This window comes from Poromitra crassiceps (assembly GCF_964638095.1).
Source record: "Poromitra crassiceps genome assembly, chromosome: 4".
In the NCBI taxonomy this organism is placed as follows: domain Eukaryota; kingdom Metazoa; phylum Chordata; class Actinopteri; order Beryciformes; family Melamphaidae; genus Poromitra; species Poromitra crassiceps.
Window position 1 is genome coordinate 50,221,300 of NC_139626.1, and position 65,000 is coordinate 50,286,299.

Sequence of the window (65,000 nt, forward strand, 5' to 3'; positions counted from 1 at the left end):
GCTCCCCCAGGGGATGGGTCAAATGCGGAGAACAAATTTCGCACACTCAGGTGTGTGACAATCAGTGGGACTTTACTTTATCCTCCCCTTCCTCCTCCCCATGCTCCACAACTCACCAGGGAGAACTGGAGAGCCCTACACCTGGATCAGGGACACCACCTACTTCAACGTCCTCCTCCTCTGGGACTCCTCGCCCTCGCCACCTCCTCCTGGGCTCTGTACTTCCCGGCCCAGTCGATGGATGGGTTTTCGCCCAGATGGTGGAGGTTGGAGTCGCTGCAGGTGAGGACGATGCTGTCCCTGTACAGGTTGTGTCTCCACTGAACCGCTGCCTCCTTCTCAGTCATCATGATGGAGGACGGAGCAGCACCACCTCCTCGAAAATGTTCTCCACCGCAGGAGGAAATGGGAGAAGGTGTACACCGCATCATCCATTTGCTCTCTCATTAGGATCTTGGCCCTCTGGATGAACACAGAGGGGCTGGAGACTTCGAACCTCTGCATGGTAGATCTGGGAGAAGCCCTGGCTGATCGGCTCCATCATGGCATCCAGGGTGGAGCTGATGCTCACTTTCAGCAGCTTCTCTGCCTTGGGGTGGACCACCGCTCACATCTTGTTGGTGACATGTTCCTTGGTGGTGATGATCTGGTCCATGTCTGTTCATATGGAGGAGGCCTGCAGCCCGGGATGTCCCACCTCACAGCGCGGCATCACAGCCTTGTACTGGGCTTGGCCCTGGTGCTGCAACAGGCTGTACACTGTGTCACTGATCAGCATCCAGTTCCTCTGCCTCTCGTGCATCTTGCCTTTGAGTCAAGGGAGATGAGATCCCTCAATTTGAGGAGGAGGCCCTGCACAGATATATCACCAGCACAGATTTCGGATGAAAAGAGCGTCAAGCTTTCTAACCCCGCCGTCGAGAAGCTATGAACCCTTCTTCTCAAATCTGTGGCTTTGAGATGTGTCTTGGGACAAGCTTGGGAGCGAGAGTCGCAGGCAAGTCTATGTGAGGATATGGGACTCTTGTAGGGTAGACAATGACATCATACCCGGATTCATAGCGGGGCTAGACAAACACTCTATGCAAAATATATGAGAATTTTGTTTTCATCATTATAACCCCACAGCATAAATAGGATATTAATGTGATGTAGTTCTTCATAGATCTAGCCTCTTCATTTTGCTCTCAAAGTGCACCAGATTGATGCATTTTAATTTAAAATTTATAAAATCATCTAGCAAACACTGCAACTGCCTGTTTTCTGGTTATGTAGCTGGCTATAAATTTAAAGTCAGCTTTACACTTCCCAATCACATCTTTAATAAACAATGCATTTTTAACTGGACTATTAGGGGCTCGTTAATCTATACGCATTATTAATTAAAGATGAAGATCGTTATTGTACATTATAGATGTGCTACTTACCTTGAGTAACATCGTGCCAAACACATTTACCGTAAATGATTTACGTTGTATGAGTATAAACAAACATTTTATCGAGAGCAACTTAAGTGCCATGGTAAAATAAGTTTAAATTGCTACTTCAACATTACTAACAACCGCCCTTGTATCTCGCGAATAGACCCTGTATGATAGCTTAACCTAAATATACCTGCTGTCGGGCGGAAATCTTGTATCTCCAAATTTGGCCATTTTCTTTTTATTTCATAAATCTAATGTCATTTTTTATGTAATTTTTTATTCAGTCATTATAAATAACAAAATCACAGTATAATATATAAATATATAATATATAAATGGATTTAGTGGTACCCAAAAAAATAACCTGTGAAAGTTTCAGGTAGTTTGGACCAGCAAAATATGTGCTATTACTGGTTATTAATGTTGTTATTACTATTATGTTAAAATGTGAATGTTTTTTCTTCCTTATGAAAATTTGCTTTTTTGGAGATACAAGGTTTCCGCCCGACAGTGATCATATTTTTAATACAGCTAAACCCATAGCTTAATTAACATTTAAAAAATGATTCATCCTCTCCTCCAGATATGCAGTCTTACTGCAAGGAAATACGTTATTCCACACCTACTATGCCATACTGACTTTTATTTTAATGCCAGCAATAACGACTCCATCACTTTATTCAGATGGTGGACATCTCATTTGGAAACTCTCCATATATTCACAGTGGAAGCTATTAACAGAAAGCAGTGTTGTGTGGTGAAGGCAGGGCACATTCAATGTTTCAGTGTGTGGCTTTACGGCTGCTGACACGGCATTGTGAATGAAAAGCACACACGCTCTGACACTCACCATGTTATAAAACGGACTTTGTGCACTTTCAACACAGTGTCTTTACATGCGTAGCCTACTAACAAACTGATCATTCACGGATTTCTCATCCGATTATTCACGTGGTCGTCTAAAAAGGATAAACCGATGCTTTATCAGGCCGTTATCGGATTATGAGAAATAAGCTAAACACAAAAACAATTTTTTTTCTTTAGTTTTCTTTTTTGTTAAGTTAGTTAAGTTACGTTAGGTTAAGTTATCCTTTATTTATCCCCATGGGGAAATTCATCCTCTGCATTTGACCCATCCTCTACTAGGAACCTTCCTAGAACTAGGAGCAGTGGGCAGCCGCAGTGCAGCGCCCGGGGACCAACTCCAGTTCTTTTGCGAGTGCCTTGGTCAGGGGCACTGACAGGAGTATTAACCTGACATTAACATACATGTCTTTGTGTGTCTGTATAAGGATGTATTGTGCTGTATTGTTACTAGTCATCTCGCGCGCTCTATTCCTAGGCTTGCCCGCTCTGCGGGCTTGCCCTGCAGCTCGCCCACTGTGCAGGCTCATTTATGACATCACTGATGACCACTGTGCGTTGCGGCCTCGTCTGCTCTATGGCATCACTGATGTGACATCACGGATGACATCACTGATGACAATTAGGGCAATCACCTAATTAAAACCTGCACAGCCTAGGGGCGGAAGCCATCGTCTCCATCTGATTCCTCCCCGATTCTAATATACTCCCATCACTTATATAGCCTCAGACTGATGACATCACTGATGACATCATCACTGAATTATAGCCTCAGCCTTAGGGAAATCAGCCTTAGGGCAATTAAGAAATCCGGCTCCGTCAGGTCACCTGAAACTTCCTGAAAGTCCCGATCGCACATAAAACGGCATAGCTGTGGCCGGCCGAATTCTTCAAACAAACAGGCAGAGATTGCCCACATGCTCCCTTTTATAATAAGGAAGGATAGTGTCAGGTGTGTGTGTGTGTGTGTGTGTGTGTGTGTGTGTGTGTGTGTGTGTGTGTGTGTGTGTGTGTGTGTGTGTGTGTGTGTGTGTGTGTGTGTGTGTGTGTGTGTGTCCATGTGTGTATTTCTTGGTGTGGGTATTATTCTTACTTTCCCACCTCAAACTAAATGTTGTCAAATGGAAGAATAATCTGTGTGTGTGTAAAAATCAGATAAACACACCTAGCTTTTTGGCTGAATTATCAGTTTTATTTACTTTATTTGATTTATTTTATTCCCAATGTCAATGTTCACTCACAGACTTTGAGGCGAGTTCCTGCTACTCACTAAAGTACATGTAAACACCTAAATCAGATGATTGCCATGACCTGATTATTCTCATTTATCAGTTTATTGTGTGTAAACGCACTCAGAGGTAGACACGCAATAGAGTTTCAGTGGAACACTGAAGCTTGTGTTTGTGTGTGTGTGTGTGTGTGTGTGTGTGTGTGTGTGTGCGTGTGCGTGCCCACACGCGCGTGTGTGTGTGTGTGTGTGCATGTGTGTATTTCTTGGTGTGGGTATTATTCTTACTTTCCCAGCTCAAACTAAATGTTGTCAAATGGAAGAATAATCAACAGGTAAAAGGACAACACACAATTGTATTTCAATCAGAGAGACACATTTCTAGAATGGAATGACAATGATTTATTAAGTGATTAGCTATATGAGCCTGTAGGCACATTAAATTATATTTGGCGATTAGACTCCGTCATGACGTCAGCTTGATAATGACATCATGATCAGCAGGGGTAGTGCAGGCAGGTAGTGCCGTGGAGTCTAGACCTGGTGGTGGTGAAGGTGGTCTTGGTCTTGCTGGAGAAGGCTTCTGAATCTGAAGACCTCGGAGAGGACTGGAGGAGATTGGGGTGGAGGAGGGACACAGGAACGCAATGAAAACCCAGCAGACCACACAAAGAGAAAAGGCGGCTTTTAACTTTTGACAGCTAGATGATGATAGGCTGAATGGAAAGATGTGTCTTACTCGGATTGGTTTAATCTAAATGTTACCGCCCACGAACAGTGACGCTAGATGATAGATAGATAGATAGATAGATAGATAGAGTACTTTATTAATCCCCTGGGGGGAATTTTTGTGTTACAGCAGAAGCCAATGTCAGTACATCTCAGATAGATAGAAGCGGGAAAAGGGTTGATTGATGACATAGTGGTATGAATGAGTGGGCATGACAACTAAAATGTTTCTCCTTAGGAGAGTGAATAAATGGAGAGTGAATGAATGACAACTGACAGGTCTCATCTTTAAGAATTTGCGGGAAAGGAGTGATTGATGACAAGGGGCTAAGCTTCATGTGTCCACAGTCAAGCTCTCAACACTTTTACAGCCTCTCATAAGATTGCCCATAATTGCGCATAAAGTGATCAAACTTGATCTCACAGCATGCAAAATAGTTTTTTTTGGCCCCTTGCAACAATCTGGGTTTCTCATGTGGCCCCCCAGGGAAAAATAATTGCCCACCCCTGTACTAACAGATACAAGGGGGGACAAATATAGGGGCCTATCATAAACCCTAGGGCCTATTATAAACTTTCTCCTTAACACATTCTGTATAGCCTATTATAAACTGGCCCCTTAACACATTCTGTATAGCCTATTATAAACTGGCCCCTTAACACATTCTGTATAGCCTATTATAAACTGGCCCCTTAACACATTCTGTATAGCCTATTATAAACTGGCCCCTTAACACATTCTGTATAGCCTATTATAAACTGGCTCCTTAACACATTCTGTATAGCCTATTATAAACTGGCTCCTTAACACATTCTGTATAGCCTATTATAAACTGGCTCCTTAACACATTCTGTATAGCCTATTATAAACTGGCTCCTTAACACATTCTGTATAGCCTATTATAAACTGGCCCCTTAACACATTCTGTATAGCCTATTATAAACTGGCCCCTTAACACATTCTGTATAGCCTATTATAAACTGGCTTCTTAACACATTCTGTATAGCCTATTATAAACTGGCCCCTTAACACATTCTGTATAGCCTATTATAAACTGGCTCCTTAACACATTCTGTATAGCCTATTATAAACTGGCCCCTTAACACATTCTGTATAGCCTATTATAAACTGGCTTCTTAACACATTCTGTATAGCCTATTATAAACTGGCCCCTTAACACATTCTGTATAGCCTATTATAAACTGGCTCCTTAACACATTCTGTATAGCCTATTATAAACTGGCCCCTTCACACATTCTGTATAGCCTATTATAAACTGGCTCCTTAACACATTCTGTATAGCCTATTATAAACTGGCTTCTTAACACATTCTGTATAGGCTATTAATTTATAAACTGGCTCCTTAACACATTCTGTATAGCCTATTATAAACTGGCCCCTTAACACATTCTGTATAGCCTATTATAAACTGGCTCCTAAACACATTCTGTATAGCCTATTATAAACTGGCTGACTCCTTAACACATTCTGTATAGCCTATTATAAACTGGCCCCTTAACACATTCTGTATAGCCTATTATAAACTGACTCCTTAACACATTCTGTATAGCCTATTATAAACTGACTCCTTAACACATTCTGTATAGCCTATTATAAACTGGCTCCTTAACACATTCTGTATAGCCTATTATAAACTGGCTCCTTAACACATTCTGTATAGCCTATTATAAACTGGCCCCTTAACACATTCTGTATAGCCTATTATAAACTGGCCCCTTAACACATTCTCTATAGCCTATTATAAACTGGCTCCTAAACACATTCTCTATAGCCTATTATAAACTGACTCCTTAACACATTCTGTATAGCCTATTATAAACTGACTCCTTAACACATTCTGTATAGCCTATTATAAACTGGTCCCTTAACACATTCTGTATAGCCTATTATAAACTGGCTCCTTAACACATTCTGTATAGCCTATTATAAACTGACTCCTTAACACATTCTGTATAGCCTATTATAAACTGGCTCCTTAACACATTCTGTATAGCCTATTATAAACTGGCCCCTTAACACATTCTGTATAGCCTATTATAAACTGGCTCCTAATCACATTCTGTATAGCCTATTATAAACTGGCTCCTAATCACACATTCTGTAGAGCCTATTATAAACTGGCCCCTTAACACATTCTGTATAGCCTATAATAATAATAATGATTGGATTTATATAGCGCCTTTCCAAGTGCTCAAAGCGCTTCACAGAATCATTATTCGTTCACACCATTCGTACCAGTGGTTCGAAAGCGTGGCAGCCACACATCGGCGCTCAACGGCCCCTCCGACCACCATCATTCATGTCTACATTCATACCAATCATACGAGGCAAGGAGGGTTAAGTGTCTTGCCCAAGGACACAACGACAGCAGCTGGGAGGGAGCGGGGATCGAACCGCCAACCCTTGCGTCATTGGCCGACCCGCTCTACCTCCTGAGCTAAAGCCGCCCCTATTATAAACTGGCTCCTAATCACATTCTGTATAGCCTATTATAAACTGGCTCCTTAACACATTCTGTATAGCCTATTATAAACTGGCTCCTTAACACATTCTGTATAGCCTATTATCAACTGGCTCCTTAACACATTCTGTATAGCCTATTATAAACTGGCTCCTAATCACATTCTGTATAGCCTATTATAAACTGGCTCCTAATCACATTCTGTATAGCCTATTATAAACTGGCTCCTTAACACATTCTGTATAGCCTATTATCAACTGGCTCCTTAACACATTCTGTATAGCCTATTATAAACTGGCTCCTTAACACATTCTGTATAGCCTATTATAAACTGGCTCCTAATCACATTCTGTATAGCCTATTATAAACTGACTTCTTAACACATTCTGTATAGCCTATTATAAACTGGCTCCTTAACACATTCTGTATAGCCTATTATAAACTGGCTCCTAATCACATTCTGTATAGCCTATTATAAACTGGCTTCTTAACACATTCTGTATAGCCTATTATAAACTGGCTTCTTAACACATTCTGTATAGCCTATTAATTTATAAACTGGCTCCTTAACACATTCTGTTCAACCCATAAATAAAATGAATGGCTCGTGTTTTGCTGCTGATTATATAGTGTGTTAGACTGATAAGACGTGGGGACAGAGACAGAGCACCTGCCTGCAAACCAGCGAGCACACGGTTTCCTTGAGGAATTGGCTCCGGGTCAAAGGTCAAAGCGCTGAATTTATGATGCATTGGAAAAACACTTCCTCCTGCTGGTGCAAATAACTTGCCGGTTCCCTATCGAGCACATGGGCACCTAACTGCAAATAAATGACAGGGTTATTTTACAGAAACTGTCACTGAAAGACATATTCTACTTGGCACCCTGGGGTGAAAACCCAGTCTTGGGAACTATATTTTATCTGGGGTAGCAGCACGGTGATGGCAGAGTAAGGATACGGCGATGGGAGTTGTCTGGCCTGTTAGGGGTGTTGTTGGGTCTCTGATGGCAGCTATTAGAGAACCAATTTCTGTAGGGCCAAATCGAAAACCCAGACACAGCGAAAAAGTCATTGCAGACAGTAACATAGTCATTCCATTGATTGCAAACATGATGACTATTACTATCTCTAGATAAGAATGAATACTTTTTAGACTTATTATATAAGGAGAGATACTGGAGGGCGAGCGGTGTGCAGGCTGAAACGCAAAAAAAAAAAAGCAAGTGGCAATCACTACTATCCTGCAAATTCACTTGTGATTGGGACCGACCCTCGGGCCAACTTTCCCATAGCTGGCCGGGACCTGCCTGTTTTTTTTGTTTGTTTGTTTGTTTTTTATAGCTTGGGGCTTATAGCTTTTTATACCAATCAAATAAACTACTAATTTAAGACTACTCATTCAATTTAAAGGGCCGGGCTCGGGCCTGGAATTCTGATAAGTCGTCGGGCTATAGGGCCTCCAGTAGATTCGAGGCCCGTGCAGGCCTCTAAGGCACTTTTGGATTTTGCCCTCAAGCTTTGAATTGCTGCGGGCGGGGGAGGTATGCACCTGATGCCAGAATGCCAGTATAGCGAATCGAAGTGGATTTAATTAGCGAGCAGTCATGCTCTTCCCTATTGCAACTCCACTTTGTGATTTAAGCACTTCTGTTCTAATCTTGCTTAGAACAGCTTTAATCTGCTGTTTATCTGACCTGATCAGGAAAGCAATCATGGCCATGTGCCTGCGAGGTTATAAAAAGCAATAACAAAATAAAATGTTTTGAAAATTGCATAATGTGACATTTCCAAATACTGTGAAGCACTCTCCCTCTCCCTCCCCCCCCTCTCTTTCTCTCCCCCCCCTCTCTTTCTCTCTCTCTCCCCCCCTCTCTTTCTCTCTCTCTGTTGCTGCCTGCCATTTTATGAGCAGCTGATATGAAATGTCAGTGGAATTCCTATTCCAGTGTCCAATCCTTACCCCCATCGCCCTGAGCAGCCATTGTTTCTGTGTCCCGGAGACCAGGCTTCAGCTGAGAGAGGCGGGTCAACGCTCGGCATTTAAAACTATGGCGAGAGGGAAGGAGGGTGGACAAGACAGGCAGCGAGAGAGAGGAGAGGGAGGGAGGGAGTCGGAGGTGAAAGACAGAACATACAACTCGGCACAAGTTTGGAAACTTGTGTTTGGATAATCATATCTCTGCTGTTGCTGTATCCTCAGTATTGTATGTATCTTATCTTATATGAAATGAGTGTTCATTTGCCTTTGCAACGCATTTGTAAGGACCCTGCATTTGTGGGATGAGCAGCACAGCTGATTATAATAATGTGCTACTGGCATAGTAGCAGTGTATCCTCCTATTGGTATTACATTGACTCCATTGTTTTGAGTTGTTTCGGGGATTGGATGATTGAACTCTCTATCAGTTACAATGACCTGCGACAAATCCTGGTTGGGGAATGGAATGCCATCCCACAGCAACGTGTGAGCAGGCTACTGACCAGCATGAGGAGGAGGTGCTGTGCTGTTTAGGCGTATGGTCAGCTGACCAGCATGAGGAGGAGGTGCTGTGCTGTTGAGGCGTATGGTCAGCTGACCAGCATGAGGAAGAGGTGCCATGCTGTTGAGGCGTATAGTCAGCTGACTAGCATGAGGAGGAGGTGCCATGCTGTTGTGGCGTATAGTCAGCTGACTAGCATGAGGAGGAGGTGCTGTGCTGTTGAGGCGTATGGTCAGCTAACCAGCATGAGGAGGAGGTGCCATGCTGTTGAGGCGTATGGTCACATGAGGAGGAGGTGCTGTGCTGTTGAGGCGTATAGTCAGCTGACCAACATGAGGAAGAGGTGCCATGCTGTTGAGGCGTATAGTCAGCTGACCAGCATGAGGAGGAGGTGCCATGCTGTTGTGGCATATAGTCAGCTGACTAGCATGAGGAGGAGGTGCTGTGCTGTTGAGGCGTATGGTCAGCTGACCAGCATGAGGAGGAGGTGCTGTGCTGTTGAGGTGTATGGTCACATGAGGAGGAGGTGCCATGCTGTTGAGGTGTATGGTCACATGAGGAGGAGGTGCCGTGCTGTTGAGGCGTATGGTCACATGAGGAGGAGGTGCTGTGCTGTTGAGGTGTATGGTCACATGAGGAGGAGTTGCAGTGCTGTTGAGGCGTATGGTCACATGAGGAGGAGGTGCTGTGCTGTTGAGGTGTATGGTCACATGAGGAGGAGGTGCTGTGCTGTTGAGGTGTATGGTCACATGAGGAGGAGGTGCTGTGCTGTTGAGGTGTATGGTCACATGAGGAGGAGGTGCTGTGCTGTTGAGGCGTATGGTCACATGAGGAGGAGGTGCTGTGCTGTTGAGGCGTATGGTCACATGAGGAGGAGGTGCTGTGCTGTTGAGGTGTATGGTCAGTGCTGGACTGGGACAAGAAAGTGGCTCTGTGACCCACCTGTACACCATCCTTGCGCTCCCCTTAAATATGCATACCTTACAGTACTGTTCCCCCAAACGACTACAAAGCTGACCAGTGCCGTGGACAAAGTCTAAGTGTAAATACAAGCCTGCTTTGCTCTCATGTTTACAATATACAATACTCCCTCTGGCCGTGATGCCCTGAGAACCCTAAGGCCACCTTGGCAGTGCCCTGCTACCAGCCTCCTACTGTCCACTGCCTTCAAAGTGTCAGTGGTCTCAGTTTAATATAGCCTTGCCCCTATATGCAAATGTGTAATTGGCTTATTTTAACACACATTTGAGAAAAAACGCTCTTCACAATGTCAATAGTGTAACTGTCCCAGAGACAGGTTTCATCGAGGTGGTTATATTTCATAATGTATATTTCATTCATTCTGTCATAAATTCATTGTTGAGTTCATACAGTCAATACTACCTTAAAATAGCCTAATTTTGGTTAAAATTAAGTGCACTTAATTTAATATTTCTAAGAATGTAATAGGTCACATGACCAGAGTTTAGTTAAGGGTGTAGTTAGTTCCCCCCTCCCTCCCTCCCTCCCTCCCTCTCTCTCTCCCTCCCTCCCTCTCTCTCTCTCTCTCATCCTTCTGGTCAGTGTCAGTTATGGGCTGCCGGCCCGGGGAAGATCTCCCCCCCGACGACCGGCCTCAAGGTGTGTTGACCCACTGGGCATTTTGCCCGGTGGATTATAGTGCCGGTCCAGGGCTGCGTATGGCTGTGTTCAATACAGTATGAAGTGTAATAAAGTGTCAAATTGCCAATATGTCTTGTTTGTTGTTGAACAGGCTTTCATATAAGATAAGATACAATACTAAGGATACAGCAGAGATATCATCATCCAAACACAAGTTTCCAAACTTTTTGTGCTGAGATTTTTAAGACAGATTTGGCTAAGTAAGGGAGATAGGAGAGGGAGAAAAGCATTAAAGAAAATGCTGGTGCCCCAAATCAGCTGTCCAGTCTGCGCAGGGGGAGAGCAGGATGGAAGGGGAGATGAAGGCAGGGAGGAGAACAGGTAGAAGGGGACGTAAAGGTCAGAGGAGAACCACTTCCCATCAAGGAGGTGTTCAGAGTCAAGCACCTGCTTCCACCGGCTCATCTCGGCTTAATGCTAGAGGCCACCGGAGTGGCCTCCACCGCAGACAGCCAGCCTCTCTCCAGCGCAGGCAGCCATCCTCTCTCCACCAAAACAAACCCCTCCAGACACCTCCGGCTTAGTCTCTTAAAACAGACTGTCTCATCTACATCCGGCGAATGCAGCTATATCCCTACAGTCTGTACGTTACACCCCCAGAACATTCACAAGGAAGTTGGGAAAAAAACCTTCAGACAGGAAAGAAGTTTGACAGAATCCGACCAATCACGACACGTGGGTCCACGAAAAATGCGGCATATTGGATTCTGATTGGACTAATGAGCGGAAGACCCGCCTTTCTACTTCCCATTCCGGTTGGTGCATGATTCTCCCCTACGAAGTACAGACGGTATGGCGGAAGCATTTGAAAATTGCGGAAGCCAACTCGTCTGTTCTAAGAGACTACCTCCGGCTGCTCAGAGTGGCGTTCCCATTCCCCGGAGCGTACGCGCACCATATTCAGCTGCACGTACGTTGCGACACCGGACAAAATGTGTAACTGGGGCACGTCGGCAATAGAGCTGTGGCTTTTCATTTAGGAAGCCTAAGTGACAAAGGCATTTTTGACAGCGGCCATTTTGTGTCCAAAAGGCAGGGTAAACACAGGTGCAGGCAAAACATTAATGACGCTTGACGATTGGAAGTCGGAAACCGTCATTGTTATAATTGCTGTTTACCTTGCCTTTTCTACACATAATGGCTGCTGTGAAAAAGGCCCATTGAATGAGGTGAGGCTCTGTTCTGATTTCCACTGTTGTGATCGACACATTATGGACTGTACTGTATCATGAGAAATATGAATGAACATATCGTGATTTAACATGTTGTCCTCTCTAGCTAAGAAACCTCTATTCAGAGGAGACAAATGGCTTTTGTGGTTGCCCCAGGACGTTTCACACCTCTCAGAGCCTCAAAGGATTCCGGCCATTGTTTTATCTCCAAGGGTAATCAAGCCATAAAACCCCCTTTTCCCTTGCCTCACCTTACAGAATGGGCACAGTCCAGCTCACAGAGCGCTATCATTGGCCAGAACCATCACAAAAGACACATGAGAGGCCAATGAGAACCCTTCGTGATTTTCCCCAGACAGTACCAAAACTGTTGGAAAACAGTTTTAACGTGAGTCTCAACTAAGCTTGAACCAGGGGTTGGAGGGGCCAGAGAAGCCGGCTCCCCTCCCCCGCTCGCTGCACCCCCTGAACAAAGGCCTAACCAGGCCTGACCACAGCCACCAGAGGCCAGGGTGAACCGCGCAGCAGGCCCAGGGATCGCCTACCAAGGCCGTAAGTCCCACCAGACATAGCATGCTTACACTGAGATAGTTATACTTAATCTCAGTTAATTTAAGTCGTTTTAGTGTTATAAGTCGCCGGGGAAAGCCCCCTCGCGCTTCCAGACGTGCCACAGCCTGGCATAACGCCAGCTGTTGACCAAGCTTCCAGGCAAGAACGCCTGACTGACGACCCTCCCCGCGCACCGCACGTGCAGGAGAAGAAGAAGAAAGCCACACCGCAGCAGGGCAAACCAACGGCTGCAGAAAGACACACCGTGGCGGGCATCCACACAGCCGCAGCACTCCTTCGACTCAACCAGCAGAGAGACTGCACGTCCACCCCCGGCATCGTCGACCCCCATCAGACGTCCGCTGCATGCTTGCCCAGGCCAGATCGCACGTCGGCCCCGACGTCAACTCAGCCAAACCTCGAACATCCTCCTCAACTCAACCAAACCTACAGCGCACAGGACAGCCGTGCCAACAACGGAACGATTCACTTAGCAGAGTGAATCCGCGTGAGAGTTTATGGTTTAATGTTTCTGGGCAGTTAGGGTTAAAATGCATTACCATGTATGTGTTGATTACAGTATCCTGTATGTTGATGTACAATGTTTGCACACTGTTGAATGATATAGACGCCTGAAGGTGAGCGCTAAGTTCAGAAGAACTTAGCGGCCATCAGCGGGCCACTCTCCTCTCTCCCTCTCCCTCTCACCCTCCCCCACTCTCTCGGCCTCCCAGCTGAGCCCGTTCAACCGGGAGGGCTAAGCTTGGAAAGGTCTAGAGATGTTCAGAATGTCCACCCGCAAAATTACAGTTAAGCTGAATTAGAGAGTTTGATTAGTCACTCACACAGAGTGATCCAGGCTAGGCAGGCAGAGTGATCCCTTCCTAAATTCGGCAGAACCGCCATTTTGGAAAGGAGGCGGTTCCAGACCGCCCCCCAGCCACCTCTGTCTGACCAGGGCAATCCTTCCTCAACTTTGGCAAAACCGCCATTTTGAAAAGGAGGCGGTCTACACACGATCAGCCCGCCTCTCAGCCAATCCTGTGATTACATCACAGAGACAGCCAGAACGAGCCACTCCTCCCTCTCTCCCTCCTTCTCTCTCACACACACACACACACACACACACACACACACACACAAGTACTAATTAACACACGCACACACACATTCAAGCCTGCTTCGGACCGGCAGACGGAAATCATCGCACACACACACCCACACACACACAATTGATAATGTTTGTTCACATTAGGTATTAGCTATAGATGTGATAGATTATTAGTGGTAAAGTAAATGTGATGAACTGATATTTTAATCATTATGTTAATGTCAATTGATATTGTGATTTATTAAATCTTTTTATTACATAATGCTATGAATCTTGGTGGTTATTCATGAGGTATTTTATCTGTGGAAATCTGTGACAGAAGCTTACGAACTTTGACCCTTCAATTGACTGTACAATGTACATTATATCATTATGAGACTGATATGACAATTTGGTTTGGTGTCTAAACTAGTCATAACTGACTTTTAGACAGGTCTGTAGCCTTAACTACAGTGGTGCCCCGAATCTTACAGAGAATACAATATTTTCTGTCAAATCTAATACATTTATGAATATTAATAATTAATAATTATTAATAATCATATTTCATAACCAAACCAGCTCCTGCGAGCACAACACCACCTATACTGGCACCTTTATCAACCCAGTCTCTTGAGATTTCTTGAAATTCGCATAATTTCCTAAAGCAAATGCAATATGTTTCCCCATCACAAAATGACCACATGCAGGAGACCAGATTAGCACAGACAGTACTTTGAGATTGAAATACTGTGGCGGTTGGGGTGATGGATGTGTATAGTACTGCAGGAATGAGTCCAGAAGACCTTCCGGTTCCTGCGTCTGAAAGTCAATGGGATCTTTGTATGGGGATTTTGGTGAAATGCTTGAGATCAGGTCGGTGGTTAACAAAAGTTTAAGAAACAGCTAACTTTGTGTTCAGCAAGATCATCTCCACACATGTGACCTGCTCTGACAAAATCAGTCACATGTAGCACAGGCCCGTTTGTGTTCAAACATGATTTTGTGAGATAATATTGATTTTTGCTCGTTTGGGGTTTCATCAGATTTTAGTCAAATAAAGCATTGGCTTTCATTCTGTGTAAAGATTATTGTGAAATTTGAATGCTAAATATAGTTTTGAAGCTCATAAATTTAGGGTGACATGCAGAACTAGCTTCCTTTGTCAAAATTTGAGCCTGCTTTTCTCAAAAACATAGTTTGGAAACAGTCAAGACATAAAGGGGTGCATCTCACTCAATCTTTGGATTGAATATCTCCTGTTTACAGCTGGAGAATGTAAGATTACTGCTTTCATTCTCCTCTTTAGTGTATGAAACTCAAAATGTGTTTCGGGGTCAATGCGACTGATTTTGTCAAAGCAAAAATAATTACAAGCACTTTTATGATTTTCTAAGCCTAAATTCGTGTTTTTCTTTAATCACAATTTTGGGAAAACGCTTCAAAAGTCGTAAAAGTGGGAATGTTGTGAAAATCTTCATTTGAGGAATTTGTGCTCATTTCCAGAATTGTTGTTGAGATTCACAACAAATTATTTATGGCCATAGATGTGGTCTGTAAAGCATACTCACAGTGTGTGTGTGTGTGTGGTCTGTAAAGCATGCTCACAGTGTGTGTGTGGTCTGTAAAGCATGCTCATAGCTAGCTGTGTGTGTGTGTGTGTGGTCTGTAAAGTGTGTGTGTGTGTGTGTGTGTGTGTGTGTGTGCGCAGGCCCTGGCTCCAGACCCAAATTACAGACTGGGCATTTAATTAGCACTCCAAGGGGGGTGGACCTTGGAGTGACCCCCCCCCCCCAATATTTTATTTTTCAATTTTTCATTCATAAGAACAAAAACAAGCTCAGACACAGGAAGAAGAAGAAAAAAACATTCATATGTTATCAACATTCCAACACCAAAATGTGGTGCTGCTGTACCAGCCACATAAGGTGTTTATGTTATGTGCTTATACGAGGTGTTGCACATGGTATACCACGCAAGTGGTCCATGAGAGAACAGCTGGGCAAGTCGCTTTTAACCTTGTCAAAGTAAGCCAGGAACGGGTTCCATGATAGTTGAACATTTCTTCAGTGAGTTGGTCCTCAGGGGAACCTAGCTGAGTCTCTCTCCATACATCTACTGTAACTGAGACCATGTCCATCAGCCAGAGCTGAAAGGAAGGTGGAGATGGGAATATCTCATTTTAAATTACTAGCTCACTCACTCAGCATTGCAATCTGGGTTTGCTAAACCCGTGACGTCATCTGCTATTAATTCATGTGTTTACTTTTGCTACTAGGACATCCAAGCAAGTTCTGACAGGGAGCAATGCCATTGGAGCGTTGGACAAACACATTTGCATATTTCTCCCAGCATGCTTTGTTCCTTACAAACTTTTGACAGGAAAGTAACCAAATTAAATAAGTGGTGGGTGGAAATAATCATTAGCTTATTCTTAGTTAAACATGCCGTTTTGGAACATTCAATAAAGACAAATAAAAAGTAAGACTATGACTCGACACCCTAAGTGATACACACGTTATGAGAGTGGTACTGTATATATACCCATCACATCGATATCCGTTTCAGTGTAGAATGGTTAGTTCCTTGCTCTGCTCTCCCCTAGAGCGGCGTTACGTTATGCAGTCAATCTGGTTTTCTTATTTGGCCGGGCAAAGACGGGGAAGGGGCTGGCCCGGTCTGGCCCGTTCCCAACGCCGGGCCTGTGTGTGTGTGGTCTGTAAAGCATGCTCACACCAAACAGACTGGATCACCAAGGTCTTGAATGAACCTCAGCTGATATTTCTATTCCAAATATACATTATTGATCTTTGTAAACAAACTCATATGTAGTTGTCTTCCTTCTTGTGCTGCAGGTCTTGTGGTGAGGCTCAGCATTTTAATTAACCATCACTTTCAAATAGTGTTTAACAGGCACATGCATTATTTGGAGAGAGAGAGAGAGACACACACACACACACACACACAGAGAGACAGAGAGATGCAGTAGAAAATTAAAGGACATTGGCAGATCCTATTAAAATTAGGTATTTATTAGAACATACAAAATAGATATTTTTGGAGGATCGGATCATCTGCGTTTTTGAAAAATTGACAAATGAACATGAGGAAGCAATGTGCCCCGCCCCACCCCATGCAGCCCCTCCCTCCTCGTGAGCGCTGACTTCATTCCATCACTTACACAGAGAAACGGGAAAGCATAGTTATGCTAACGTCACATTGCCTCCAGCTGCTCGTGCTTCTCACTCGCTGCCTATATAGTTCTCACTCTGATCTCACCTGCTGTTGCACTTTAGGGATGTTTAACATGAACATTAAATACAAAATGTAAGTGTTTTGCAGGCATTCATTTAGTTTGACAGTTATTGAAAGTTGATTTGAGTTAAGTTGTGGACCAGTGATGTCATTCATACACAAAATGACTGAAGTCAACTCTCAATAACTGTCGGACTAACACCACATTTACCTGTTTTTTTTATTAAATGATACCTGTATCCTAATAAGTTATTTGGATAAGGAAAAATGCATGCTAATGCAAGGTGTAATAATGATCTGGATGTGATCACTGATCAGAACTTGCTGACCACATCTGGAGGTAGTCTGGCTCACATTGTGTTCAGATCTTTTTACACCCCATTTACACCTGGTTTTTAAATGCGGCCATAACTTATCCGGATACAGGTCACATTAAAAAAAAAAAACAGGTGTAAATGAATGTCTGCAAAACTGTGAGATCATGTGTAAAATATATCAGTGTTGTCTTTTGGTGAAGTTCTCCTTTAAAGATGTTTGACTAATTTCCGTACCACCCATGCAGGATGCAGGAGGAATGGCTCCTCCCCTACGGTGGCCACTTTGAAAGGGGCAGTCCGGGTGTAACGTCCTCAGAGTTCTGCTGCGATGACGTTTGAAGCTTTGATTCAGAAATGTAAACCTGTGGCTCTCCTGCACGGAGGAACATGTTGGAAGGGGGATTTGTTGGGGTCTAGTTTGAATGCTTGGCGCAACAGGCTTTTCTACCTCAGAGAATAAATAAGAGCATGGATTATCAAAGAGATCACATTTGTTGATGGAAACATCAGATACCACAGTAGCATGACGAAGAAGAGTGCATGATAGCACGGTAATGGGGAGTGGGGAGTAAAAAAAAAAAAAACCTAAGGAAACCTGTAGAAAAGGACACAAATTGTCCCCCCCCCCCATTTCCATAATTAGACAGTTATTTAGGTGACATACATCCACTCAGTACACAACAATAAATATCTGTGCGATAAAAATACAGGAAATCATGCAAATATAACACTTTATTTTGTTTGTCATGAAGGACATTTTTTTCCACCTCTATACTCTGGATTCTCTTAATAATTACAAGTCAGCATTGCACAGTCCCCGACCGTTTACAGAAAAGATCTCATCCCTCTCCCTTCCCAACATATAGATCCCTCTGCCCCCCCCCCCCCCCACCCATACCCCCCCCCCCCCCACCACCACCAAATAAACATAGAGATAACAGGCTCAGTAGAAAAACAGTCATTTTCTTCCTACAGTTTGTACAAAATTCACAGATAATTCATCTCATTTTTGTTTGTTTGTTTGTCTTCTTCCTTTAGTTTACACGCCGGCGCCTCCTGCCCCCCGGCAACCAAACCACCTGTTTAAAATCACACCCAGAAATAGATCACAAAGTGCAGAGAATAAAGCAACCGGTGGTGAACAGAAAAGAGCAATGGCTCGATGAATAGCTACTTTCTCAGTCTGTTGATGCACTGCCGCATGCAATGAAAACGGATGAGATTCAAGTGTCATCGTAGGTGTTTGAAACTCATCCGTCTCCGTGCGTGTCACGGCGCCCCTCTGATCTGTCACTTCTCGTCAAAACGCAATTTTAATAATAGGCGGGTGGATAAAAGAGTTGGGGGAGGGCTGAGGTTTCCTGCCATCTTCTTACATCGAAATATGGTCCCCTTTAGAGAACATTTAAAAGCTATATCATCAATATCATCTTCATCAAAATAACAATAAAGTACAGTAAATAGAATATATATATATATATATTTTCAGTGTCGCTTCAGCCTGTATTTGTCTGTGATCTTATGTCTAAATCAAAGTCAGTGCCCTGATTTATTTAAGTTCTTCAGGCATAATTTGTGTGTGTGATGTTCTATTTTGTTATTTAATTACGGTAGTTCATTTGTTTGGTTATTAGTTCATCACGTTCCCCCTGTAACTGTTTTTACGGCTGTGAAGCACTTTGTTAGCTGTACTGAAAATTGCTATACAAAGACAACATTTGGGATATCTACTGTGGGCGTGGCCAGCCATGAACAGCAACGTCAGGCACCAAGAAAAGAAGAGCGCAGTGAAGCTATACCGATGTGTCAGACAAGACCCGTTAAAAACATCTCCCTTAGGCTTTACGCGGTTTCACGATGAGTGACAAGTTGGGGCGGGAACTTGACCAACTGGGGCAGGAGGGCGGGACTATACCGATCCACTTCCTGTCTAAAGGTTGCTAGGTTAGCAAAGACTTTTATGCAGGGTGCTTTTAGCACTGCGATGGTTTTGTTTTGAAGATCCAGTTCTGGACGCTAAGCCACAGGAGTAAGGTCGAGTCTGAGTCCAAATGCGGGCTGGGGAAGAAGCCTTGAGACTGGAAACCTGTCAGATCAAATTCCCTATAGGCCTACTGGTTGGTGTGAATGTGTGGAAAGCATTGCTGGGGGCGGGCATGCATGCTTGTTGTCGCCTTCCCTGGCCAAACAAACGTGAACAAACGTTGGCACGTTACAGCCTGCAGAGCGCTTGTCCTCACAAGAACTGAACTTTTGCCCCGCTGCATGGATTCACCAGGGACTCGCGGGGCTCTGAGGGAGTCTCTGACTTTCTGCTTTGACATTATTATTCGGCTTTTTGACGAGAGAGGTTTTACCAAAAACATCCACATCAAAGTCAGTTAACAGATCTACTGACACGGTGGCTGATGTAAGGAGATGAAATGTTATATTTAAGTGTTTCACTCTGAAATGAGATATAGCATTTGGAAAGTGACGCCTCTTCCAGAAATGACTGCTGGCATGAAAGTAAAGCACATTTTTCAGTTATGATTAAAGTTCTGAATCATTTTTAAGACGTCTGCTGGCAAACGATTTTTTTTTTAGTATAGAATCATCTTATTGAAATACGAGGCTCAGTTTGCAAAATTGTGCCGACGCAGAAACATAAGATTTTTGAACAAAACTCAGGATTAAAGGAGATTGTTGCTCTTGGTTTAGCTGTTCTCATATTCAAGAGCTCAACTTTAGCCTGAGTGCATCAGAGAGTTTGGCCCATGGAGACTTCCTTCCTCCAGTTTACAATTAGGCAGCAAGCTTAATCTGCCTCCAGAGGAGAGGCTGTATCTGCCTCCAGAGGAGAGGCTGTATCTGCCTCCAGAGGAGAGGCTGTATCTGCCTCCAGAGGAGAGGCTGTATCTGCCTCCAGAGGAGAGGCTGTATCTGCCTCCAGAGGAGAGGCTGTATCTACCTCCAGAGGAGAGGCTGTATCTACCACCTCCAGAGGAGGCTGTATCTGCCTCCAGAGGAGAGGCTGTATCTGCCTCCAGAGGAGAGGCTGTATCTGCCTCCAGAGGAGAGGCTGTATCTGCCTCCAGAGGAGAGGCTGTATCTGCCTCCAGAGGAGAGGCTGTATCTACCTCCAGAGAGGCTGTATCTGCCTCCAGAGGAGAGGTTGTATCTACCTCCAGAGGAGAGGCTGTATCTGCCTCCAGAGGAGAGGTTGTATCTACCTCCAGAGGAGAGGCTGTATCTGCCTCCAGAGGAGAGGTTGTATCTACCTCCAGAGGAGAGGCTGTATCTACCTCCAGAGGAGAGGCTGTATCTGCCTCCAGAGGAGAGGCTGTATCTGCCTCCAGAGGAGAGGCTGTATCTGCCTCCAGAGGAGAGGCTGTATCTACCTCCAGAGGAGAGGTTGTATCTACCGTTGTATCTGCCTCCAGAGGAGAGGCTGTATCTGCCTCCAGAGGAGAGGCTGTATCTACCTCCAGAGGAGAGGCTGTATCTGCCTCCAGAGGAGAGGCTGTATCTACCTCCAGAGGAGAGGCTGTATCTGCCTCCAGAGTTGAGGCTGTATCTGCCTCCAGAGGAGAGGCTGTATCTGCCTCCAGAGGAGAGGCTGTATCTGCCTCCAGAGGAGAGGCTGTATCTGCCTCCAGAGGAGAGGCTGTATCTGCCTCCAGAGGAGAGGCTGTATCTACCGTTGTATCTGCCTCCAGAGGAGAGGCTGTATCTGCCTCCAGAGGAGAGGCTGTATCTACCGTTGTATCTGCCTCCAGAGGAGAGGCTGTATCTGCCTCCAGAGGAGAGGCTGTATCTGCCGTTGTATCTACCTCCAGAGGAGAGGTTGTATCTGCCTCCAGAGGAGAGGCTGTATCTGCCTCCAGAGGAGAGGCTGTATCTACCTCCAGAGGAGAGGCTGTATCTACCTCCAGAGGAGAGGCTGTATCTACCTCCAGAGGAGAGGCTGTATCTACCGTTGTATCTACCTCCAGAGGAGAGGTTGTATCTGCCTCCAGAGGAGAGGCTGTATCTGCCTCCAGAGGAGAGGCTGTATCTGCCTCCAGAGGAGAGGCTGTATCTACCTCCAGAGGAGAGGCTGTATCTACCTCCAGAGGAGAGGCTGTATCTACCTCCAGAGGAGAGGCTGTATCTGCCTCCAGAGGAGAGGCTGTATCTGCCTCCAGAGGAGAGGCTGTATCTGCCTCCAGAGGAGAGGCTGTATCTACCTCCAGATGAGAGGCTGTATCTGCCTCCAGAGGAGAAGCTGTATCTGCCTCCAGAGGAGAGGCTGTATCTACCTCCAGAGGAGAGGTTGTATCTGCCTCCAGAGGAGAGGCTGTATCTGCCTCCAGAGGAGAGGTTGTATCTGCCTCCAGAGGAGAGGTTGTATCTGCCTCCAGAGGAGAGGCTGTATCTGCCTCCAGAGGAGAGGCTGTATCTGCCTCCAGAGGAGAGGTTGTATCTGCCTCTAGAGGAGAGGTTGTATCTGCCTCCAGAGGAGAGGCTGTATCTGCCTCCAGAGGAGAGGCTGTATCTGCCTCCAGAGGAGAGGTTGTATCTGCCTCCAGAGGAGAGGCTGTATCTGCCTCCAGAGGAGAAGCTGTATCTGCCTCCAGAGGAGAAGCTGTATCTGCCTCCAGAGGAGAGGCTGTATCTACCTCCAGAGGAGAGGTTGTATCTGCCTCCAGAGGAGAGGCTGTATCTGCCTCCAGAGGAGAGGCTGTATCTACCTCCAGAGGAGAGGCTGTATCTACCTCCAGAGGAGAAGCTGTATCTGCCTCCAGAGGAGAGGCTGTATCTGCCTCCAGAGGAGAAGCTGTATCTGCCTCCAGAGGAGAGGCTGTATCTACCTCCAGAGGAGAGGTTGTATCTGCCTCCAGAGGAGAGGCTGTATCTACCTCCAGAGGAGAGGCTGTATCTACCTCCAGAGGAGAGGCTGTATCTACCTCCAGAGGAGAAGCTGTATCTCTGTAATCTCATCTCTGACCGTTGAACTGTTTGAACATGAAACATCTCAACGCTCCCTGACCGAGCCATGCTTCAACCATCTGACTGGATGAACAAACTGCTGACAGGGTCTGTCGTGTGTTAGCCTGTTAACACTGCTGCTAACTCTGTTTATGTAGACTTTGATCTTAATGAAGGCAAACACATAGACGACAAGGTACTGTGTGGGTGGGCTATGGATGTGTGTGTGTGTGTGTGTGTTTGATTAATTTTGCCTACGTCATTTCCATGCTTGTGATTATGCTGTCTGTCTGTGTGTGTGTGTGTGTGTGTGTGTATGTGTGTCATAGGAGTCTGTCGCTGAGTTGATAAGGTCACACAAAAGCAAAGTCACAGGACCGACAGTAAGCAGGCACTGCACGCGTGTGCGCGCGCACACACACACCCACACCCACACACCCACACACACACCCACACACACACACACACACACACACACACACACACGGCTCGGGTAAAGCTGCTCGTTGCAGCAGTTTGAGGCACCAGGCTGGAGCTGTTTGATGGAGCTTCTTCCTGGAGGGAGATGGTTGCTTTTCGCTGCTTGCTGGTTTTGGTGGACAATAACCGTTGCTTCTCTGCAACTCTGGATTTCAGAAGGTGGCCAAGAGATGCCTCTATCACATGATGGTGAAAACACGGATTGATATCAGTGATTGTGATATTAGGGTTAAAGACCCCCTAAAGTCTTGTTTTAAAATTTATATAAAATACTCTACTTTGAATAATAAATTGTGTCTGATGGTTCCCCCCCAAAAAGTTAAATTGTCTGTTTTAAAATCCTGAAAATGACTTCCCCTTCTTCTGCCTCATGAAAAATTCCAAAGCAACCAATCAGGGTTATCTCTAGAACATAACTAGCCAATCGCAGCATACAAACCAGGGCATTAACTGCTGCATACTGGATAGGGATTGGCTCCTCATAGAGCATAAAAACATTTGGTTTGAGCAAAAATAAAAAATAACAACAGAAGGGGGGGGGGATATATAGTTTTCCCCCATTTATTTTTAATTTCTTGCTCAAACCAAATGTTTTACATCACTCACGTTTCAGTAGGTCACGGCTTGGCTTGGTTCCAGCCTTAAAACTTGTTATATAACGATTTTTTCGAAATGTCTATGGAGAAAATGAATGGGGAACTTACTTCCGGGGCGGCAAACACGTCACGAAAAGTCACGTGCCTGTTCAGCTCTATATAACCAGTGAGCACAGAGAAACCACAGCCTCCTATAGTGTCAAACTCTGCACAGACATCATGCTGCACAGTGACGCTCAAACATCCAACTGTAGGAACAAGAAGAACAGCCTTTGACATTAGCGCGTCTTTATATTCAAAACCAGCACTAACAGGAGATGTAGAGATAGACGCGGAGCGAAAAGACAATGAGCAGGAGACCGGAGGGTGGATGTGTGGGGTGTGTGTGTGTGTGCGTGTGTGTGCACGTGCACGTTCGTGACGCTGAGCTGAATGGCGCGAGGGAGAGCCATCTTGGTGAAGTCAAAAGGCAGAATGAGCTCTGAATATAGCTGGCGGTGTGCAGCGATTCTCCCCCGAGACGCAGGCTGGATCGGTGCCTTCGACAAATGATCATATTGTCGGCGGCTAATTGAGATGCTGACGATATGTGACAGATATGGAGTCTATAGCGGCATGCCACCCGGGGCTATCGCCATGACAACGAGCGTACACGTATAGGCTGATGATCCTGCTACCTGGCTGGGAGAGAGACTGATAGAGACACAACAAGGTGTGTGTGGTTAGTGGGAAATAAGGCAGGGAGCGGGTGTTAGAAAGCCCTGATAAGACGACTCGGTCGAAGCCGTGCGGTTATCTGAAATTAATCTGCAACCCTTCAACCAATCGGAATATTCCAAGTTGTCGCGGGGCGAACTCTTAGCGGTTTCCCACAGAGCCGCAGCTCCGCCTCCTATTGTTCCGTGATCGGCAAGCTGCGCGATCACTGGACAGGCGACCTGTCAATCACACGCGAAACATAGTCTTTTCTATCGTCACCAAGACAAACTCCTGAGAATCCTTTTTTTTTTTGTGGCAAGTGATTGTGATTCAAATCATATCTGCCATCATCACTCCTGATTTTCACTGGTTTTTAACCCTTTCTCCTGCCGTGCTCCCGATTGGTCATTCCCAGATTCTCGATCAAATGGCTGTATGATCAAGCCAGAGTGAAGGTTCTGGTATCACATGAAACTAGACGACCTCAGGTATCCATTGGTACCAACATTGTCAAAGCTATAGCTTGTCAAGAAGGGGGCTAAATAGCGGGCTAACGTTAGGCTACATTTTGGCAAAGGAAAAAAACGTTATTCAAAGTGGTCCCTTCACCTCTCCCATATCTGAATTGAAATGGGTTCTATGGAGATCAGATCCCTTTACAGATAGGGGAGTACACGACATGGCAGCATAAAAGGAGCTGATGGAGATTCGACGGACCTGATAGATCTGATTGGGGGGGGTGGGGGGGGGGGGGGGGAATCTCCCTCTTCTCTACAACCTATCATGCTGGCAGCTGTGTTCACGGTGATGCATATGCTTTCGCTGGGTTCTATGGCTTTGCCTATATCTCTGCTGCTGCTCGCCTCGAGGGGATTGGAAAGTGTGGCGTCGTGTTTTGAAGAGATCAGTCAGCAGTCTCCCCCGCCTGCTTCATATCACCTATATTGATGGATGGTACATGCTACCCCCCCCCCCCCCCCCCCATACACACACACACACACACACACACACACACACTCTCTCTCTCTCTCTCTCTGCTCATTCAGGCCAATCTGGGTAAGTGGCTCTCCAGACAAGCCCCAGTGTCAGAGAGGATGGGAGGATCGTTGATCAGCTCATACGCCCCCCCCCCCCCCCCCCCCCCACACACACATGAAAGGGGGAATCTTGTGATACACTCTTGCACACGTACACACACACACACACACACACACACACAAACACACACACACTCAAAATGAATAATAGTAGAGCAAATGCATGCATGTTCATACATCAACCCCATATTTAAAACACAAACACATGTCTGCCAATGTGGCATAACTGTATGCAAAGCAATATTCTACACATGATCGGTGGGTCTGCTCCTGTGTGGACATGAAAGGACACACAAATGCAGTTACTTACACACACACACACACACACACACACACACACACACACACACACACACACACACACACACACACACACACACACACACACACAGGGTCTCTCTTCCACTCAGAGATGCCAAGCACATTCTGATGAAACAGGAACATGGTGTTATGTCAACTGCTAAGCAAGTGTGTGTGTGTGTGTGTGTGTGTGTGGGGGGGGGGGGGGGGGGGGGGGTGTTGAGTGAGATAGCCAGAGAGAGAGAGAAGAGAGAGAGAGACAGAGAGAGAGAGGTATAGAAAGAGACAGGAGAGAGATGGGAAAGGTGGGCAGAAGAGGAGGAGAAAAAGTGCGGGGGTGGTTGAGGCTCGTCCAAGCGGCGCTCAGAATCACTTGAGGAAAATCTCATTCCATGTGTCCCCAAATGTCTGTCCTCTCCCTCCCTCTCTCATTGCTCTCCATCTCCCCTCTCTCCACCTCGCTCTCTGCCCTCTCTCTCTGCCCCCCCCTTCCTCTCTCTCTCATCACTCTCTCTCTCTCTGCTCCCCCTCTCTCTCTGCATGCTATGTGTCTGCCTGGAGCAGGACAAGCTGCCTCTACAGTCCACTGATATTTCATAATACTCTAGACATTCTTCCTTTTTGCCCTTTCAAAAGCTTCTCTAAAGGTTCTCTAAAGCTGTGCTTCTCAAAGTGAGGGAGTTCCAGGGCGTCCCCAGCAAAACGGATGACAGTTTGTATGACTATTTTGGTCATGGGTTTCATACACTTTCTGTAATGAAACTTGTAAAAGCAAAATTCTTATCAGACGGGCGACTCACCCGTTTAGAGTAAATAGACGATATAAAAGACTATGTTTTGGGTGTGATTGACAGATGGCCTGTCCAGTGATCACACAGCTTGCTGATTACAGACCAGTAGCAACCAAGATGGCGGCAGCCAAAATGCCAAACTGGAGGCTTCAAAACGCGAGTCCACAAACCAATGGGTGACATCACGGTGACTCCGTCCATATTTCTTACGCTGCCTATGGGTCTATGTCTATGGGTCTATGTCTATGGGTCTATGTCTATGGGTCTATGGGTCTATGTCCATCTCGCTGTGTGTGGATTCATGTTGTGCCGTTGTGATTTCCGATTAGTTGTCTTGCTTTCTCTTTCGTTAATTAGATTTACAATTTGTTGTGTTTTGTGATTTGTTGTGTTGTGTGATTTGTTGTTGTGTTTTGTGATTTGCTGTGATTTGTTATTTGTTGTTGAGATTTCCAATATGCCGTTGTGTTTTTCGATTGGTTGTTGCGTTTTCCTATTTGTCCTTGTGTTTTGCACTTTACGGCCACTGTCATCTTTACTCAGAGGCTTTAAAAACGGAAACAGTATCTTCATGTCATACTGGTGCAGCTCTCCATCGCTCCCTTCGCCTGCCTCGTTCTCAATAATGGTCACTAAGAGATGCCTGTGTGTGCGTGTGTGTGTGTGTGCGTGTACTGATACGGGCTGTGTGCGCACAATAAGCTATCCATTAGTGCATCTGGCTCTCTCTCCCTCTCTTCTCTTTCCTCACTCTCTCGCCCCTCTCCACCTCTCTCCCTTATCTTAGCAGAGTGCCATCTCCAGTCCGTCTCTTTCATCTCTTTCAGCCATCACTCCCTCCTCCTCCTCCTCCTCCTCCTCTCCTCTATTCCCCTCCCTCTCTTTGCTCTCAGGCCACGTTTAGACGACAACAGCCCCTGCATAACACGACGAACGTCGTCGTGTTCTGGCCTTTGGTGCCGCGTTTCTACGACAACGGCGTCGTGATCGCGTTTGGCGTGCCGACAAATGAACGGTGCGAAAATCGCATCGGAGTCGCTGTTGCCCATGCGTTGTGCATTGGATGCGTCCGTCATCGCCTTCCAAAGCATGCTGGGATTACCGTGGCGATGGACAAGAGCGACGCAGCGACTTCAAAATGGTCAAACCCCGAAAGACGGCAAGACAGCGACTCCAAGCCGTTTCCGTGCCGTCACCCTAAAGCTGCCTTCTCACATGATGCCTTCATCGTCTCACCGCGAGGTGGAGCGGAGAAAGGTCAGCGGTAAATAGGTCAAAGTTCAAAGAAGTTGAACTTTGAGCGGTGCATGATGGGTAGTGCTGCCAGATATAGTTGGGAGGCACGGCTGTCCCTGTCATAGAAAACAACGGCACAGCTTTGGGTGCAGAAGAGCTGTTTTACCGTGTGGGGGGCTTTAGTCAGTAATAAGTTGAGGCGATGTCTCGTCACAGACGCTGGGTTAGCTGGCTCAGCCTGGCTGGGGGCGTGGTCAGGGTGGGGTAAATCCTCCCGTTCTATCCATTCAGCAAAGTTAGAATTTAGCTGATAGCCCAGCCCAGGCAGACACGATCAGGGATTTAACCACCGCAGTGAATGCACATCTGAGCAGACGTCTTGTGTTCTGCTCTAGAATCCCCAAACCTGTAGTTTAGAGCCGCAGCACCGTCCTTTGGTGAGTCAGCCCATTGAGATATACAGTATGGGCGGTTTTACCCCACTCGCGCGCCAGCCGTTTAACATTTTGTGGGCGTCCCCACACATGCCGACTGTCTCTATAGTGATACACTGCTGCTGCGGATTGGTTGCATTAAGGAATAAAAACGCAATATAAAAAGACCTCTTTTCTTTGCAGCACTTGGCAGAGGAAATTGGTGTATCTGGCTGTGAGTTTGAGGGTCATTTTAATTACTTAATATGCACTAACGTTATTAGCGGGCACTTATCGCCATTATATATTTTTAGCAACTCATTATCAGACTCATGATGTCTGATTTGTTTGTTGAATGCCAATGCGATTCACTTGTGCCATTAATAGCTGTTGCACACCGAGTCCGTATTTTCGTCCGAAATTGACGCACGGGGGAAAAAAGAATACGACCTCATTTGTGTCAATCATCATTGACACACAGAGTCCGACAATTACGTCCATAATTTTCAGATGACGGATAAAAAAATACGCACACGAAAACAATCGGACTGTGTGTGTGCAAAGACCTTAAGGCTATATTGATAAGCTAGTCGAATGCTCCTATTGCCTTTCATTGTCTTCCATGCGCGCATCGGGCTCGTGTCGTCACAGTTCTCATACCCAATTTGCATATTGCCACTTGACACGGAGACGCGAAGGGTGGTGTTATCAAAGAATTCCACTCTGGAACCTGGTGTCATTTCTTTTGCGTTTTCAGGTGCCAATAACACTGTTGTCATGGAAACGGAAGGCCCAAACGCAGCGAGCGTTGTCGGGTAATATAGGCCTCATTTGTTCTTCTGCGGAATGATCCTTCTCTCTCTCCCTCCTCTCTGTTATTATTCTCCATCCCCCCTTCCTGTAGGCCTACACCCATCCTTTCTTTCTCTCCGACCCAAATCCCCAGAGTCAAACCTTTACATGTCTGCAGACCAGGGATATGTAGATCAAACGTCAATCTGAAACAAAACCTGAGCAAAATATGTTTTTAAAACGCCTCCGAAAACCTACGATCTCAACGGAAGTTTGAAACACAAACAGCTGTCAATTTGAAAACGTCGCTGCCTTAATTCCTAATGCAAAAGTAAAACAACAACTTTAATGACTTTGGTTATGTTTAGGCAATTAAAACGCCTCGGCTAAGGTTAGCATTATGGTTTGGGTTAGGCTTAAATAACAAACAACATTAAATGTGACTCACGGTTGAAATGTAGACTTTGGAAACACTGTGAGCATGACTGGGAATTGAACCCGCGGCTCGCCGGGGTGAAAGGCAAGTGTTTACGCCCCCCATGCACCCCGACCACAACACCCTTACGGGCCACCGTGCTCTTTCAATAGCAGACTCTATGATGTGTATAATGTTAATATTCACGTATCTAGAAATGTGATATGTAATAGATAACGGGCTCTATTTTCCCCCTGGCCATAAAGTGGCCTTAGGCGCGAAACTGGCCTTAAACGCAAAAAAACACGCTTTACGCCTGCCTAGCTAGGCCAGAATGGGCATTTGGGCCTTAAATACCAGCCTAAAGTGATCTTCCCAATGGGCGTTAGTTTTGCAGTTAACGCTTTTCAAAACCAGGCCTTATTCAGTGCGCCGGGGATGCACCTATACGGGGATCTCCTAGCCCATGCAGGCGCCCTCCTCTGCCTCAAGAGCAGCGCCACTGGCCAATGGAGTCAAGCGCCAAAGCATTTGCCATGCACGCCGATTGCTAAATAAAGTTTGTCTAATCCTACCAACTGGCCTCTCCTGATTGAAGTGAGGTCTCCAGACCATAGTTCAAGCAGAAGGCCACTCACGTGTAATCCGATCTCAACGTGGTCAAAAAATCCTAGTATGACGCCTGCTATGACGTCAAACATGACGTCAGTTAATCCTCATATATATAGCAAGGGTTCTACGTCACCTCTCTCTCTCTGGCCGATCATAGCAGCAGCAGCCCACGGCAGTCCATCTCCCTTGAAGCCGGCCTCCGAAGCGTTGTTTTGCCCCACCCACCTCCCCAGCGTTATCCTATTTTGCGGACATGCCTTTCCAAAGCAACTCTCAGTTGTGTCTGCATGCTCATCTGATAGACTTCTCCCTCTCTCTCTCTCACTCACTCTCTCCCTCTCAATCACTCTCTCTGCCGCTATCTCACTCTCTCTCCCCCCTCTCTCTCCCCCGCTCTCTCTCTCCTCCTCTCTCTCTCTCTTTCACATCTTTCCCAGTCATCTTCTCATCCCCTCCTGACTTAGATGATTTTTTCTCCTAGAGCTTTTCGCAACCGGACTGGAGTCGCTCCGCGGATCGGAGCTTGGAAGGGAAGAATGTGATTGGTTTACTGGAGATCACCAATGGCACACTTGTGAATAATTATACGCTTAAAAAGGCGTGGTTAAATGGTTAGCGCCGCGCACTCTGGCTTTAGCGTCAAGAGAAAATTAGGGAATGCGCGTGACCACGCCCACTAATAGCGCTGCGCCCAGCCATAAACGCAAATTTAAGGCCAGGGGGAAAATAGAGCCCAACATATTTTCTTTCAGAAATGTTGATATTCTACATTTCCATGGATTGCAGAAATGCCGGCATTTTATTCTGGTGACCAGGCTGTTCCCTCTCATCTTTCCTTCCCACAGCCCCCCCGCCCCCTCTCTCTCTCTCTCTCTTTCTCAGGTTGTGATCACAGCTACAGTCTGTTTTCGGTCCTCTCTTCATTGCATGTGTGTGTAGTTAGTTTAGGTTCATGCTGCTTACTGTAATTACAAGTGAACCCGGGCTGGTAAACAAAAGTCACATGGACTCGCAAGTTGCAACTTTTCTGTTGACAGAGTTTGGGGAACCTGCCGTGATATCTCACCAGGTTAGAGATGTTGGCAGCAGCAGGAGGAGCAAAACAAATCTGATTCCAGTCGCTGTAACTGTAGCTCAGCGTTATCGACTTGTCTGCAGTCTTAGCTACAATTTACCTCCTCTGGTGTTCGTCCCAGTTAAGAACAAACTGAAGGAGATACCTGAATCAGTCTAGAGTGCCGTTCAACTGCACTCTTGTCAGGCAAGGCTTTCCACTCATCAGATGTTAACATCTGTCTCCTTATACCCATAAACCCTTGTATATACAGCTACATCCAAAATGACGTATTCACATTAAAAAAAATGTTTTACCCTTTTGAATAAACTCTTTTCTCTTGTGTAACCATGACCAAACGCTTTCACTAACCGCAACCAAGTGATTTAGTTGCATGTTAGCCAACCTTTGGAATGTATTTCAATTTGTAGTGGAGAAAGGTAATTTTCTCATAATACGCTCCACAGCAGGAAAATCGGTGTTAGAGTTTGCATTCATTTAATGCATTGCATGTTGATTTTGGGATCGATTCTTGGTTGGGATTATCTTCTCATACTTAATGAACCACACCACAGTTCTCTCGTGTTTCTCTCCTCTCTTTCAACTCTCCTTCAGCTGATGTTCTCCCTCCTCTCTATCTCTTTCCCATACAGTATCTCTTTGTTCTTCTCAGCCCACATCATCTGAGATTCTCTTCCTTTCACCTTCTCTGTACCGCTCCTTCACCTGCTCAGTCTCTCCTCTAAACCCTGGCATCCCATGCTCTGCAACAGTACCATCGACTGTATTAATATGGACGTCATGACAGCTTCTCAAAACTGAAGCCAAAACATATTGATCACCCCCCGGTGGCTGGCTGCAGTATACATCTTAAACCCCGCCCCGGTTTTGGTCATTTCAGGTAGTTTTGACTTCAGAGAGGGGGAGGCTGGTCTTCAGAGAGGGGGAGGCTGGACTTCAGAGAGGGGGAGGCTGGACTTCAGAGAGGGGAGGCTAGACTTCAGAGAGGGGGAGGCTGGACTTCAGAGAGGGGGAGGCTGGACTTCAGAGAGGGGAGGCTGGAGTTCAGAGAGAGGGAGGCTGGAGATCAGAGAGGGGAGGCTGGAGATCAGAGAGGGGAGGCTGGAGATCAGAGAGGGGGGGCTGGACTTCAGAGAGAGGGAGGCTGGAGTTCAGAGAGGGGAGGCTGGAGATCAGAGAGGGGAGGCTGGAGATCAGAGACAGGGGAGGCTGGAGATCAGAGAGAGGAGGCTGGACTTCAGAGAGGGGAGGCTGGACTTCAGAGAAGGGGAGGCTGGACTTCAGAGAGAGGGGAGGCTGGAGATCAGAGAGAGGGAGGCTGGAGTTCAGAGAGAGGGAGGCTGGAGTTCAGAGAGAGGGATCAAGGCCAACGAGAAGCAGTAGTGCTACTCCAGCACTACTTTGAATCACACTCTGACAACATGGAGATCTTATTTACAGATCAAATGATTAAAAGCTCGGCTGTCTTGGGAGAGAGTTCAATGCATTTCTGGCCCGTTCCCACTAAATGACAGCCACTGGGTGCCAATTCACTGCCTGCAGGCTGTCATTTTCCAGACAAGCAATTGAAATTACCCTACAACAGTCAAATAAAATAAAATAAAATAAAATAAAAGAATGGATTTTCAGCACATGGAAAGACACATCTAAATGAGGCAAGATCACCCCAGGTGTATCCTGTCACATCTTTAGCTCTTTGTGGTTCAGATCATGATTTTCTTTGCTGTCTAAACAGGTAGACACCAAACTGCATCTGATCTGGGCCTGTTTATAGGCAGCTGTAAGACAAGCTGGGCCACAGATCACATCCTTCTCATTTCATGCAGTCGACACTATAAAGGCCTTTGTTGTTCAGTGTGGTGCAGTCAGTGTGTAGATCACGGGGGTGATGCAGCACATGGTTGTGCCACTAGGGGCAGACGTCTCTGCCTTCATCCTCTCTCTCTCTCTCTTGCCTCGCTTCCTTCTGATTGATTTCCATTATTTACCCATCGATCCCTCTTTCTCTTGAAGCCTTCCCCCCTCTCTCTCTCTCTCTCTCTCTCTCTCTCCTCCAATACTTCCTCTCCTATGGTAGGATAGATGCTGGTGTAGAAAGGTCATTACATGATTAGATGTGTGTTTGTGTGTGCCTGTACATGTGTATTTGGGTGTGTGTAGGCCTGTGCGTGTATGTGTGTGCGTGTGTGCCTGTATATGTGTATTTGGGTGTGTGTGTGTGTAGGCCTGTGCCTGTGTATATGTGTGTGTGTGTGTGCATGTGCGCGCCTGCCTACAACCCGGGGCAATATCCACCATCCTGGAGTTTCTTTGCCATGGCGGCAGAAGGCAATTAATGAGAGCCTGTGTTCTTATCCGCTACCTAGCAACCGTCACTGTTCCGCCTGTCGCCCCCGGCAACCGCTGCTGCTGCCTTTAAATCGATTGCTCGGCAACCGGGGACCACAGTGTGACATCACACTGAACCACTGACCCACCACGGCACTGTGAGGGATGAGCCACATAGAAACTATAGAAACTAAAACATTCACTCATTCCCCGCCATTGACGTGATATCGTGTCAATCTGTGTTTTTCGCCAACATGCGATAGATGGCGCTCTTGGCCACATTATGAAGTGCTACTTCACTCCTAAAGTTGCCCAAGCTAAGGGTTATTGTCCCACAAAATGCAAGCGGAGAAAAGCAACAATCTGCCTTCAGGAGGAAGCTCCATAAAACACCTCTAGCCTGGTGCCTCAAAGTGGTGCAACAAGGGCTCGTTGCGTTGTCACACGGACTCGCAACATTCACTTATAGCTGAAGGATTTCTTTTTTCACCAGTCGCTGGTAAACACACACACATCACTTCTCCTTTGAGGTAGATTAGTAATCTGCTCTGTGAACCCTCACATTGTGTAAATTTCAGCCATCAGATATGCCCCCAGACCTCCACACATCGAGCTCCAGAAGCCACCTTCCCCACCGGGCAAGATGGGAGGGTGACCCGCCACGTCCACTCTCTGAGTGCGGGGTGAATCTCTCACTCGCTCTCCTTTTCTATGAAAGCAGACGCTCTGTCTCCTTTCTTTTGAGATATTCGGTGTTTACATAGTCAGAGAAGGAAATATTCAAAATAATGTAACTTACTTTGTTACACCATAGGGACATTGCTTTAGACTAGGGAAATGAATGATACTGTTTATTAAGAGGTTGAATTTGTTGGTTGAATTGTCTCTTTTATCTTTGTTTAATTTGCCAAGGATCATGACAGTGGAGGTAATGCTGGTACCTTCTGCATTGGAGGTAACGCACCCTGGTACCTTGTGCGTTGGAGGTAACACACATGAGTTCACATGTGTGACACATTCCCACATGAGTATTAAGGAACGCGCCACGGGCAAACCGTTAAACCGGCACTGTCGGGTCAGGCAGCAGTCAAATTACGCCCTGGGGCTCCACAGGTTGAGTTTAGGAATTGGGAAGGTGGTCTTAGGGTTAGGCATAGGGTAGGTAGTCTTAGAGTTATGGTTAGGCATTGGGTAGGTGGTCTTAGAGTTAGGGTTAGGCATTGGGTAGGTGGTCTTAGAGTTAGGGTTAGGCATAGGGTAGGTAGTCTTAGAGTTAGGGTTAGGCATTGGGTAGGTGGTCTTAGAGTTAGGGTTAGGCATTGGGTAGGTGGTCTTAGAGTTAGGGTTAAGCATTGGGTAGGTGGTCTTAGAGTTAGGGTTAGGCATTGGGTAGGTGGTCTTAGAGTTAGGGTTGGCATTGGGGAGGATGTCTTAGAGGTTAGGGTTATGCATTGGGTAGGTGGTCTTAGAGTTAGGGTTAGGCATTGGGTAGGTGGTCTTAGAATTAGGGTTAGGCATTGGGTAGGTGGTCTTAGGGGTTAGGGTTATGCATTGGGTAGGTGGTCTTAGGGGTTAGGGTTATGCATTGGGTAGGTGGTCTTAGAATTAGGGTTAAGCATTGGGTAGGTGGTCTTAGGGGTTAGGGTTAGGCATTGGGGTAGGTGGTCTTAGAGTTAGGGTTAGGCATTGGGTAGGTGCTCTTAGAGTTAGGGTTAGGCATTGGGTAGGTGGTCTTAGAGTTAGGGTTAGGCATTGGGTAGGTGGTCTTAGAGTTATGGTTAGGCATTGGGTATAGGTGGTCTTAGAGTTAGGGTTAGGCATTGGGTAGGTGGTCTTAGAGTTAGGGTTAGGCATTGTGTATAGGTGGTCTTAGAGTTAGGGTTAGGCATTGGGTATAGGTGGTCTTAGAGTTAGGGTTAGGCATTGGGGAGGAGGTCTTAGGGGTTAGGCTAGGCATTAGGTATAGGTGGTCTTAGGGGTTAGGGTTAAGCATTGGGTAGGTGGTCTTAGGTTGGCATTGGGGAGGAGGTCTTAGGGGTTAGGCTAGGCATTGGGTATAGGTGGTCTTAGAGTTAGGGTTAGGCATTGGGGAGGAGGTCTTAGGGGTTAGGCTAGGCATTGGGTATAGGTGGTCTTAGAGTTAGGGTTAGGCATTGGGTATAGCTGGTCTTAGGCTTAGTTCACACAGACAATCTATGCCTTGCCTTGCCTCAACCCACGCCTACGCCGAGCTGGGCGTGAACCTGTTACACGCTTTTGCGATCACACCGCACGCCTTTTGCACGCCGAACCTGGAGCCGAGTCACAAGCGCCTCTCCTCTCTCCCGACTGTATTTTTTCACGTGTTGTCCAGAATTGTCATGGGTAGCCTCTAGGTAAAATAAATCGGATATATTTAATGTTCTATTGATGCTGGATATGTATAACCAGGTCTGACTATAGTCGGACATTTTAGAGAGGTGATCTTGAAGAATATGTGCTGGCAGCCTGGCACACAACAACATTGCTTCTTCGGTCGCTATTCTCTCTCATGAAGATTTGTTTGCCGACGGGGAGAAAGCCCCATGTGATAGCCACCCGTCAATCTCTCTGTCTCTGCTCAACATGTTGTAGTAACTGAATTTTATTTTGAAATTCAGTTGATTTTGCCATTTCCGACGGATATTGTGCGTTTTTCTTTCATGGCTTGACAGAAGAAGCCTGCCTGCACGCGCCTTGTCGGCTTCAAAATAGAACTCACGCCTATTCGATAAAATCGGCAAGGCATAGGCAAGGCGTGGGTACACGCAGGGTTCACGCTCAGGCGGCCGGTGTACACAGCCTCGTTGACTAAAACGGACGCCTATTAAAAAGCGTGGGTAAAGGCAAGGCAAGGCATCGTCGGTGTGAACCCAGCCTTAGGGTTAGGGTTAGGCATTGGGTATAGGTGGTCATGGGGTTAGGCATAAGTTGGGGGAGGGAGGGTTAGGGTTAGGCATTGGGTAGGTGGTATTATAGGGTTAGGCATTGAGTAGGTGGTCTCAGGGTTAGGGTCTGGATATGGTGGGGGCTTAGGGTTAGGGCCTCCGACCCCGGGGTCCCTTTCCAGAGGTAGGTTCTCCCCCAAGCCCCTAACCCAAAAGCAGGGAGAGAGAGGACAATTCAACCATCATAGAAGAGGAGAGAGACCAATGTCTCCCCTGACAGAAGCCTCCAGAATGCAATGCTGCCACTGGCTATGTTGCATTGTAAGGGGCAACACTTGCTTTCCTCATTTCACTTTTGCCTTTGCTCTCTCCATCTACCCCGTACAATATAACTCACAGCTGAATGCAACAAGTTCAGGCAATCACCAACTAAAGCAGAAGTAGATGAAACACCATGTGGAAAGTGGGTTTCTGGGGCTGAATTCTTCCTTTAACTATACATTCAGCACACACACACACACACACACACACACACGCACACACACACACACAGAGCGCTTGCTTATCTCCTCTGCTGCAGATCAGCCTGCTTCAGAACCATCTCGCGTGCCGTGGAGACCCAGACAACCGCTTGGTCTGGAGTTGTTTTCCATTGCGGTCTCTTTGGGTGCCCGTTATTAAATTTGCAGTGTTCCTTCGCCCCGGGGAGCGGCCGTTAGCATAAGCGCATTTCCCTCTGATCATGTTCCAGAGTTAATAAATTGCCATAGCAATTGTTATTATAAGTGATGCTAAAGGAACAAGGGGAGGCGTGTTGCTGTCGCCGTTTTCCAATATTGTTCATTTTTTTTATGTGTGCGCTGTGTGCTGTTGGGACCGAATGACAACGGCGCTCTCAGAGATGGATAATCCTCAATCTATCTGTTTGCATTTCGGGATCTCTCAGAGGGTTTCACCGCATGGCCAGAAGATGGCTGTGAAAGGCATATTTCCTCACTTGTTATTCCTCTGATACTTCACTTTTTCATGTCGTCCTTATTTCTCCAGGACAAGACATTATTGTGGGTTAGGTAGGGTTACATTACTAGTCAGAAGCCCTTGCGCCCACCAAATTGAATGCACTGTGTTGTTCCCCACGGCGCTTGGCCAGCAGGCCCCACCGGGGGCAGGGGGTGGCAAAGTGAAGTCAGTCAGTCAGTCAGTCAGTCACGCATGGACGTTTAGTGTGAATAAGGGACGTAGCTAGGAATAGGAAGGTGGTAGAGAGGCAGGATTGGAGGGGTGGGTAGGGGGAGTGGCAGGAAGGTGGTAGAGAGGCAGGATGTGAGGGGTGGGTAGGGGGAGTGTCAGGGGGATGTCGGCTGGTGGGGGCGTGGTGCCCTGAAGCTGACACATCGCTGTGCCGTCGGCTTAAAGGTTTGCACTTCTTCATTCCCATAACCACATTTTGATATTATCAAATTTATTATTTTGATATCTTAGACAAAATCTAATAGTGAAGTTGATCGTATGTATGAATTCTTTCCAAAGCCTTGCTTTGCCTTTCCATCAGGCAAAGGACGGCTACTTTAAATAATCTAAAATATAAGATAGATTTGAATTTTTTAAGACTTTTTTGGCCTGTGCTCATTCGTGTTCTTTAGTAGTTGTCTTTATTCTCTAATGTGTAAAATAGTACAAATAAAGAAAAAAATGCCTGTGTCCACACCTTTGACTGGTAGGCTAGTGTGTGTATATATATATATATATATATATATATATATATATATATATATATATATATATATATATATACTGTATATATATACAGTATATATTATAGGAAGTGCAGCCACAGTCTGACCAGCAGGCAGGTTTTGGGTTGGGTTCTCGTCTTAGAGTCATCACGTATACTCTAGCTAGACTTTCCACAAACCACTGGCGACTTTCCCACTCACAAGCCCTGCATCTCTCCCACAGGGCTATGTATGTCACACAGGGATTTAACAGTAGGATACGTATAGTACTGTAACATGATGTATGTCACACTGGGATTTAACAGTAGGAGACTTAGAGTACTGTAACATGATGTATGTCACACTGGGATTTAAGTACAGTAGGATACGTATAGTACTGTAACATGATGTATGTCATGTCACACAGGGATTTAACAGTAGGATACTTATAGTACTGTAACATGATGTATGTCACACAGGGATTTAACAGTAGGAGACTTAGAGTACTGTAACATGATGTATGTCACACTGGGATTTAACAGTAGGAGACTTACAGTAATGTAACATGACCTATGGAGTAGAGCTGCTGGCACAGAAGCTAAGCCCTAGCCATATAGACTATATGTCAGAGCCCGGCGATATCAGATAAGCTTCACTGAACCCTCTTCACGCCTCCAGTTTTCTTCCTATGTGTCTCACCATCTTGCTGTCACTTTCTCACTTTTTCTCTTGCATCACAGTTCCTCTCCTCCTCCTCTCTCTTGTCTCTATCGTTATCCATCTTCCTCTCCTCCCCCTCTCTATCCCTCTGCTTTTGGTGTCTGTCTAGCATCGCTGCACGACGCGAGCAAACAGCAGAGGTCGAGTCACTGTAACACCGGGGTAGAAGTCCAACATCCATTTAACCCAGCGCCGTGTGCGGCTGCCAATGCTTTTGCCCCCATCCGCCCGCCGCGGTGCAGAAGCGGGGGCAACTAGCTTGCCCTGCTGCGGTGCAGAAGCCGGGGCAACTAGCTTGCCCTGCTGCGGTGCAGAAGCCAGGGCAACTAGCCTGCCCTGCTGCGGTGCAGAAGCCAGGGCAACTAGCCTGCCCTGCTGCGGTGCAGAAGCCGGGGCAACTAGCTTGCCCTGCTGCGGTGCAGAAGCCAGGGCAACTAGCCTGCCCTGCTGTGGTGCAGAAGCCGGGGGAAACTAGCCTGCCCTGCAACTAGCCTGCCCTGCTGCGGTGCAGAAGCCGGAGCAACTAGCCTGCCCTGCTGCGGTGCAGAAGCCAGGGCAACTAGCGTGCCCTGCTGCGGTGCAGAAGCTGGGGCAACTAGCCTGCCCTGCTGCGGTGCAGAAGCCGGGGCAACTAGCCTGCCCTGCTGCGGTGCAGAAGCCGGGGCAACTAGCCTGCCCTGCTGCGGTGCAGAAGCCGGGGCAACTAGCCTGCCCTGCTACCTGTCAGAGTGCAAGCTGTCCTGCTGCGCTAATGCTAATCAAACAGGGGAAGGAAGCCATGGGGGGAGGATTGGATGCATTTTGTGCGTGCACGTGTGTGTGTGTGTGTGCGTGCATGCATGCATGCATGAAGCAGTGTAATTACATATACAAAGTAATTTACATATAGAAATGTATGAGACAACATACCTGCGGTGGTGCATACAGTAGGTGTGGGTGTGCGTGTGTGTGTGTGTGTGTGTCTGTGTTTGTGTGTGTGTGTGTGTGAGAGAGAGAGAGAGACTGAATGTGTGTGTGAATGTGCAACAGGGGCAGTAAGTAATTACAATATATGCATGTGTGAAAGAGCAAGTGTGTGTGTGTGTGTGTGTGTGTGTGTGTGTGTGAGTGAGTGACAGTGAGCAAGCGACTGAGCACAGCCTGCAGACTGAAAGGCAGTTTAATTAAAAATGCTTGAGATCCTGAGCCTCGGCCGTCACCCCTCTACAGAGCGGACCTTACAAACACACTGATTCTCCCTGCAGCAGACTCACACATGGTCACTTTCTGGGACATATAAACTGACATTCATCCCCTGGAGATGTACCCTGAACCCTAACCATAACCACTACCTGGAGATGTACCCTGAACCCTAACCATAACCACTACCTGGAGATGTACCCTGAACCCTAAACCATAACCACTACCTGGAGATGTACCCTGAACCCTGAACCCTAACTATAACCACTACCTGGAGATGTACCCTGAACCCTAACCATAACCACTACCTGGAGATGTACCCTGAACCCTAACCACTACCAGGATATGTACCCTGAAACCTAACCATAACCACTACCTGGAGATGTACCCTGAACCCTAACTATAACCACTACCAGGAGATGTACCCTGAACCCTAACCATAACCACTACCTGGAGATGTACCCTGAACCCTAACCACTACCTGGAGATGTACCCTGAACCCTAACTATAACCACTACCTAGAGATGTACCCTGAACCCTAACCATAACCACTACCTGGAGATGAACCCTGAACCCTAACCATAACCACTACCTGGAGATGTACCCTGAACCCTAACCATAACCACTACCTGGAGATGTACCCTGAAGCCTAACTATAACCACTACCTGGAGATGTACCCTGAGGCCTAACCATAACCACTACTTGCCTAGTTTATCAAGCCAGTCTATCTCTTCCACAATCTTCAAATGCTCTATAGAGACAGTCTGTACTTTAGCCCGTTAAAATTTGACCGGAGGAAGTTCCATGATATTCTATAAAAAAACGACACATGCAAACAAAACCGAGGCAGGTGATTGGAGAAATTAGATGTGCCCGCCTTCAGCGGACACGCCTTATATCCGGTGAGAACTATTGGACTAATCAGTGGATGTCCCGCCTAAAGTCTCATTAGTCCAATCAGAGCTCATTATTTTCACCAGAGTTTCCCTTTCCGTTTTGACTAACCTTCTCCTGCAGGAAGTACAGATGGGTAGGTGGGAGCATTTGCAAATTGCGGTCTGTTTTAAGAGACTACTACTTCCGAAAGCAAGGTGCTATCAAATCTTCTCGCTAGGAGACGAGATATATCTTCCAGATCTCATGAAGCCCGACCAGACAGGCTTTGTTCATGGTCGCTACTCAACTACAAATGTTAGGAGACTTTTGAACATCATTCAATTTACTAATCAGAGAAAACAGAAGGCCCTTACAATATCCCTAGATGCCGAAAAGGCATGTGACAGGGTCGAATGGGGTTATCTGTTCGATGTCTTGGAGAGATTTGGGTTCGGGGGATTCTTCCTCAAATCGATACGTGCCATATTTACCATTCACCTACCGCCAGTGTCATAACCAATGGGCACCTATCGGCTCCTTTTCCTGTTGCAAGGGGGTCTGTCAAGGATGTCCACTGATCCCGCTCCTCTTCGCCCTGGCGCTAGAACAGCTAGCGGAACTATTAGACTTGACCGAAATATAGAAGGAGTTAAAATGGGAAATTCTGTACATAAAATCGCTCTATACGCGGATGATATTGTTTTATTTGTATCCTCCCCAAATGTTTCGGTCCCCGCCATTCTGGCAGTCATACATGACTACAGCAATAAATCTGGATATAAGATTAACCTCAGCAAGTCAGAGGCTATGTCTCTTGGCACTTTAGGTAGGGTTATTGTTCATTGGATTTTCCTTATTTCATCACAAATAAGCAACTCTATGATGACTTACCATCCCTCACCAGTAAAATAAGAGACAGGCGACTACAGCTAGCTGGCCACTGCGCGAGACACCCTGAGCTGCCTGCTAGCCAAGTCATTCTGTGGGAACCAACTCATGGAAGGATGAACCCAGGAAGACCAATTAAGACCATGCGGAGCTGTAACAACTGGGGAGCTATGCTCCCTGATGGAAGCACGAGACGCGTGGAATATCCGACATCGTGCCCGACGGCGGCCAGCCTGAGTCGATGCAGTGAGTGAGTGAGTGGATTTTCCTTTTAAATGGTCTGATGCAGGTTTCACCTATCTGGGGGTTAAGGTCTCACCAGATTTAAATCATTTATGGAAGCTTCATCCCAGTACAGGCATTATCAAAGTTAATCTGGCATGGCAAGAAACCTATAGGCAGAAAATGAAAACCCTGCAACTACCGGCCAAAAGTGACGGTCTTGTCATGTGAGGATTGTGCTTGTATATGGTTTCACACATATTAAGGGTGGCTCTTGCTTGGTGGCTCTTGCTCTCCACATTCCTTGTGGAGCTTGGTGACGTGTCTGTGAGTTCACGTGACCGGCTGGTTTAACAGGCTAACTAAAAGGCTCATCGAATGGTCAATTTTTAAATCTGATCTCAGGCTGAAGATCTGTCTTCCTGTCTTTTACCATAGTAGCTTATAGTATCTACAGTAATCTAGCAAAAATAAAAAATAATGAAATAATTTAAATACTTCAATATGAATTGACGAAAACATTGGATTTACACATTCATATTAGTTAATTTTCCCTCAGCTTCTCTGTATGTTTGTTTTGTTTTGGGTGTCATAGGGTTCAGGAAGGGTTTTAAATGTTCAATAATATTTTAATAACTGTTAACTCCTCTTTGTTTTTGTTTTGATTTTGTTTTTTGTTTGGGGCGGGGCGTTGATACCACCACTTACAGGCAAACAGATCCGCAACAATCAGATTTGTGGACTAAGCGCCATGGAAAGCCCCCCCAACGACAGATCAGAAGGACCCATGAGAAACTCTTTTGTGGTCTTCCCTTTTGATTCAAAGTCAAATTCTTAATAGACAATTCCATAGATTTCTGACATACACCAACTACAGTAGATCAGAACAGATCATGAGAAATTAGAACAGTGAAAATACAAAAGCACCCAAGTAAACTAATGCATCAATGACACAAAGAAGTAAATAGATAACACAAGAAAAAACATACAATTAGACTGTTTAGTTCATTTCTACAGATGTTTGGTTTCCCTCCACCTCCACATCATCTGTTTACTCGCCATGTTGCCACTTTTTAAGACCATTTGTGTCTGTAAACGCAGATAGAAAGATTCAGTCCATATTTTGTGTAGGTAGGTGTGAATATGGTATGTGTGTGGGAAGGTGTGTGTGTGTGTTTGCACGAATGCATGGAAGATGTGTTTTGTGTGTGTGTGTGTGTGTTCTTATTTTTCATGTCCATATAGTGTAACTATAATCTATTCAAACACGTACAGTATATTCATTTATTCTCTACATTAGTTTCTGTGTGTGTGCGTGTGTGTGTGTGTGTGTGTGTGTGTGTTTTGTCACAGTTGGCCACCGGTAGCGACTCCCTCACCTTTTTGAGTGTGTTTGTCGGTTTCAAAAGGGAACACACACTCAATCTTTCAGCCGATCGACGGCGAGTCAACTGATCGCTTCATCAGTCAATCCACAGATCAATCAGCAAACCAGCGTAAGGACTCCATCTCAACAGCAGACAGCATCCTTTGCCTAGAAGCTACAACCTGGTCTCCTCACCAGGGCCATGTGGAACTAGCCAGGGCAAAGGCCAACTCATAGGTGGTCCTCTCGACAGTAGCTCGGTGGGTGGAGCATAGAGTAGTATTAGCACTTACTGCCTCAAGTGGGACACTTTTCAACTTTTGGAGAATGGCGCTGCTCATCAATGTCACTTTTTTTCGACCAACCAATCAAAATCGAGAAAGATAGGAGGACTAAAAAGATCGACAAACATGGTGGAGGACAGCCTCCGGGTGAGAATTGTTAATTGTATTATCTTGTGGTGTTGACGTTAGCTCGCTACATGTACAGTATTTACCTTGTATGCTAGCTAGCTAACGTTAGCCACTACTGTCAGATTCAGCTCCTTGTGCTGTCTGTCTGTGCGCATTCAAAGTGCTCTGGGTATTCTTTAATCCCTGACGCGATGTTCAAGGAGTCAGAGACATTTGTGGGTGGGATAACTTGAGTGACATGAACAGTGAGGCCCTGGCTAGCCCTGTTTTAGCCCTGTAGTGGAAACCAGGGATTTTCCCCACCCCCCGTCACTGGTCCCAGTATAGCCTCGTACAGAAACGGCACCAATCTGCGGCTTCTGATAACGGTCTGATGTTCAAAAAAGGTATATATTTTACGCATGTTTACAACATAAATGATATTCTGTATAGCAGAATGCACAATTTTGCAAGGGGTGATGCATGTACAGTACCAGGGCAGAGTATTTCCACAGTTGGGGGTAGAGTCAAAATTCTAGGGACAGAGAGACTCTCGTCTGGTGGTTACATCCCATTATCACACCGTACCTTCTGTCCCTCCTCTCCCTTCTTCTATACCAATATTTTAGACCATGAGAGGTGACAGGAAGTGATTTTAAACCACATGAGGTGTGGGAGGAAGTCATATTCACAGGATTGGTTCTCATATTCCACAACTTCTTAATGGTGACGGAGGAGGAACGGGCACGAGGGGATAAGGAGCTATATTATGGGATGCATCCCCAAGTGTGAATCCAGCCTGTATCCGTACAAAAATGCAGCGGTGTTCTTCTTCACAGCTTTACAACAACATCCATATTCCCACTGCAGGCCTCATTGTATGGATTCAAAACCGTAATTGAACAGGTGCAAAGAGACCTCACTGCGATTCCCGGGGAAACATTTGCCGTCTGGTTTATCTGAAAGAGCTGCATTTTGAGAGCAACGTGGGCGCTGGTCCTTCGATTTTCCATGACTATTGATTTGTGTTTTTCAATAAATCCAAACTTCGAAAAACTTACACAACTGAAATGAGAAAGCAAACTTGTGCAGCATGTGTCCCCGAGGCAGCCAGCAATATTGCCTGGGAACAGTTCGAAAATATCCGTCTAGCGCCTCGAATAATAAAATGCTGGTTCCTTTTTCACCAGAGCTGCTCTGCCTGTAAGTACCTGTTAATCATGAAGAATATAACCTCGACATTAACTCACATTTCCTGGTGCTTATGGAGTACTCTGCGCGATCCTAGCTTGGCAAGCCAAAATAGACCCATTGAATGGTTGTTTTATTCTGTGACAGTTAGGAGACAACCGTCTCCGACTGTGAGCTCCGATGTGCTGCTACAGGTTTGAGATGCACAGATCTGGACAGAGAGGGTTTAACTCGACACCTCAGAGACTGCCACAAGTCCTTCCGTCTCTATTCGTCTCTGTTAGCGTTTCCTCTTGGGGACCTGCGACTGTCACCCATTCACATTGATTCAGCATTGTTGTTAATTGGCGAGACTGAATAGGAGCCACGCAGACAGTCCCCAAACTGCATCTGTCAATCTCAACAATTAGCAGATGCAGTGGCCTCTGAGGGCTGGAGTCAGAAACCCGTTTGTAGATCAAAAAGCTGGCTGTCGAATGAAAATACCCCCTGATGCTGTATATGAATAGATATGACCCCTGACCCTGTATATAAATAGTTATGGGGGGAACTATGGTAGTTAGGGTTGTTACAGGCAATGTACACCAGCTACAGTACGTTGCGGCTGCGTTGCGGATCCGGCAAAACAGACGGATTGACTCTCGCCCGTGCGATACATGGGGTACGAACAAATGACACACCTGTTCTATTTTTGTCGGATCCCGCATACGTCTGACAGATGACATGAGTGTGGGTCTGTTCATACGTCTGACAGATTGCATGAGTGTGGGTCTGTTCATACGTCTGACAGATTGCATGAGTGTGGGTCTGTTCATACGTCTGACAGATGACATGAGTGTGGGTCTGTTCATACGTCTGACAGATTGCATGAGTGTGGGTCTGTTCATACGTCTGACAGATGACATGAGTGTGGGTCTGTTCATACGTCTGACAGATTGCATGAGTGTGGGTCTGTTCATACGTCTGACAGATTACATGAGTGTGGGTCTGTTCATACGTCTGACAGATTGCATGAGTGTGGGTCTGTTCATACGTCTGACAGATGACATGAGTGTGGGTCCGTTCGCAGCCGTATACCGGAGCCGTAGCGCATCTGTTCCGGAGGCGGTGTACATTAGCCCTTAGGGGTGAGGAGCAAGGCTTGGTCACCATGGATGGCCCAATGTATCAATGTGCTGGATAAGGGTCAGGGTAAGACTGAACTGGGTGTTATAAATATATGCATGTAAGTAAGCCATGGCTTTACAAACAAACATGCCAGGACACAATAGAATCTTTTTTTTGGCATAACCACAGTAGAACACACACCAGTGAAACGGTTTTGGAGAAGTAACAAAACAAAGAAAGCTCCCTAGGCAATTGTTGGACGGACAGGAAATGACTAATATACTTCAGTGTAAATTATGACAATCGGACACAATGTGCTCATGAATGACTGAGCTAATGTTATTCCCGCGCGTCCAGAGAAAAGACCTCGCGGCGAAGTGCAGGTACCCTCAGTTCAATTGAGCCGTTCTTCCAAATGAAGCCATTATTTTTAAAAAGCCGCCGCCCCCGCATAGCCTCTGGTGCTAATCTAAAGCTAATTGATCGGTGATTCCCTGGACGTTACGCGGCAGGGGGAGCTGCCAGTGGAATTTGAACAAAAGGCCAAAATAGAAAACTGGGCCCTTTATCAAAACGGGGGCTGTCCAACTGCGCCCCCGGGGGATCCTGCTTTGTGTGTGCAGATACCGAGGGCTTTTATTTGGTCCTCACCCGTCCAAATTAAATTCCATTGATCTGATGGGGCTGAGGAATGACGTGCCTTTGACATCCCATTGTAGATGCTAGTGGCTCTATTGGATTGGCTGCCAGAGTTGACACAGAGAGGTCAGGGGGAAAGGCATTACTCAGTGAAGACCGCAATGGAATGCTATCAGCAGAAACAGTGGCCAGACGCCGAGGAGCTTTGGCAAGAGAGGCCCTTCAAAAGAATCGCCGGAGTAGAAATGAACAGCTTTTCCATTCTGGCGTACTTATAATGGAGTGCTTGACTGACGAGCTAATAGCCCTTAGCCCGGGGCGATGGGTGTGTGAAGTGTTTAATTGGGGAGCGGAATAAGGTAGGCTTCGCTTCTTATGCTAATCCGTGCGCGCCACTCAACGACAGGTTCATCTCGTACCACGTGACCTTTTGAAAAGAGGCGGGTCGACGTCGTCCTCCGCTCTCTCACTTTCCCCAACAGACTCACGCCTCAAACAGCGGGCGGATCCTCCTGACAAAACAACGATATCAGGGTTTGACCGCGTGGAAGATGAAATAGAACCAAATTCCCGACCCCCCGCCCCCCCCCCCTTCCCTGCCCCCCGGCTGTGGAGACTGGCCCTTAGCTGACCAATCAGGCTCAAGAATAACACCCGGGAGGTCGGACCAGCTCTGGCCCGGGCCCAATATGAACAGCCACAGTGAAGCGTGCAAAAATCTGACCTTATTCGGTTTTTCTGTGGACCACCGCTCTCGACAAGAGCTAGTGGCAACGGACAGAGGGGGAACGAGGCTATAAGCATCTGAACAGACTGAGGGGGAGGAACACACAGAGAGAGAGAGAGAGAGAGAGAGAGAGAGAGAGAGAGAGAGAGAGAGAGAGACCAAGAGGAAGACGTCATTAATTTCAATCAAGTTGGCAATCTGGCAGAGTTAATAATATCAGCATGCTCCCCTGACCTCAGCCAATGGTACGGCACCAGCCTCCGCAAATTACTCTTTAATTTACCCCCATTATGTTGGACAGGGCGAGGAGGCGAATTAATTACATATTTGAAAACAGAATATAATCTCAATCAAGATGGGGTCAACGTACAGTATAGAGGAGGCGAGAGAGATCACCGTGCCAGCAGTGAGTGGGCGGAGAGAAAGCCAGCAGCCAAAATGAACGTGGTCGGCAGCGAGGAGGTAGATAGAGGGAGAGCCTGTGAACGCTGTCATTGATATGGACGACGAGTGCTTTTGCATCTTGAGGATCTGAGCCATATGCTGAGTGAGTTTAACAGTGAGAGATGTCTCTCTCGTGTATGGGAATGCTCCCTGCGTGTAAGAAGGTAGAACATCTTTCAAGTGTCCTAATGGGTCCATAATAGCACCAAGCCTTGCTCCATTTCACTTCATCAGATTTCATTTGAACGTCATCGGCATGTTTCAAACTCGAGAGAAGAAAACTAAATAGAAATGTGGTTATGAAACCAAATCGAGCCATCGAAACCCCAGGCTTCCCTTAATCGGGCGGTTACTTTTTTGTGTGTGTTCTCTTCTATTTATCACGTTAAAGAGGACAACCGGATATAATGGATCGTACAAAACCGGTGAAATCGTAACCTCTTGAAGAACGCCTGTCAGGGCACTTTGGTCAGTATAGCAGGCTCCCCTCGGAGCAGAGACGCACGCCGAGCGGGGTTTGAGAACCTCCCCCGGAGCCACATCGCTTTGCTGTTAGAATCCATTTTGCACTATACTGTATACGTGTGCAGCGCAGCGAGCGCTCAACAGAGTTTACGTCTTCTATGCAGCGTCGCCTCGGGGCTGATACATCTCCCGCTGAAAATACATGACCGTCCCTGAACCCTATCTCGTTCTCCTAAACACGCCGCATGCTTCAAGAGGACGAGATGCAGCTACAGCAAAACAGTCCTAACCTCGCACTCAACCCCTTCTCCCTCCAACGTGATTACCGGCATCTTGAATATGTGAGTCAACACCTGTCTCGCCGACCCGCATAGCCCTGCGCGCCAAAAGCAATTTCCGCGTGACTGGCACTATTGAAATGTAAATTCCCCCCCACCTTGGCTTATCAAAAGAAATCCGCTACACCTGTAAATAAGAAATGGCCTAGGAGACAAAAATGCTGGCGGGGTCTGGAAACGGCTTAGTTCACAGTATCTGGATAGGCAGGCAGCTTAGCACACGTACGCACGCACGCGCACGCACACTAACACGCGCACACGCACGCACACACGCACGCGCACAGCTACCCAACTGTTATCTATATGGAAAGCATCTTTACTAAGCTATCCACTTGGCTACCTTGGAGGATACTGAGAAGAATGGAGGACCCCCCCGCCCCCCCCAACGCCATGCACCCACTCACTCACACTCACACACACACAGACAGCGGCATACAAATACATGCACACGCGGCCACGAAAACACGTGTAACCTCCTGTAGGTGTTTCCAATCAATCAGCATGCTTTACACACAGCCTCCCCGACCTACTCTTACAGTATACCGACTAATTACCAGGAAGAACAATTAGCCCGATAAGTATCGCTTAATGTCCTCCTCCCCCGAAGAGAAGAGAGAGAGTCAGGCTATTCTAAAACAAACGCGCCTAATTCCTCATCCGGCGCGCTCATTATCTCCCTGCATGATGCTTCTATAGGAGAGCAGGTGCTGGCAGTGCACTGGAATGATTGTTTTGTGAATGGCAGTCGGATGGGGGATTAGAGAGGGGAGGGACGGCGGCTTAAGTCATGAATGGGGAGATAGCCGAGCGACAGTGTACCAGTAATGAGGTAGAAGACACCTGCTTTTCACCACCTTTTCTAACACGCTCATCAGAGAGGGATTCAGCTGGTCTATACGGAAGCCTGCCAGGACCAAAGTACCCAGCGTGAGGCAGTCTGCTGAGCCGCGTGATTTGTATCCCTCAACGCTCTGTGTTGGGGTGAACGCGGCTTAGTCTCTGGAAGAACTTCTCAAAAGAAGAGCATTGACTTACTCATTGAATACCTTCCCACACACTGCGACGGAACATCCCGACATACCTTTCAGTCTGAATCCAGTGAGCGACAACACATTTTCATTTGAGACCTCGAGACGAATCCCCTCATCATCTGTCCTGCTACATAAACATCTAACTTTCCAAGTCCGCTGTTTTGCATCCGACCTCACAGCGTCCCCCCCTTACGCCTTCCTCCACTCTGCTTCCTCGGCTCACAGCTTCTGCTGGGCAGACACTCCCTTCCAGTAGTCCAGGATATCGTGGAGGTCCTCGTCTTTAGCAAACTGCACCTTCTTGCGCAGGGCGTGGCCCGCCGCTATGTAGGAGGCTTCCTCGCGGGGGCTCTTCTTGTACGGCCGGAATCGCTCCCAGATGCGCAGCGTGCTCTCCGACGAATACTCTGGACTGGAGGAGTAGCCCGAGTTGTAGTTGTGGTGCCGAGAGGGCGAGAGCTGGGAGTAGGCGGCCGTGGCGTCCCGCTTGGTGCGCCCCAGCGGCTTGAGGAACGAGGCCTTTTGGGCCGGCGAGGGCGAGTCGCTGGCGCCCTCGTAGTACAGTGCTGGGAAGGAGTGGCGGTGCTCGGAACTGTGGTAGTCTGGCTGAACCTCCAGGTGGTGCTGCTGCTGCTGCTGCTTCCCGGTGCCTGGCGCCCCCCCTCCACCCCCGTTACCACACCCCATACCACCTCCGTTCATGCTCACCCCACCGCCGTTGACGTTCCCCATCCCATTCCCACTGCAGCCCCCGCCGCCTCCTCCACCACCTCCACCTCCTCCTCCACCACCACAGCCCACGGGGCTGCCTTTCTCCGGGGGGTACTTGCACGGGTCGCCACTGCGCTGGTCAGGGACGTCCACGCTGAACACCCGGGCACTTTTGGCAGATCCGCCTGAGGATGGGGCAGCAGCGCAGCGGTTCTTCACCACCACCGCTGTGTCAGCACTCAGCTGCCTCTGGAGGGGCCGCACCGCGTTGGCCGGGGGTGGATCCCGGTAGGGCGGGGAGAGGAACCCCCCGCCGCTGATGCCCGGCCGCTCGGACAGGGGCATGACCAGGGGCACCGGGGCCATAGAGGGCGGGTGAGGCTGCTGGTGGAGTTGGGGATGAGGCTGGACGTGCGGCTGTGGGTGGGGCTGAGGGTGGGGCTTCGTGTGCACCTTAGGGGAGGAGGCCATGATCTGGTCTCCGGGGTGGCCCGGGGAGAGGGGCAGGAGGTTACGGGCGTGGGAGGCGATGCAGGCCGGAGGCTGGGAGGAGGAGGACACAGGGTGGCCGTTGCCGTTGGTGGCCACGACATTAGCCGAGGCGTCCAGCTTCAGGGCGTCGATGCAGTTGTTGATGATCTGGTTGACCTTGTCCACCTCCTTGGCGATGGTGGAGATCTCCGACGCTGAGCCCCGGCCATCGTCGTCCGAGTCCTCCCCGGCCTCCATCCCGTTCTCGGCCCCGCCTCGCATATCCACCACCGCCTCCGCCCCTCCCCCTGCACCTCCTACTGCCACCCCTCCCTCCCCTGCCACTCCCCCTGTCCTCACATCCATGTAGTTGCCCTTACTGCCCATGGCCTCAGAGAAGGCGGTGGCCATTTTCTCCACCTGAGGCAAGGTGGAGAGGCGGGAGGAGCTGGTGTTGGCTGAGCCGTGGAGCATGCCAGTGCTGGAGGAAGCGGAGGGGGGCAGCTTCCCCCCTGCGCCCCCAGCATGGTGGTGCTGCTGCTGCGCCTGCTCCTGGAGACGCTGCATGGCACCTGGGTCATTAGCCACCGCTGCTGCTGCCTCCGGGCCATACCTAGAGAATAGTTCAAAGTACTTAACACCAAACAAAACAGACAATTATGATTTTCAAATTTATTACACTATCTATTCTACTCAATCCTACACGTATACAAAAACGGTGAACATCATAATTGCATAATTTTGTTTTGTTTTTTATTAAATGTAATGAGTTTGATTATGTCCTCTGAATGATGCCATGGGGTGACACTGGATCCTTGTCGTGTTAATTAAAGGTCTTTGGAAGGATATAGATGAAAAATAGAGTGGCCCATTAGTCTCAATAAAGGGTACGGCTGGGGGGGTGGCGGGTAGTGGGGGGTAGTTTTCAAGTTATTGAGTAGTTTTATGTACTTAGAATAATAAATGAGACAAATGAGACAAAAACAATGCAATATAAACAAACAATGATGCCTACGGCATGAATGTTTCCCAGGAAATCAATTATAACCAAGGTACAGACATAATAGATTTCTGGTCTATTGGGTCAAATAACCATAATGCACTCGGTTACTTATGTGTACTGGTTCCAAAACAATTAATGTTCAAGGGAAAAAAACATGTGTCTGTTATAGTCTTCCTCTCAGCTCTCTACACTAATTACATCACACGTGCACACACACACACACGCACACGCACGCACACACACACACACACACACACACACACACACACACACACACACACACACACACACACACACACACACACACACACACACACACACAAAAAGTCTATAGTAGGCTTATACCTCATCTCCAGGATGGTTTTCTTCACGCTTATTGCCTTCTCCTTCTCCTCCTGGATGCGTCGCCGTCGGAGAAAGTAGTAGACCAACCCAAGCACAATGACCATGCCAAACAGGCAGCCCAGGATGGTCATGATGTAGTGGGTGGTGGTGGACGGATTGGTGCGCTGGTCCTCCGGGCCCGTCGCCCGCGTGGCAAAGAACAGACACGTGTGGTTGTAGCGCTGGGACTTGCTCGCCGACGCCACGCAGAAGGTGTAGTTGGTGTGAGGCTTCAGCTTGTCCAGGGTGATGACCTCCTTCTTGTTCTTCAGGGGCCTGATGTCCGCGACAAAGGTGTAGTTGTACTGGGACAGGATGTACATCTTGCTGTACGGCCGTGGGATGTGCACCAACAGGGTGGCGGCGTTGAGCGAGACCGTCTGAAGCTTGATGGATATCTGATGGCTGTAGTTGGGGTCGGCGGTGGAGGACGCGGTGGGCTGGTGATAGAGGCCGTGTATCTCCGAGCCCATCCCCGAGCCGTCGTCTATGTCCGGCCGCAGCGACGGTATCCCCGGGATGATCATGCCGTCCCGACAGATGGACGACAGGACGGAGCGTGCGTTCCTCCCGTGCCCGGGCAGCGGGCTCAGGAGCGGGTAGCCGGACATCTCCCGGGGCGTGTCGCACTGGAGCCGGTCGTAGGTGTGGGTGACGTTGTTGAACGCCTCCAGCCAAGTGAGAAAGCTGAACAGCTCACAGCCACAGTGGAACGGGTTGCCGGCGAGCTCGCACACCATCAGCCGGTTGAGCACGGTGAAGGTGGACGGGTCGAGGCGGGCCAGCTTGTTGGAGGAGAGGTCCAGGCTGCTGAGGCTGGGGCACTCCCACAGGGCGTTGGTGGCGATGACCTCGATGACGTTGTGCTGGAGGAAGAGGCACTGCATGCGACCCAAGCCTCTCAGCATGCCCTCACTCAGGTTGGTCAGCTTGTTGTAGCCCAGCTGCAGAACCTGAGACAGCAAGAGTGTAGAGAGAATGTAGAGTGAGAATGGCAAAGTTTTTTTTTTTCCGGGGGTCTCTGACACCGGGGACCCCTCTAACCTAACCTCTCCCACCCCCCAAACCTAACCCTAACCCAGACCCTAACCCTGAACCTAACCTCTCCCCAGACCCTACCCCTAACCCTAAAATTTTTACCATTTTACAATTTTGGAGCCGAAATTGTAACATAGCAACGTTGGTCCAAAATGTTGCTATTTTACAGTTTTTTGGGGACTGTGTTGATTTGAAATTATTTAACATTGAAAGAGCATGGTGCATCTTGGAGAGCACATTGCATTAGTATGTGGGAGGGGTATGGGATTTGGGTAAAAAAAGTTTTTTTTAAATCACGTATATACTCGTTTTTGTAACCTGCAGGGGGCACTGTTCCATTTCATTTAACTCCCTCTTGTGAGGAGATGCGGAGGGATGCAAACTAGTCACCTTTAGGTGACAGTCACCCTTTTCATCCTAAAACAGGAGGATTTCTTAGTGGTCTCATGTCTGCCCTGGTATCTGTCACCTTTTTCACTCTCCATGACTTTGCATCCCTTTGTCAGCCCCAGCAGAACACAATCCCTCTTGTGATGTCACTCCTCTTGTGATGTCACACACCTATTTAGAATGCCACCTTTTCCTGCATATTTCTACGCTGGGAGCCTGAGATTTTTTTCTTTTGTGTTTTTTTTTCCTGGGTATTTTTGTACTAATCTTGAGCCCAAAATCTAAGTTCAGATTTGTTTTAACCTCCACCACGCTACCCCCCCACTCCCCATTTGTTTTATCCCATTTTGATCCCCCATTAGTATTCATTTTAATTTGTTTATCCTGTTTGCTGCGCCATCCTCTGACGATCTGGGGAGAGCCGAAAGTGGCTCCATGCTTCCTCCGAGACATGGACAGTTAGCCAGCCGCTTCTTTTCACCTGACAGGGGAAGCTTCACCGGTAGGACATAGCACATGGGAGGATCACGCTATTCCAATGAGTTTCCCTCCCTCTGAACAGGCGCCCCGAACGACCAGAGGAGGCACCACTTCAGCGACCAGGATAATGCATGTTTTTGGTGAGGGGTTCCTATATGAAGGAAACTCCCAGGGGGCACAGAGAGAACATGCAAACTCCACACAGAAAGGCCCTTTTGGGACTCGAGGACATGCGGACGGGCGCGCACTCCTCACAGCGTCCCAGGTGGGAATCGAACCCAGGAACTTCTAGCTGTGAGGCGACAGCGTGCACTACCACTGCGCCACGGTGCCCCACTCCACCATGCTCTTTCACGTTTGTCGGGCGGGGAGCTTTAAAGTAGGCTATAACGATGAGTCAGTATTTATTTTTTTATTTTTATTTTTATTTTTTGATTGACCTTGATGGGATTGATTTCACAGGGACTACATACATTCTAGAGATGCACGGGCCGCAGTTATAACCGCGTTGACCGCGTATATCCCGCTCCGCATCATAAAAATAAACATTCTGATTAATAGCGGATGAGGTGCGGGCGGGTGAAATTATGTATCATTAATGAGAAAACATTATATTAATTACATTCTCTAGTCTATATGAACGTATTTTAACCTTCATTTTTCATCAGGCACTTTATTAGCCGACCATGTATCAAGGAAAGGACCCGAATGGACCAAGGCAGTGGTAAACAATGCATCCATGCGGTAAACGGGGACGGGATGCGTCATGCGTGTATACTTTTCGCAACCCAGTTTAGTGAAACCACGCCCCCATGTGTCACGTCACTTCCCCTCGCTCGCACCGAAGCTGGCAAGCTTGGAAAATACTTGGGGAAACATGAAGATCGCCCATTATGCAGCAGAGCGGATATATACACTTTATGCATAATATGACACATTCATTACATGGAGATATACGACTTTATGCATATAATATGACATTGTTTAAGTAGTAAAACAGATATTAACATTGTTTTTTTCTTGGCTTTTAAAAGCAATCATCTCTGATTCTATAGTAGTAGTATATTGGGGGGTGAAGAGTGTCACCCACACAGCAATTTAACGTTACTATGAAATTTTAATTTTTAAACAGTGATGGTGATCTGAGAAAAATAAGTCCATGACCATAATGATGCTGCATTTGGATTTTGCGACAATCGACTGTATCAATGCACCGCAAAATAACAGGGTGACCATGTACTGTATTTCAGAGTGGAGGTTGACTTGAGCGCAGTCGCATTGCAGGCAGTCTGCAGTAGAAGGGCGTAAAAAACTATCTGTAAATGGATGATCACAAAAAGGTGAACAAATCATATCTGTTTGAAGTTACAATTGACGTTCAGCATTCTGAAGGTTTAATGTTGCGGTTAGGGCAAAGATTCGGTTAATAAACAACTTTTAAGGTGAGCGTTTTGCTACCTTGCTAAGCTAGCAGAGCGGCCCTGTTGGGTCATGCGGCCGTGGGTGTAGTTTCACCTAAACTGGGTTGTGAAAAGTATGGCTCGTATGACGAGATGCCTCAAATTATTAGTCCATATAAGGTGAATGATGTCACCAGAACGAGTAGGAGATGACATAACATAACACAAATTCAGTTTGGGGGATGCTTTTATCCAATCAAGTCAGTTTACATTGGGATACGTGTTTTTTTTTTTTGCATGGGTTGCCTCAGTGGGATTTGTTTTAGCAGTACTGTGAACTTTTGGAAAGCGATCAAGTTCAAGTTCAAGTTCAAGTTCAAGTTTATTCATATGTCCCAGAAGGGCACTTTGGGTTGCAGCAGAGCAAAAAACAAAACAGTCATAAAATCACACAAGACTCGAAATAAAAACATGAAAACAAAGTGCAGACACAAATAGACCATAAAACTATAAAAACCATAAAAGACCATAAAACCATAAACACAAAATGGAGACACAATAGACCACGACATAGTGCAAAGTAAGTTCAGTTCAAAAGTGCCAGTGTAGTTTAAAGTGCATTAGAGACCGATAAGTGCAAAATGCAAGGCAGTCTAAGAAGGAGACTTAGCCACACAGCGCTACATATTACAGAAAGTAAATGCTACAATATAACTATTGTATGGTAGAACATAAATAAATAAAAACATCAAATGGATGTTACATTACTGTATGTTCTCTTAAGTAGCATTTAAAGCTCGAATCGAAGCAGGCACAAAGGAATTCCTATATCTATTTTTCTTGGCCAAGGGAGCACGAAGACGAAGGCCAGATGGAAGCAGCTCATATTCAGAGCACAGCGGATGGGCATTGTCTGAGCAGATAGCCCTTGCTTTTTTCAGCAACTGCAGGTTGAAAATGTGGTCTAGGCTCCTAAAATGGATTCCGGCTATTTTAGAAGCCGTTTTCACGATTCTCCCTAGGGAGTTCCTATTCTTGATGTCGAGGCTGCCATACCAGCAAGCAATAGAGAAGGTGATCACCGATTCAATGAAAGCGCTGTAGAACAATTTCATCAAGGTCTTGTCTACCTGGAATTTGGTAAGTTTCCGGATTCCCAATGGATTTTATACAGTAAAGTTTAGTTTAATATGTCTATTATTGTATTGGATATTTTCTTTTCTTCTTCTCGTCTCATACCGTATTCTTTTCTTCTGTATGTAAAAAAAAAAGAACGAGGGAAAAAAAAGGAAAAAGAATAAAAGTAGCCTATAGGCTATTAACATCTAACTGCGGGAGATTAAATGGGCATGAGGGGAAACCCGGAGAAGTGCTCCTGGCTTGCAGACCTGTAGGTTGGCTTGTCCAGCGAAGGCCCCGTCCTCGATGTAGCTGATCTCGTTCTTGGTGAGATTGAGGTCGGTCAGGTTTGTGAAGCGGTACATGGAAGTGAAGAGCACCGCCTTCAGCTTGTTCTCGTTCAGCCTCAGGTCATGGACCTGAGGAGGAGAGCAGAAGAGAGGGTCATGGACCTGAGGAGGAGAGCAGAAGAGAGGGTCATGGACCTGAGGAGGAGAGCAGAAGAGAGGGTCATGGACCTGAGGAGGAGAGCAGAAGAGAGGGTCATGGACCTGAGGAGGAGAGCAGAAGAGAGGGTCATGGACCTGAGGAGGAGAGCAGAAGAGAGGGCAGGTGATGTAACGCAACCCTCTGACAGCCACAGTGAAGGTCCACAGCTGTAACTGAGCTGAACAGTCTCACAAACAAACCACACTTGACATCATTTGCTCCAGTCTGTGCCTGAGACTTGACCAGAGGACAGGGCAGGACAGATGAGCCGGGTCACAGTAACCTAAATTTGGGAGCAAATCTGGTCCCCTCACTTTACATAAGATCTACATACATACCATACCACCCCCCCCCCCCCACACACACACACACACACACACACACACACCACAACATCATAATCACTGTTGCCTTTGTCATTCAACGTCATCTTCATCATGATTATTATCATCATCATCATCATCAAGTGAATGGCACGTGCTCTTGCTGACACCATCACAGCTTCACGCGCATGAATACATACAATGTTAAAGGCGCCTCTGGCGGGGGAGATATAGGTTCTATTACTGACCGTGTTGTTGATGTGCTGGGGGATGGTCTCGTACGGAGGCTGGTTCTGACTGCAGATAGCCAGCCAGACGTAGCCTTTGTCCCCCTCTATCAGCCAGCAGTCCCCCTTCACCACGCCGGGCAGGCGCAGGAGCAACAGTGCGGGGAGCAGCAGGGAGAGCAGCAGGGAGGGAGACGGGGCGGAGGGGCGGAGTCTGCTGGCCATGGTTCGGACTAGGGTCGTCTGAGGTCGCCTCGGCGGAGGAGAGGAGAGGAGCGGAGGAGGAGCGGAGGAGGAGAGGAGCGGAGGAGAGGAGGAGAGGAGGAGAGGAGGAGCAGCCTCAAACGGGGCGCGGGCTGCAGGTGAGGGGGGCGAGCGAGCGAGCGTGCGGGCGGGCCGCAGTGAGTCCAGAGAAAGGTCAGCGAAAGGGCGTCTCCACGGCGATCACAGCTGAGCTTGCAGCACGGCAGAGAGTCCGGTCCACATCTTTTTAGGTGTTCCACATCGACGGGTTTTGGAGACTGCCGCCCCGGCAACTACTCATGGCCCCCCTGACAACCGTATCCCGTGACGACGCAGACGAGGAAGTATACTCCCTCTCTCAGAAAGACAGAAGACCTGTACAACAGAGAGGAGGGAGAGGGAAAGAGAGAGGGAGGGGATAGAGAGAGAGAGAGAGAGGAGAGAGAGAGAGAGAGAGGAGGGATGAATATTAACATTAATAGTGATAATGACAAAATGATTAAGAGTAGGCAAGAAAATTGTAATACACTTCACATATCCCCGGATCATTTTGAAATTAATTGAGTTTAGGTCTCATTTCTTAAAGCGCTGTGTTAAAAAAAAAACACAAAAAAAAAAAGAGAGAAGAGATATGAATCTAATACCTGTGCCACCCAATCCCTTCGAGGTAACGCACCTCCGTAATAAATCCATTAACTGGCATGATTATTTCATTGAGCCTTAATAATAACGCCCAGAGAAATATATTTTGACATTTCAAACGGAAGCAGACTTTTTACGCCCCGTAATTATTCACGTTCATGAAAGCAACAGCCTCGTATGGGAATACATCTCTTGCTCAGACATTAGCATATGATGCAGCAATAAAAATGGAAATTGCCATGGATATTGAAAGCGGCATTGCTTCTTCTTTGGCGTTTGTTTGCATTGTTTACGAGGTTCGCCGGTTTACAATTGTGCTTGTGTTATGCTGCACCTTCTCGGTCCATAATGAAACAATAACAGTTGAATGGCGGCGGTTACACGGGTGGAAGAGGAGAAATGGGCTAAGTGGAAAACAAAGCAGTGCCGTTGTAATTTGCATGTTTTAGCAGGATGCAAAACTGACACTTGGCAATTTACCCTCTCTCAGGGGGATTAACCGTGGATTAGGCCTCTAATCCAGCGTTAAATAGTATCTCATCACCACAGCTCCGACTCGTCGTTTGCTTTTCCAAAACTTTGGATTCCCTCCCGGGGAAAAGTTATCCGGCCACAACATGAATGGCAGGGAATTGATAGCGAGAACAATTGAATAATAGACTCCTCTTTAAAAGGGGCATTTCACCGAAAAACAACGCTGATTTATTTTGCACACGATCTCACAACATATCCCGAAAACGGTCAACTATTTTGCAGAGATTCGTTTAGTTTGATAGGTATTGAGAGTCGACTTGAGTTAAGGGTGGACCAGTGATGTCACAACACTGTGTACACAATGAGTCAATAGGCTGGTTTGAGTTGACTGCCGAGACGAGAGCAGGCGAGCGCAGTCAGGCGAGGCGTCAACAAGTCGAACACCCACTGCTGCTTTTCTTCTTCTACAGTTTTGTTTAACAGCGGGTTTGTAAACAAATTAAAACATGCATTAGCGCCACCCACACTCACTGCTCAAATGACCCAGCCCTTCAGATTCTTTATTTTAATGTAGGCATTACAGGTGGTATTTATGTAAAATATGGAGTGACAGCTTGGAATAGATATAAAATGGAAGTTTCTACACTTCACTGTGGGTTTGTGATGCACCTGTGTTGAACCAATGGGCGCGCTCAGCTTGATGCGTTTCTCGTCATCCTCTGTCATCCGCAGTCGGGCGCAGTTGGTGGGGAGCAACTGTGGCGCCTCGCTCCAAATCTGCGCCCGCCTCGCTCTCACGAGAGTGCCGTGGCTCACGCAGTCGGAGCAAGTCGGACAACTTTTCTAACCATCATGCAACGGTATGGAATTATTTACCTATCATAATGCAAGAGATTGTTCAAGAAATTTGAGAGCATCATTTATCAATTTCACATTCAAATTTTGGACCCTTGGACTCAAAAAGCCCCCGCCTGTGCTCAGATTTACTCTGCTTGTCGTTAAACTATACGCTCACGCTCAAAACTTTACGCTCGCGCTCAAAACTTTTCTTTATGGACAGATTCCATGCACTCACATTAAAATATCCCCTGCTCACGCTTAGATCTTCTCTGATTGTGGTCAAACTCTGTGCTTCCATTCAAATGTCTGCCCTCTCCATTCAAACTGAGTGTGCTCTCTCTTGGAATTTCTCCTCTTGGATCTTTTGTCTGCGCTTGGATTTTCTGTGACACAACCCTATCAGAAACCCACAACCAATAAGAATGCCAGGATAGTGTCACATGATCCCCAACCCAGCAATCATATGACACTATCCTGGCATTCTATTGGCTGTGGATTTCTGACAGGATTGTTGCACAACAAATCTGAGAGGAGAGAAGATATCCAAGAGCAGAAGTTTCAAGAGCGCACAGAAGCAGTTTGAAGGGGGAGGGGAGGACATTTGCATGCAGGCACCGAGTTTAAGCGTGAACAGAGTGAATGTAAGTGTGAGCAGGGGATTTTTGAGTACGAGTGCAGGAAATCTGTCCAAGCAGAAAACTTTTGAGTGTGAGAGCACAGTTTGAGGACAAGCAGAGCAAATGTAAGCACACGCGGGGGCTTTTTGAGTCCAAGGGTCCAAAATCTGAACGTGGAATTGATAAATCATGCTCTCAAATTGCTTGAACGACCTCTTGCATTTAGATAGGTAAATAATTCCATACAACGGGGGCAAGCAAGGCGCTGGTGGAATCTGCGCAGGACGTGCTCATCTCAAAAGAGCCTTAATACCTTCTGATGACATCATGACACAACCGAACTCAAATCAACTCTCAATAACTGTCAAACCAAATGAATGTCTGTTGACAGTTTTCGGATATGTGTGAGATCGTATTTTCTATCCCACGCGTATGAATTCCCCCCCATGTGCTTCTTTGACTGTGTCAGATGAAGGGAGTTAACCCCGCTGTAAGAAACAAAGCACCGTGCAGCAACCCAATCTAGTCACAAGTAATGGAAGCCAATTTAGGATTCCTGTGTCACACTGACCCGTCTCTAATAGCCATCCTCATCCTCCCCGGTGGCACCGTGCCCCTCGGTTAGCCCCCCAGCCATCTTCTCATCTCGCTCTCCACGCACCCCCGAGCTCTCACTCAACTCTTCAAATCGTCCCATGAAATTGATATCGACAATTCAATTCCTCCAGCGCAGGTCTTCGCTTTGCCTTTGACCCAACAGCGTTGCCTTACGTGGCGAGTAAGACGCCCGCAAAAAAAAAAAGCAATTTACAGCTCCGGGTAACAGGTGGGCACGATCTGCCCCGAATCAGTTTCAACCCGACACATAATGAAAGCCAGTCATTATTATGGGATTTGTTATGTATTCGCTTTTAAAGTGTGTTTGAAATCGATTCCAAATCGAGCGCAACCGTTTGCTGCAAGGTGGGAAACCGTGCGCGCGCGTGAATACGAGCTGGCGGTGGCACATCTTTGATGAAAAGAAGCAAGCAAAGTGAATGATTGGACGTCGATCGTAACGATCACGTTCAACACCGACACAGATACTCATCCTCCCTCTTTCACCCCACTTTTCCCATTCCCTCTCGTCACGTCCGAGTCTGCCCTCACGATCTACACACATCCTGGCTTTTCCCCATTGGAGCCTCTGGAAGTGCGGCCTACCATTTACGCCGTAGGCTAGTCTTTGAACAAAAGACAGACTCATGAAATAATAGCCTATTCTTAAAATGCCTCTGGAAATCTGGACAGAGATGCTCATGTTGTGATGACTGCCGACTTGGCATCATGTTGGAACATATGATGTGTTTGCATCAGCTCAAATCCAAGAGAGTGACTATTATTATTTGGTTGTTTATCATTAAAGTTTCTATCAAATGGACCATCGGTGAACTGCGGCGGATATCCTGAGTTGCGTCTCGTGAGCAGATTTGACTGCATTAGTGTGAATATAACTGGTCATTTAGATTTGTATTACCTTACGCTACGTTCACACAGACACAGGGAACCTACGCCTTGCCTTGCCTCAACTCAACCCACGCCTACGCCTGCAGACCTTGAGCTGGGCGTGAACCGATCACACCGCACGCCTTTGCACGCTGAACCTGGAGCCGAGTCACAAGCGCCTCTCGAATTATCATGGGTAGGGTAGGTCAAATAAATCTGATATATTTAATGTTCTATTGATGCTGGATATGTATAACCAGGTCTGACTATAGTCGGACATTTTAGAGAGGTAATCTTGCAAGAATATGTGCTGGCACAACAACATTGTCCATCTTGCTTCTTCGGTCTTTATTCTCGCTCATGGAGATTTGTTTGCAGACAGGGAGAAAGCCCCGCGTGATAGCCACCCGTCAATCTCTCTCTCTCTCTCTGCTCAACACTGTTTTCTTTCATGGCTTGACAGAAGAAACCTGCCTGCACGCGCCTAGTCGGCTTGAAAATAGAACTCACGCCTAAACGATAAAATCGGCGCAGGTCAGGCAAGGCGTGGGTACACGTAGGGTTCACGCTCAGGCGCACGGTGTACACAGCCTCGTTGACTAAAACGGACGCCTATTTAAAAGCGTGGGTAAAGGCAAGGCATAGGCAAGGCTTGGGTCCCCGGTGTGAACCCATAGACTGCCAACACCAGTGGATTTCCTGCCCTGTTTTCTGGCTGTGTTGAAACACTTCCACAATCTTGAGATGCCAAGTGTTAAGTATCAGAGCCTACTCCCCCCCCCCCCCCCCCCTGCTTGTAATTACCCAGCTGGTAATTATCCAGTCGTCAGCTTGTATTTACGGGGTACCCGCTGTGACATATAGCCTGACACGCTAGTTCACTGTGCTCTACAGACAGGGAAGATGAGTCAGTCAAGACGTTTCCAGACGGTTGTTTACCGCCGAGTCCAGTCAGAATACAGAAGAGTCACAATGCTTTGATAATCACAGCCGTACTGGCCCTGTCTGCCTTCTCATCCATGTCCGGCTCTCCCACATCCTCCCTCTCTCTCTCTCTCTCTCTCTCTCTCTCTCTCTCTCTCTCTCTCTCTCTCTCTCTCTCTCTCTCTCTCTCTCTCTCTCTCTCTCTCTCCCTCCCTCCTTATGGCTGCTCTCCTTTCAACAAAGAACCTAAATGAATGCTTCATGGCCAAAAAGCAACCTGGCACCATGTGTGTGTATCACAGCCCTCCCTCGCTGCATCACATCTCATCAATGCCTTTGGTTTTATTTTGACAAGAGGAAGAAGACAACCTTATTTTCCTCTCTTTTGCTTCCAAACCTTTCCTCTCTTTGTGCTTAATACCTGGGCTTTAATTAAAGCCTGCATGGCATCCGACAAACAACAGTAATTATGTCAGGTCGGCGAGGCCAATGGAGCCTTCCTGAAGTGGACGTGCAAAAGGAGTGGAGGGGGTCTGAGCAACTTCAGGCATATTTTTTGCCACTTCGCTAGTTTCTGCTCATTAGAAAACCTTCTGATAAAAAAATCACTGACGTCAGAGGAGAGCTAATATAATAATCTGCGACACATTCATATACATACATTGCTGTTGCTCTTCTATATGCTACTGTCTCAGTGACTCATATAACACAACAACGATCCAACGTATATGAAAGCGTTTACATTGTTCTAAACGGCCGGTGTCTGTCTCTTTCCTTACTCGGACTACTGTCCCTGTCCCAGTATACAGCAGGGGTGGGAAATCGATTTATTGAATCTTGAATCTTGAAATCGATTTATTGATGGAATCATGTCGCCTCTGCTACGATAGGTGGCGATATGCTCTCTTATAGCTGGTTAGTATTGGGCCATTACCGGTTGAGCTACTTACGTCACAGACCACAACGATTGTCGGAGAGTGAGCTAGCAAGTTAGCAACCCAGATTGCCAGGTAAACTGGCACCACAATGGACAACTTTGCGAATCTGTACATACTGTAGTGTCATAGATATTATATTACTATAGATGGGTCACCGCAGGCTCTGCCAATTCTAACAACTGGTAGCAGCCAGGCCCGTAGCCAGGGTTTGAGAAATACCGAGGTCATTTTAGCGTGGCGTGGGGGGCCCAGGGGGGGCTATGACCCCCCGGATAGAAAATGTTGTCCATTTTGAAGTAAAAAGCTTCAATCTGGTGCACTTTGAGAGCAAAATGAAGAGGCTAGATCTATGAAGAACTACAGACATCATGTTAGATTAATATCCTCTTTACTGTGTTGTTGCTTTAAAATGATACAAAAAATAAATGCCTCCCCATATAATATAATTTATATTCTGCATACAGGTCACATGGCAGAATACTGCTCAATCAAATACAATGGCCCATCTACACAAACATCACTTACAGGGGAGTTACTTACCCATTCACTTCAATGGGCTACATGCACAACTCCACTACTTCCTGAAATTAGTACAGCTTCTTTATTTCCTGTCATCACTATTGGATGAACTGATTAATGTCAGGTGTGCTGCAGTCACAACAATGATCAGGCACACCTGATTAATCAGTTCATCCAATAGTGTAGGACAGGAAATAAAGAAGCTGTACTAATTTCAGGAAGTATAAAAGTTGTGCATGTAGCCTATAGAACTGTCCCCAAAGTCTAGCCCCAATCTAGCCTCAATGCAAAATCTGAATGTTGTGAGTTATCTCTCTTCCTTCTATAGCACACAGAGAGGAAGCAAATTGTTGCATTTCTGATCAACTGTCACATTAAAACATCAATGACAGATGAATAGATCTGGGGACCGGGGCTATATTTCTAAAAAAAAAAAAAAAAAAATCTTTTGGTGTGGAAAATACCGAGATCATGACCTCGGTGTCCTCAATGGTAGCTACGGGCCTGGTAGCAGCAAGTCTCTTAAATGCAAATGATCTCGTGGTCACCTCTCCCCAAGTCTCGTTACTCCCCCCGTCACCACTGGTTTTCTTCTTCAAGCAGGCTTTAAGCGGGTTAGTGCTGACCTAGCAAAAATGGAGATTGTGAGTTCCCCAAACACAATAAACACAAAGCTGCCCCTTGTTAGCTCAATACAGTTGAAACTAAGATATTCCATTAAACAAATATTTTTTCTAGCCACAGATTTAGCTATCAACGAACTTCACCTTTAGCTTTAGCTAATCGCTCCCTGGCCGCTAACATAAGTTCCTGTTGTGTGTTGCTGAGACAGAGGACAGGTGTCGAACAAGTTTAATTATCTCCTGATCTGAAAAATGCCATTTTAGTGTCCGAATATTCTGAAGATATGTGGCTTCGCAGAACGGGCCGGATATTTACTTTAACGAATATGGGGGCGAAGGGATCTGTCATAATCGGAGATCACGTTGACTTTTCCCGTTGACTCCAATAGCCGGAAATCTCTTAGTGGGCGTG

General features: G+C 46.9%; 1 protein-coding gene across 1 annotated transcript; it reads right to left on the bottom strand.

The window, feature by feature from the left end:
- Nucleotides 1-49,467: 49,467 nt before the first annotated feature.
- On the bottom strand, nt 49,468-57,508 carry LOC310775285 (protein phosphatase 1 regulatory subunit 29-like; the record flags this gene model as incomplete). The annotated part of the gene is made up of 4 exons (XM_083635421.1): nt 49,468-51,043; nt 51,779-52,770; nt 56,514-56,663; nt 57,305-57,508. The coding sequence occupies 4 exons, from the start codon at nt 57,506-57,508 to the stop codon at nt 49,468-49,470; spliced, it is 2,922 nt and encodes a 973-aa protein (XP_083491547.1).
- Nucleotides 57,509-65,000: the final 7,492 nt, after the last annotated feature.